This window comes from Hyperolius riggenbachi, chromosome 2, assembly GCF_040937935.1.
Source record: "Hyperolius riggenbachi isolate aHypRig1 chromosome 2, aHypRig1.pri, whole genome shotgun sequence".
Taxonomy (NCBI): Eukaryota; Metazoa; Chordata; class Amphibia; order Anura; family Hyperoliidae; genus Hyperolius; species Hyperolius riggenbachi.
Window position 1 is genome coordinate 465,663,133 of NC_090647.1, and position 72,089 is coordinate 465,735,221.

Here is a 72,089-nt window from a genome sequence, read left to right on the forward strand (position 1 = left end):
TGTTTCTTGAATGTGTCTCATTATTTTTTTACTATATGTAGTATACTGTATCTGTCTATACTATGCCTGGTGTCTGTATAATGGCTGAAATTTGTAGGCCCTTGGTTGGTCAACTCTTAATTGACTACTAGGATGCCACAAAAAAAAAAAAATGGTGAACAGACTTCATGAGGAGATATGTTTCTCATTCTGCTCTGCACTGTCTATAGTTACGGTATGACATTGGCGCATACTTGGCCCAAAAACAGTTGTTACATTACAGACGATTGGGTCTATATTTTAAAAATACAAATCTGCATTGGACATTACCCTGAACAGATACAGCAATACTACTGTTCAACGTGGTTAGTAACAGTTGTAGCACCTCTGTTGTGAAACATTACTTCAATTCACAGTTTATGACAGTGTTTTCTTTTCACACAATTTAAGCCTGCCTTCCTCACGCTGGAGTGACACAACCCTCCCAATTCATTCTTAGCAAAGTAAGCCAGAAAAACATTTGTCTCCTGTATTCATTGGTACACATGTGAGGATGTGTATAGTCCAGAGGAGTCCCAAGACTTCCTGCGGATACAGGAAAAACACAGAGAGAGACCACACGATACACATGGTGTAGTATATTAATGTGAAATTCTGGATAAATACAAAGTGATGAAGTACTCATAAAGGTGGGCTTCAAGACCAGGAACCACAGTATAAAAACAAGTGAGGAAATCCCGTCCCCACTCGGGTTCTTTGTCTTCAAATGTATGGGTCGCATGCCAGAAAAAACGATTGTTTGGGTACACTAAACAAACAATTAACAGCAATCTCTTTTTTAAAAAATGTTATTGTATTTTCTCAACAAATAAAATTTAAATTTAAAGAAATACACCTTTATTTCCAAATAAAATATTGTTGCCATACATTGTACTAGGGACATAATTTAACCACTTAAGCCCAACTGGACGAACATTCTCATCCAGTTGGGCCGCGCGCGCTCCCGCGGGGGCTCCCGTGCGCGCTCCGCCCCCTGTCGTTAGCCCAGCGATTAGTGAAAGGGTTTTTCTGAGTTACAAAAAGTTCCCCGTCTTCATTCTTCTTCCTGGAAGCGTACGATCACGCTTCCAGGACTTTTTCACTGTGACCAAATAGTAAAACTACACACACATCCATTTTTTTAATAAATGAATACATTTTTTTACATTTAAAATTAGCTGTTTACCTCCCACACCAAAAATTACCCACATACAATTTTTAATACAAATAAAAAAAACAAAACTGTAAGGGATTGCGGAGATGCTGCCGCGCGGTCTGGCGGCGGGGCGGCTGTCTCCGCGTTCAGACCGGCGGTTTCCGCACAGCAGCATGCGTCTGGTTTGTCTGAGCCTTCTAGTGCACACAGATGGAGAGCTACGCGCGCGCGCGCTGGGAGACAGGACCTTTATGCCAGGAGGAGAGGGATCAGCTGATCAGGTTGGTCAGCTGATCCCAGCGCAGACTGTCATTGGCTGAGTGGCGCTGGGTGGCGCTGAGGAGCGCTGCACTATATATAGATCTCGCTGGGCAGTCTAGGGGTGTCTGCCGTTGCGAATACATACTTGTGAGCACTCAGACCATAGTCAGATCCTACAGTGTGTTAGAACCAGGTGGACCTGGGAATTCACACTTAGCCAGATTACGCTTGTGTTATACTTTAGACCAGTTCCGGGGTGTCGTGACCAAGGACCTCACAACCAAGCTTAGGAATACTGTGTCATTGCTGTGTTATGCTTTAGACCAGTTCCGGGGTGTTGTGACCAAGGACCTCACACCCAAGCTTAGGAATACTGTGTTATTGCTGTGTTATACTTTAGACCAGTTCCGGGGTGTTGTGACCAAGGACCTCACACCCAAGCTTAGGAATACTGTGTCATTGCTGTGTTATACTTTAGACCAGTTCCGGGGTGTTGTGACCAAGGACCTCACACCCAAGCTTAGGAATACTGTGTCATTGCTGTGTTATTCTTTAGACCAGTTTCTGGGTGTTGAGACCACGGACTTCACCCCCTAGATTAGAATCTTGTTCTATATCTGTTATGACCCTTTGCTCTGTCGACCTCTCTCTCGCTTTCTGATTCAGTACCTCTGCATATCTGTCTACCTGTTGCCAAACCCTGCCTGTACCTGGTTACCGAATCAGCCTTCTGTCTCTGTACCGTATCTGCTTGTGTGTTGCCGACCTGGCCTGGCCGACCCTTCTGACTGTCACTCATTCCTGGAGTGTCCAGTCTCTCTGTACTACCTGTGACACTATTCTACCAAGTGTCAATTAGCTGCAGGGACTTCCTGCTCCTCAGAGAGTCCTCTCTGCAGTACAGCCAAGGGCTCTACCCCTTAGGAGTCCTCTGGCTGCAGTATAGTCTGATTCCCAGTATAGCAGGGAATCATTGGCTCCCAGGTTATCTATATCCCCTCTCCTAGGAGATAGTTCCCACACAGCCAAGGGCCACCTGCTCCTCAGGTGATCCATGCTCATAGTTTCTGCTTCTCCCGCTCCACCGGAGATAGCCTACTGTTGCACCAAAACACTAACACATTACTAGGTGTCCAGAGGTTAGTCATACTTGTATTATTGGTGATTCTGCAGATCATCAATAATCAGGTATACATCTGTATTCTTGGTGATACTGCAGATCACCAATAATCAGATTCTCTCTGTGTGTTGACACCGATCGTTACAAAAACATAAATAGTTACCTAAGGGTCTGAACTTTTTAAATATGCATGTCAAAGGAGTATATTAATATAATTTTTTAAATTATTGGCTTGTAAATAGTGATGGATGCAAATTGAAAAAATTCACCTTTATTTCCAAATAAAATATCGGCGCCATACATTGTGATAGGGACATCATTTAAATTGTGTAATAAGCAGGACAAATGGGCAAGTAAAATACATGGTGTGAGAAAACGTGGAAAAGCCGCCACCTGTACTGACAACAAGGTGGCTGGCTCCGCGTCTAGCGCGGCGGTTTGTATGCAGCAGCATGCGTCTGGCACTATGATGGATCGTGGAAAAGCCGCCGCATGTACTGGCAGCAAGGCGGCTGTTTCTGCATCCAACGCGGCAATTTGCACGCAGCAGTATGTGTCTGGTGTGGCTGGCTCTGTTGGTGCACCTGGATGGAGAACTACGCGCGTGCCAGAAGTCCGCCCGCCCGCCAGAAGTCAGGACCTTTATACCAGCTGGAGATGGATCAGCTGATCAGGACGATCAGCTGATTCCTGCTGGACTCCTGATTGGCTGAGTGGCTCGGGCGGGGTGGCAGAGTCCTGCAACTATATATACAGCTTGCTTGCCAGTTGCTGGTTGTCTGCCATTGCGAACACTTACGTGAAAGCATTCAGACCATAGTCAGATCCAACAGTGTGTTTGAACCAGGAGGACCTGGGAATTCACACTGAGCCAGATTACTTGTGCTATTACTGTATTATCATTTGTGTTATACTCCAGACTAGTTCCAGGGTGCTGAGACCACGGACCTCGCACCCAAGACTAGGGAACTGTATTATCATTTGTGTTATACTCCAAACTAGTTCCAGGGTGCTGAGACCACGGACCTCGCACCCAAGACTAGGGAACTGTATTATCATTTGTGTTATACTCCAGACTAGTTCCAGGGTGCTGAGACCACGGACCTCGCACCCAAGACTAGGGAACTGTATTATCATTTGTGTTATACTCCAGACTAGTTCCAGGGTGCTGAGACCACAGACCTCGCATCCAAGAATAGGGAACTGTATTATCATTTGTGTTATACTCCAGACTAGTTCCAGGGTGCTGAGACCACGGACCTCGCACCCAAGACTAGGGAACTGTATTATCATTTGTGTCATTCTTCAGACCTGCTTGTGATGCCCATCTACCAGGGGTCACTAGCCACCGGGTCTTCTTGCTATTCAGCCTGGGACTCCGCCCCTTGGAGGTCTCAGGCTGCCGCAAGATCTCTGCACTCCCAAAGGGAGGTATTTCTCATTCTGCTAAGGACCACTTGCTCCTCGGGTGGTCCTTACTCAAAGTTATTACTGTTGCACCAAACACTCACACTATATAGGTGTCCAGAGGTTAGTAATATATCTGTATTATCGGTGATTCTGCAGATCATCAATAATCGGGTATATATCTGTATTCTTGGTGATACTGCAGATCGCCAATAATCAGATTCTCTCTGAGTGCTGACACCGATCGTTACACCTGGGTTTTCATTACGGTAGCTAGGTGTTAAAATGGATTTAGAATAAAATAATTCTTAGCAAAATGTATCACCCAAAGAAAGCTTAATTGGTGGCGGAAAAAAAACAAGATACAGACCAATTCATTGTGATGAGAAGTGATAAAGTTATTGGAAAATGAATGGGAGGTGAAAGTTGCTCAGATGCAAAAAATAAACAACCCTTCAGACTTAAGTGGTTAAACATTGTAATAACTGGGACAAATGGGCAAATAAAGTGTGTGGGTTCTGTTTACAGTAGCATGTTTTATTTTAAAAATATATCAGCTGAAAATTGAGAAAAAATTAATTTTGTAAAATTATTTGCCTTCTGATTCCCTTTAAAATGCACATAAAATAAAATAATTCTTAGCAAAAAGTATCACCCAAAGAAAGCCTAATTTGTGCCGAAGAAAACAATGGTGTGATATGTAGTGATAAGTTATTGCCGAATTAAAATGTCCGCAGCTCTAAAATGTGAAAATTGCCCTGTTTTTTTAAGGAAAATAGCACTTAGGTAAAGTGGATAAATTATTAATCCTTTTAATCATAATAATCCCTATTATGTTGTCATACCTACTAACATTTAGAGATAAGAAAGAGGGACATTTTAAGACATGCCCCTACCACACTCTAACCACGCCCCCACCACAACCCACATTGTGCATATCACAAAGTATTCAGAAGCATATGATGCAGTTTTATCATTCAGACCTCACCGGTCCTTTCTATCATCAGTAGTTTTCCTTGATTTTAAAATGATAAATATATCAATTTAAATGATGGGAATAAAGTTTATAGTCAATAAACACATTTTTCAGTAGAAAAATACATGTATTCACAGAAATCTGTACATCAGTCCTGAGAGGGAGACAAATGAGGGACAGGAGGATTTGGTTCCTAAAGAGCGACTGTCTTTGCAAAAGAGGGACAGTTAAAGGTGGCCATACACTGGCCCGATTTGCGCCCGTTTCGACAGCAGATTCGATCACTGGGATCGAATCTGCTGCCAATCGTTCACGCTACACGCCGAATTTCGATATATTCCGTCCGATCCCGTCGATCGCGCCATGCGGAAAATAACCGTCGATCGCCCGCGGGTAAAGAGCGCATCGCTAGCGGCGTTCGAGTGCCCGACGACCGACGCAATAGAGCCGCATACATTACTAGCTCCGCCGGCACGACTCCCGGGTCTCCGCTCTTCTCCGTCTCCGCTCTGGTCTGGTCTCAGGCATGCTTCCCTTCTTCCTGTCCCGGCAGGAAGTTTAAACAGTAGAGGGCGCTCTACTGTTTAAACTTCCCCCAGACAGGAAGAAGGGAAGCATGCCGGAGACCAGAGCAGACCAGAGTGGAGACGGAGAAGAAGAGCGGTGACCGGGGGCAGTCGCACCAGCGGAGCAGGTAATGTATGCGGGCGGGGGGAGCAGCGGCAGCACCACCACAACAGATTGTGATCGGTTTCAGGCTGAAATCGGTTCACAATCTGTTTGCAGTAAAGGTACCTATACGATCCCTCTCTGATCCGATTCGATCAGATAGAGATCTGTCTGTTGGTCGAATCTGATGGCAAATCGACCAGTGTATGGCTACCTTAAGAGTTATGCACTGTGAATGTCTGTGATCTTATCTAGTCATCTAGAGGGCTGGCAGAAATAGTTCTTATTCAGGGACATGAGGATGAGAAACACTACAGTAGACCGAAGAACGAGAAATAAACTACTTGCGGTTGTTGTTTATTAATTTAGGAACATCATTATACCTTCCTGTCTCCTTTTTTTGAGAATGGAGGCCTTGCAGAGCACAGACACTGTACAGCCGTCTATTCTCTGGCCAGATTTTCCTCCTGCAGCCCTGTCTGCTCTTCCAGTAATTCCACCTCCTGGGCTGGATCAGCAGTGCCTGGCACTGAGCTACTGTACATCTCACACAAGGACTAGAGTAATGTATGTCTGCTGATCTTCATACACAATTCCCTGGGCTTTTAATCAGTGCATGGCCAGAGAGCTGGTTAAATAGCAGGAATCAGCTACTGTGTTATTGAAGGAATTACCGGTAAGTAGACACACCACCAGTGCTTAGGTATAACTGCTGCTAAATTAAATGGCTTTAACCCCTAATTCAATACATGATCATACAAAGGCTACCTATGATATCCATATACAGTTCTGATTAGGAACTTGATCGGAACATGCACACACATTTTATGAGCATTATAGCACATTTTTACATTTTTTTAAATGTAGCCTTTAAGCAGCTCTGCCCATGGACGGATTTCAGGCAAGGCCACATAGGACATGGCCTAGGGAACCAGGAAAGCAAGGGGCGGGCTGTGGGCAGCAGGGTGGTAGTAGCAGTTAGCCTGCTGAACATTCATCCTGCTACACAGAGTTCGCACACAGCCAGATCTTACACTCAAGGGAAGAAAGGGCAGCGAACAGGCACTTACAGTGATCTCTGAGCTGCCTGTCCCTTGCCAAATGTGCTGCTCACCCAGAAGCTTACAATATAATCCCTGCCATCATGTCACTATAGCCCGAACGGATTCGCATGAACTTCGGTGGTTTGCATTTGCGGTGAACCGCGAACTATATGCGAGTTCGACCCGCCCTCTATACTACATCATTAGGGTCAACTTTGACCCTCTACGTTCAGGGGTCCCCAAACTGTGGTCCGCAGCCCACTGCTGGTCTGTGGGACGTTTGCAGTTGGGCCGCGGGACTGTCCTCTTGCTCCCCCCCCCCCCCCCCGCTGCTGTTACCTTACCTGGGTACTATACTAGCCATACTGGGCACTGTACTAGCCATACTGGGCACTATACTAGCTATACTGGGCACTATACTAGCTATACTGGGCACTATACTAGCTATACTGGGCACTATACTAGCTATACTGGGAACTATGCTAGCTATACCGGGCACTACCTACCTATACCGGGCACTATACTAGCTATACTGGGCACTAGACTAGCTATACTGGGGCACTATCTGCCCATACTGGGACTATACTAGCTATACTGGGGCACTATGCTAGCTATATGGGGTAACTATACTAGCCATACTGGGGCAACTATGCTAGCCTTGCCGCCGCTCCCCCCCCCCCCGTAACCCGCTGCGCACGACACTGTCCACTAGGACCCCGGAAAAATATTTGGTCGGAAAGTGGTCCCCGGGCTGGAAAAGGTTGGGGACCCCTGCTCTACATCACAGTCAGCAGGCACAGGGTAGCCAATCAGGCTAAACTCCCTCCTGGAGTCCCCCCCCCCCCCCCTTATAAAAGGCAAGCAGCATCAGCCATTTCACTCACTCGTGTGGCTGCAGTAATTAGAGGAGAGTGAGCTTGCTGCAGAAAGACATAGGGAAAGCTTAGTTAGGCTCTTGTTAGGTTTGTTAGCTTGCTCCTTGCTGATACTTATTGCTAAAAAGCATCCCTCAACAGCTCTTTTGAGAGCTAATGTTGTTCTTGTGATCTATTTTTTTTTTGTGTGTGTGTATGTCCCACAGACACTTGTTGCATATACAGCCCTGTCAGTCAGTCACAGCTGGCCCTTAGTAATTCCTACTGTGCCACTGCCAGGCCCAGCACATTCAGTGACTACCTGTTCACGGTACCTGTGTGTGTGACAGCTGCACATTTGTAATACCAATCCCTGCATACCTGTTCAGTAGTGCACCTACCTACGTGACCGCACACAGTGTTATATACCAGTCACTGCACCTGTTCACAGTACCTGTGTGTGTGACAGCTGCACATTTGTTATACTAGTCATTGCATAATTGTTCACAGTACCTGTGTGACCGCATGCTGTTTAATATACCAGTCCGTGCATACATGTTAACTGCACATGTGTGACAGCTGCACTTTGTATTGTAATACCAGTCACTGCATACCTTTCACTGCACCTGTGTGACTGCACATTGTATTAGTCAAGTCAGTGCATACCTTTCACTTCATCCCCCTGATATGGACAAAACAACAGGCAGAGGCAGACCAAGAGGCAGGCCACCCGTCAGGTCTGTTCGAGGTCGTGCTGACGTGATTTCATGCGGCCCTATACCAAGGTACAGTGCTCAGAAGAAGGCACGTCCCATCAACTTCCAAGATTGTCAGGACATGGTTGACTATTTAACACAGAGCACCTCATCTTTTCGCAGCCACCAGCTCTACTACAAGCATCACATCCGCTGCATTTGACACTTCGCAGGAGTTATTTGGTGTAGAATTAACTGATTCACAGCCATTATTGTTACAACAAGATGAAGGCACTAAGCAAGTTACTGATGATGAAGTACCTGCCGTTGGTGCAGTTTTGGAGGTGTCTGCAAGCGAAGCTCTGGAGGATGATTATGATGATGATGATTATGATGATACGGATGCCATGTGGGTTCCCAATAGAGGAGATGAACAGGGGGACAGTTCAGAGGGGGAGTCAGAGAGGAGTAGGAGGAGCAGGTGAATGGAGAGGGAGTAGAGGACGCTATGGGAACGATGAGGGGGCTGGAGGAAGTAGGATATTTTATGGCTAATCCCCAATATCAGGGTCACTTTAAAGAGTACCTGAAGTGAGATTAACCTTCCTGGCGGTTCGGGGTAAGCCGCGCAGGAGGTTTTCTCCGGCCCTGCTCGGCCGATTTTCTTAATTTCTTTTTTGCTGGACGCAGCTAGCACTTTGCTAGCTGCGCCAGCACACCGATCGCCGCCGCCCCACGCCTGATCGCCGCTATCCGTCGCGGTGCGCGGCCCCCCCCCAGACCCCGTGCGCTGCCTGGCCAATCAGTGCCAGGCAGCGCCGAGGGGTGGATCGGGACTCCCAATGACATCACGACGTCGGTGACGTCATCCTGCCCCGTCGCCATGGCGACGGGGAAGCCCTCCAGGAAATCCCGTTCTTTGAACGGGATTTCCTGATCGGAGATCGCCGAAGGCGATCGAAGCGGGTGGGGGGATGCGGCTGAGTAGCGGCTATCATGTAGCGAGCCCTGGGCTCGCTACATGATTAAAAAAAAAAAAAAAAACTGCTGCGCTGCCTCCTGGCGGAATTTTTCATACCGCCAGGAGGGTTAAAACTAACACCTTGAAAATGTCACTATGTACACTGGTATGTGTATTCACATACAGCCTTATGTTTACTTCATATCTGCCTCAAAGGCTCTACAAGCACAATTGTCAGAGCAGTTACCCAAAACTAAATCTTAATACAGAACATTAATCCACACTTATACCTAGCAACCCAACTATTCCTCTTTCGGGAACCAAATCCCTCTGTCCCTCTTTCTTCCTTATTTGTCCCTCTTTGAAGACTGATGTGCAGATCTCTGTATGTATATTTTTTTCTCCTTTAAAATGTGTTTAACTGACTCTAAACTGTATTCCCATCAATGAAATTGATATATTTCTAATTTTCAAATGTTAAAATGAAGAAAAACTAAAGGTGACATCCAAAAATCACAAAAATGTACACAAATGAAAGAATATGAATACAAAAAAACGCTCATCGTGCATGTGTGAAATTGCATGCTTCTTCCACAGCTACAAGTGTGAACAGCCCATTAAGGCAACTTTGTAGCATAGTAATTGGACTGTTTTTACATTTCCATTACATATCAGTTCAGAATGCCATTTGCAAAGACAACAAAGTGACTTTTTGGATTGCCATATGAGAATGTTCTTTCTTTTCATTACATTGCTTTAATTTGTGCAAGAAAACCATGGCTACAGAGGGCCAGCGTCCTCCTTCGTCTCCTCAAATAGGACACACAAATGTGGCCAGCCTCTCCTGGGATGGTGCTGACCTTGGAAGGCAGCTTCTGGTCCACATTAACCTAAGACAAGCCACAGCAAGACAGATGAAAGACAACAGACAGCAAGTTTGAAGAAAGTAGACCCAAGTCATTACACTGAGCTCTCAGCTCGCAAACATTTTATGCTTCCAAGCAGGTTTAAATATAACTACTAATGAAAGTGGACCCAGCAGAACAAAAGTAGGATAAGGGATTGATACAGCAGCTGAACATAAAAAAAACACCATTTACTCCATCTGTATATTCAATAAAAATCAATAGATGTATTCTAAGCACAGCTCTTATAAATATGTTTTCAGTATAAGTGCTCTTTGCTATTCGGTATACAGCCGGATTAACGTGAGAAGGGGTTGGGGGGGGCGGCAATACTACTGCTCAGCACCATTTCTGGATAGCTCGGTGCCTTAATTAAGGTGTAGTAATGCTCCATGGACATTATTTATATTTTTAGCAATGTGCAGTCATTATATTGCAACCCGGTAATGTTGTTGGTGTAACAATACTCCCTCCATTAATATTTTGCAAGGCACATCGGTTGGGGTCATGTAACAAGTGCTACCATATTGTGCTCCCCACCCCCAACAACTGCTGCCATGTTGTTTCCAATATAACAAGCAAGCATGCATAGGCAAACACGAGGGTCAATTATGAGCCCTGCTGTGTGAATGCTTCACTTTCCCCTTCATTGCCAATGTCGGCTGTCCTCATTATTATCTGTATCCAAACTGCTCCTGATCAATCCCGTTGTTGGTCAGTCGGACGGGAAACTGCATTATGTGTACCGAGCATGATATCCAACCATATTATTATACTGTATTGTGCGTGGCTGAGGGAGAACTTTCAAGAATCCCCCCCTTGAAAATCCTGGGTTTGCCCCTGACATGGCCATAGCTCCCCATACCTACAACAAGTGACTCCATTATGTTCCTCCATAAAAAGTGTTACAATGATGGCCCCTCCTACAACAAGTGTCTCCAAGATGTCCTACCCTGCAACAGGTAACAAGTGACACATATTCACTAAATATTGGTAAAGTCCCCTTCGCCTCCACCGATCCATGCTTGGACCTTCAACACAGAAGCAAGTAATGTGCACTGCCATGCAATGTGCGCTGCCATGCACTGTACGTGGCCAGGGCACCTTGTGCCTGCACAGTAACATGAAGCGGAACAGGATCAGCTTTTTCCACCCGTGCTTATGCTACTGAGCAGGCACAGAGCGTCCTGCACCTGTACCGTGCAGCCACACTTGTTCGTTAGTCAATAAGTGTAGAGTGGAACTCACACTGCCTATAAAGTAAGGGAGCCAAATGGTGTAGCATCATTTAACAAATATATGTGACAGAATTGTGGGTAATTTATACTCCCAAAATTGGATTGCAAAACCACCATCTGTGCTTACAGGAAAATCACTGCCCTTTCTGGGTTTCCCACATTCTCCAGGAACTGGTTGATTGCTCTTCTTGAGTGCTTCACAGTTGTAGAGAAGCCATGAGTATAAAGGCTATACCTTCTAATAGAGGTGTAGGTACACAAATACACATGAAGGTTGTTGGAGGTGCTCAGATATAGTAGATATCCTCTATATGAGTACAATATCATAATAAAAAAAAAAGGATTTTTTTAGAGGTGTCTTACCTCTCAAGACGTATGACACAGACAATTGCAATTATCGGTGTCCGCCTTGAGAGGTAAGACACCTCTACAAAAATATTTTTTATTTTATAGCCAATAAGGTCTGTATTTATGTTTACTCAATGTGGGAAGTGTTTTTTTTTTTCAATGATGATGTCAATTCCGATTAAAATGCTACTCTTTATATCGTGTCTTTGTGATCAGTTTGTTAATAAAGGGTGGGGACACGTCCATTGGATTATATATATATATATATATATATATATATATATATATATATATATATATATATATATATATATATATATAGTACAAATTCCAATAAGACAGGAACGAAAAAGAGGTAGAAAAAAATATTGTACCTATTAGTGTGGCATCCATAGAGTTAAGAATAATAGGAAAATGGTAAAGTTTTGGGTCATGCTGTTGAACTTGAGTATTTTGAAGCAGCAAAATGTGCCCCAGGGCGACAAAATAAATGCAAATTCTAGTCTAGCCAGCTGTGTAATCATTATCAGTCCTGCTGAAAAAAACCCTTCTCTCTGTGTTCTGTGCCTGCAGCAAGTAGACTATGACCCCATTGACTACATTCGGCAATGTTCTGATCACACTTAGCCATTCTAAAGACCCAGAGGAAGCCAGGAATCCACTGTGAGCATCAGTTATATGGATGTACAGTATGTATGAATGATGGCATTCATCAGGGCAGGTTTCAATAAGCTCATCACAATAATTCACTTCTAAGTGTTGCACAGGGAATTTTAATTATTGCTCGCAATGCTGGACTAGCAGGACAAGCCACTGGCTGCTTTTTTGCAAACACAATATTTTTTTAAAGCGTACGCTCTATCATTGTGCATAAATCACTAAGTGCAGAAATGATGGCGGAAGGAAACCTCTACTGGTCTGAGGTCTTTAGTTTGCTTCCAACCAGCTGTAGCTGTACAAGATAAGACAAGACAGATAAACAAATAACATTTACTAGCCGACCCGCGGCGTAGCATACGCCGCATAAGAGGGTAGAGGGCAGGAAGGGGGTATTGGGCACAACGGTGGGGAGGGGGGTTGGACCCCCCCTCACCTGGGTCCCCCATGTGCTCTCCCCCTCCAGCTTAAGTTCAGCAGGAACCCCCCCTCACCTGGGTCCCCCATGTGCGCTCCCCCTCCTGCTTAAGCACAGTAGCAGCCGCCGCTATTAGTAAGAGGCAGCGGGCGGGGATGACTCACCTCTTCCGTGTTCCATCGTGCGTTCCACTGTCGTCACTTCCTGCAATGCCGCACACTGTATTAGTGTAATTTGCCTTTTTAAAACAGAAGGAAATATGCAATAATTCAGCTATAAGTGAACATTTGTGGTTACCCACAATGCACTGCTGCTAAATATGCAAATTACCCCTTTTCCCCCTTGGTAAACCAAGCAAGCATCCAGAGCCGCTGGTGTATAGCAAGTATTTAGCTTTAAATTTTACACAGTCATATCAAACCCACATGTAGACAGCCTGTTTCAGACTTTTGGTCCTCATCTGTACATGGCAAGGATTGATATGCCTGTATGAGATAGGGATTGGACCAGTACAACAGAGTAACCAAGCAGCTCAGGGTGACCCAAACCACTCGGAATGTATAGGGGGATAAAAGGGACCAAAAAGACCTTCTAGTAAAAAATCAAAGCTTGGTGTAATTTGCCTTCTTAAAACAGAAGAAAATCTGCAGTAATTCAGCTATAAGTGAACATGTGTGATTACCCACAATGCACCACTACTAAATATGCAAATTATTCCTTTTCACCCTTGGTAAGTCAAGCAAGCTTACAGCTTTAAGTTTTACACAGTCATATCACACCCACATGTGACAGCCTTTTTCAGACATTTGGTCCTCATCAGTACATAGCAGGGATTGATACGGCTGTATGAGATAGGGCTTGGACCAGTACAACAGAGTAACCAAGCAGCTCAGGGTGACCCAAACTACTAAGAATGTATAGGAGGATAAAAGAGACCAAAAAGCCCTCCTACTAAAAAAAGCAAAGCTTGGTGTAATTTTCCTTCTTAAAACAGAAGCAAATCTGCAATAATTCAGCTATAAGTGAACATTTGTGGTTACCCACAATGCACTGATACTGAATATGCAAATTATCCCTCTTTGCCCTTGGTTTGATATGACACTACTTCTTCTTCTTGCTTGGACCAGCCCCTTCTTCTTGCTTCGACCAGCCCTGGGGGCAGGGCACTACTTCTTCTTCTTGCTTGAAGGTTGAGGCACTTACTCTATTATATATATAGATATTGCATTTTTCTCCTGGCGGACTCAAAGCGCCAGAGCTGCAGCTACTAAGACGCGTTCTATAGGCAGTAGCAGGGTTAGGGAGTCTCGCCGAAGGTCTCCTACTGAATAGGTGCTGGCTTACTGAACAGGTAGAGCTGAGATTCGAACCCAAGTCCTATAGTCACTACTTACTATGCAGACTGCAGTCATTGACAATGCACATTCAAATCAGGGCTCGTTCACACTACAAGAGCTTTTCTAAGCGTTTTGTGATTTTAAAAGCTCCTGCTAATGTAATCCTATGTGTGTGCTCCCACTGGAGCGATGTGATTTTGTAAAAATCTCCCATAGCATTGCATTAGCAAGAGCTTTTAAAATCTTTAGCCCTTAAAAAGCTCTTGTCGTGTGAATCAGCCACCAGGCAGCTTTCTTTTGGTTTGTACTTTTTTGAGAGTAATACTTCTTTCTCTGATTAAAATAGTGGATCTGGTATAAGGCCTCATTCACTATAGCAGCAGTGCTATCATTTTGCATTTATATGGTGCTTTACAGAATATACTGAGAGATTAATTTCACCAACTATCCCTCAAAGATGCTTTTTATGTCTCTACTATAGTTATAAATAGAGCTGGACTAGATTATCTATACTGCAGCCAAGGTAGGTGCCTGGGTCTAATTGGATATCCAAGGGTTTGGCTGTCACCTATTTTGACTCTGCCCCACCCCTACCCTTACCCTCACCCCCCCAAAAAAAACAGGTAAGAAGTCATAGGAGCCTCGCCTACTATGTTGCCTAGGGCCATATTTCACCTTATATGTCTCTGGCTGCTGACTAATGTCCTTATCATAGTCTCTGCTTGATTAGACAGGAGATACAGTTATCCTACCTGTCGAGGAGATATGAAAAAAAAACTCCATGCACATAGTGTATTGGCGTAAATTTGAACCTGGAACTTAATTGCAGCAGGGTGAGTATGTTAACCACTTATCCACTATGCTCCAGTATGTCTGCTCTAACAACTGATACAATACGCATAGTTAATCATGTTTTCTGCATTTGGCAATGAGATTTTAAGAGACTGTGAAGCTAGTTGCTAAATAATGAGTTCAAACTCGTCATCACCCATTACCAACTATTTTGGATATCCTTAGTACTGTGATCCATCCGCTACTCTTCTTTCTCTTTGCCGGACACTACTGTAATCTTGTTCTCTTTCTTACTGCAATACTCTCGCCTTAATAATATCATAATTTTATCTTGGTGCTTTTCTGGTATCCTTTTTCTGCTTAGCATCTAATGGTCACCTTGACCACTTCATCACTAAGAGGTTTTTATCCTAACAGACCCAAGCAATTTTTACCTGTCAGCACTCCTCCCTTTCATTCGCCAATAACTTTATCACTTCTTATCACAACGGAATGATCCTTATACCTTAGTTTTTTTGCCACAAATTAGGCTTTTTGGGGGGGATTTTTGTTTTCAGTAATTATTTTACTTTGTATTGCTTACTGTATTTTACTTCATTGGTTATTGAAAATAATAAAAACACCAAAAGCAAAACACAACAACATCGCAATGAAAAAAAGAAAACCACACAGTGCAAAAGTGCATGGTTTTCTGCACAGCCTAATGTGCTCGCAGCCTCACATACTGACAATTGGGATTGCAACAAATGATCACGATTTTCACTACTTTGAACGTGTGCCTTTCACTGCAATTACAGGTGCGATCGGTGGGGTATGAAAATGTGATTGTGATGTGATTGCGATTTCTGACCGTCAAAAAAAGAAGTGCTAGGTCGCAAAAAAAGTGCATTACACTGCATTTGCAATGCTATTATCTTGCGTTCCCATTGATTTAACCCAGAAAAAAAGTGTGCCACTGTGAACAGGGTGCCACAATTACTATGTTAATCATGGGGCCCTTACGATCGCCAAAATGCATGTGCTTCAATTGGAAATGCATGCACTTCAATTGGAAGAGCATGCAGTGGGAACGGCCCTAATAGAGATTCCTAACACTGTTTACACATGAGTTTAAGCAGAAACTTGTTCTATTCTTCAAATTTTTCTGTAGAAATCATCAACTGATCATTATTATCTGTCTCCCAACAACCAGTAATTCTGCATTGTTAGTTAGTGGGATAGATTTTTATATTATTCTATATTATTTTATATTATTCGGTCATCACTGAGCTGTATATACAGATCCAGACTCAAGACTAGTAAATCTAAAACTGGATTTCCCCTTTGAATAAGAATGTTATTCACTCACATGGGCCAACCCTACATACCGGTACATTCATTACAATTCCAAGCAGAACCATTGAGATAGACATGGATTTATTATCTCAAAAATACTTACTTCTGGCATTCTTAATATTGAAATTAGATGGATAATATACAAATAACTATCACTTAGTATACAGTATACAGTTTTGAATACACATTGTAGTAGGGAACTGTAATTATAGCGCTGCGCTTGCAATGACGCAATAAGAGCCGTACACAGGAAAGGGAAACAAGAAGTCATACAATGATTTCACAAGTTATTATGTGTACTACAATACTCCTATTCATTGGACTGCTCTTGAGGTTAACAAATAAACTTACTTGTAAAGTCAATTTTATAGTGTAGTAGAAAATGCAACATGACAAAATTATTATACCTTATTTTACTTGCATATTAAAGGACCACAGTGTCGCAGAAATCTTAAAATTAAAAATATATGTAAACACATATAAATAGAAGTACATTTCTTCCAAAGTAAAATGAGCCATAAATTACTTTTCTCCTATGTTGCTGTCACTTACAGTAAGTAGTAGAAATCTGACATTACTGACAGGTTTTGGGCTAGTTCATCTCTCCATAGGGGATTCTCAGCATGGTTTTTATTTTTTATAAAGACACTTGCTGAAAAAGATTTATACAAAGATGCTGACCAGCCTCCCTGCTCATTGTACACTTTTTTTGGCAGTTGGATGGAGCAACTGCAATTCACTAAGTGCTTTTGAAAATAAAGAAAACCCTGAGAACCCCCCATGAGAAAATTGGCTAGTATAAAACCTGTCGGTTCTGTCAGATTTCTACTACTTACTGAAAGTAACAGCAACATAGGAGAAAAGTAATTTATGGCTCATTTTACTCTGGAAGAAACCTACTTCTTATCTGTATTTGTTTACATGTATTTTAAATTTTAAGATTTTGCGACAGTGGTCCTTTAACCACTTGAGGACCCACGCTTTACCCCCCCTTAAGGACCAGCGCTGTATTCTGTGATCTGTGCTGGGTGGGCTCTGCAGCCCCTAGCACAGATCAGGTAGCAGGCAGAGCGACCAGATCGCCCCCCTTTTTCCCCCCCTATGGGGATGATGTGTAGGGGGGGTCTGATCGCTCCTGCTGGCTGAGGTTTGCGGTGGGGGCCACCTCAAAACCCCCCTCCGCGGCAACATTCACCCCCTCCCTCTCCTACCTCCCTTCCCCTCGGAGATCAGAGGCTGCACAGGAACGGATCTGTCCTGTGCAGCCTCTAACAGGCTCCTGCCTGTCATGTGACAGCGATCCCCGGCCGCTGATTGGCCGAGGATCGCTGATCTGGTACAACACTGCTACTGTTAGCAGCGTTGTACGAATGTAAACAAAGCGGATTATTTCCGCTTGTGTTTACATTTAGCCTGCGAGCCGCGATCGGCGGCCCGCAGGCTATTCACGGAGCCCCCCGCCGTGAATTGACAGGAAGCAGCCGCTCGCGCGAGCGGCTGCTTCCTGATTAATTAGCCTGCAGCCGGCGACGCAGAACTGCGTCGCTGGTCCTGCAGCTGCCACTTTGCCGACGCGCGTTATGAGTGCGCGGTCGGCAAGTGGTTAAAGAGCCTCTGAAGCGAACAAAAATGCCTATTTTTACCCATTAGTCCGCTTCAGTAGTCTCACTAGATGTAAAGCGCCGCATCCCCTCCGCAAAACAAGCGCTTTAGACCCCCCAAATCCCGGGGCAAACATCCACGACCAACTTGGTTGTGGATTGTGCTGCCCTGAGAGGCAGAGCTTTCTGCTGTAGCTCTTCCTCTCCTGCCGTCAAGCGTCGTGCGGATCTCCGACTCTCCCCGCCCCTGTCTGTGAAGGAAGAGTGAGAGAGGTGGGGAGAGGTGGCGATCCGCCGTGATTGACATCAGAAGAGGCAGAGCTGCAGCTAAAGCTCTGCCCCTTCCAGGAAGCGCTGGCCGGATTGCCCCCCGGGGATTTGGAGGGTCTAAAGCGCTCGTTTTGCGGTGGGGATGCAGCGCTTTACATCTAGTGAGAGGACTGAAGCGAATTACAAGGTAACAATAGCAAATTTTATTCGCTTCAGTCTCTCTTTAAAGAAAACCTGAACTGAAAATTAAAAGTCAAAATAAGCATACACAAGTCATACTTACCTTCCATGTAGTCTACCTTCCATGTAGTCTAAAAGTAATTTCAGGAGTAGGGGGATAAAAACCATTGTTTATCTCATCAATTTATTATAGCCTCAAGGTTTACTTAAAGCAGAACTTCAGCCTAAACAAACATTCTGTCATTAAGATACATTAGTTATGTTAATTAAAATAGATAGGTAATATAATCTCTTACCCACCCTGTTTTAAAAGAACAGGCAAATGTTTGATTTCATGAGGACAGCCATCTTTTTGGTTGAAAGGAGGTGACAGGGAGCATGAGACACAGTTCCAACCGTCGTGTGTGCTGATCACCCCTCCCAGTTGCTAGGCAACGTGAACAACAACATAGGAAATCCCATCATGCTTTGCACAGCATCAGGGAAAAAAAGCCTGGGCAGTTTTCTTTGATGGGTGGAGCTTAGCTAAAAAATGCAGCTAAAAATGATGATTTGGTAAGAAAAACAAAGCTCTGATGCTGTGAAACTGTTAAAGAAACACCAAGCCTTTGCAGTTCTGCTTTCTGCTGAGTAGATTTTTAGTCCGGAGGTTCACTTTAAGAACGCTAGTGGTAGGGCCAATATGTAACACACAGGCGGCTTGTAAGTGACCCCATGGTTTAAAGTGAAAGGGATATTGAGGCTGCCATATTTATTCCCTTTTAAACTATGCAAATTGCCTGGTTGTCCTTCTGATCCTCTGGCTCTAGTACTTTTACCATCATGTAACAATTGCAGCCATCATGAAAGTCCCCTATATAATATCTACAACCACCATGTTCTTTTCAAAACTATCGCAAATTACCTAAAAATACAAGCAAAACTCTATTACAATATCGTGCAAAAGTCCATTTATTTCAGTAATTCAACTTAAAAGTTGAAGCTAATATATGAAATAGCAACCCTTTGCAGGTGTATTGGATTAATTAGCTGATTAGAGTGTGACACTTTGAGCCTAGAGCATTGAACATTTTTACAATATTTTAATGGTCTGAAATTTTGATTTTGGGGCTTTCATAAGCTGTAAGCCATAATCATCAAAATTATAAAAATAAAGGATGAAAATATCTTGCTTTGCACGTAATAAGTCTATTTCATATGTTAGTTCCTCCTTTGAAGTTGTAGAATGTTGTACCGTGGTAGATATTAGTAAAAGCAAGACATTTTGAATAAGAGTGATACCATATATTGGCTGACTTAGAAGAAAGTAAGCTTTTGGCTATGAAGCCTTCATCAGACTGATTCCTGTATTCTGACAACATGTAGAATACACAGCTTATATACACTGGACAATAAAAAGCATATACAATGGCCCATATGTAATTCCTTTTTTCACCTTTTTCCTAGGTGATATTTTACACCTTGTCATAACATGCCCTTTAAACCACCAGCAAGCAAGTAAATGCACAAAATAATTTTGATAGTACATTTTCAACAAGTTGTTCCATTGCAAAGTGCTAAAAAAGTTAATTGAAATTGAAGATGAAAAATGATCTCCTAGATGAAAACTCAACTGAAAAAGTGAATTGAAAATGGCTGTTTCTTGTGCAGATATGATGGGTTTTAAATGTCACTATTTTTTTTTTTATGCTTTAAGTCTTTTTAATTCTTGTTCTGGTAAGATGGGTTTTAAATTCTACACTTTTTTTTAGCCTATAACAAACATTGGCCCATATGCAATTAGCCTTTTCTCCTGAGTTATCTCCTAGGAGATAATTTTCATCTTCGCCTTAAAATAACTTTAGCATTTTACGATTGAAAAAGTACCATAAAGTTAGTGAAAAAGTACTATCAAAATTATTTTGAGTGTTTTCTTACTTGCTGGCGGTTTTAAAAGATGACAAACTGTGAAAATATCACCTAGGAGAAAACTCAGGAGAAAAAGTGAATTGCATATGTAGCCTAACCAAGGCACGTTTGAATGAGCTACGATGTCTCCTCATCACACTGTCTGTATCAGTGATCGAGTCCAGCATGAGCGAGTGGATGACGTCCCCTCTAGCAGGACACATGCTTGCCGTCAGGGCCGTCCAGGCGCGTATCTTGCGTGGTGCCTACAGGCACCCCTTGTCACTTCTCCCCAGAGGGCGCATCAGTGAGGAGTGAATGGGAGAATTTGTGCAGCCGATGACTCTTCCCTCCCTCCCAGCCAAGTCTGTCTGTCTGTCTGCTGTGTGTGCGCGAGTCCTGGCTGTTCACCTCTCCAGACACATGCTTTGTCCGGCCGGGCACAGCAACCCATAGAGCATCAGCCAGCACAGCGCTGCTCGCTAATTGGCTGCCAGCCAGTCTTCCCCTCCTGTGATTGGCCAGCCGCAGTATGGAGCAGTGCGGGCGTGCTGCTGGGGCTGATGGGAGGGGAAAGAGGGAGGCAGAGCAAACAGTGCGCCCATACACTTGCTGTACTGGACAGTGTGCACAGAGATGCATTTAGAGCTAAGCCTGAGACTTGTATCGAGCCGCACGATAGATTCCCACTCGTCCCCGCGGGCACTTCTTATCTTCTTTTAGTTTTATTCTATTGTTCTGCCCGCGGTATCGAGCACGGAATCAATCCAGCGTGGTATCGGATGCGTCGGATATTATCAATCGAGCTATCAGCGGCTCGATACACGGTACAGAAACGTAATGTGTATTCCCAGCATAAAGGCAGCTCTCTACCAAGGTAAAGAGAGGTACTTTATTAGACCAATCAGTAAATCACAGACCACTGTTTTCCAGAACTGTGTGTGTGTGTTTTGTGTGTGCGTGGTGTGTGTGCCCACTATGACAGTCAGCATCATCATCATCAAACCTCCGTTTGGGGGGGGGGGGGGGGGAATCAAATATATATATATATATATATATATATATATATATATATATATATATATATATATATATATATATATATATATATATATATATATATATATATATATATATATATATATATGTGTGTGTGTGTGTGTGTGTGTGTGTGTATATAAATATATATATATATATATATATATATATTATTGATTTAAAAAGCGCCAACATATTCCGTGGAGCTGTACAAAGTAAGAAACAAACATGGGGTACATAATACAGACAATGGCGTACACTAATATACAAGATACATAATTAGTGACAAAATACAAAAAATGATACAGCATACAGAATACAAAGTACAGAAGTGGTAATGACAGTGATAAAAATAACATGATGAATAAAATGTATAATGATTTCCAAAACACAAAAGGGGGAGAGAGCCCTTGCGAGCTTACATGTATGTGAATATATATATATATCTATGTATGTATGTATGTATGTATATATATATATTCTTCTGTGTTTCATCTGATCTTCTTATAGAGTTAAGTTCTATGGAAGGGGGGGGGGGGTGCATTTCATGGCTTGCCATAGGCGCTGTTTTCCCTAAATACACCCTTTATGAATGCCCCCCTGGCCTGGTGACTTGGATTTCAGCTGAGCTTTTTCGTGGTGGGGAGGGGGGCGGAGTTGGGGTCCACTCACCTCTTTTTCCAGGACTAGACCCCTGGTCTGTATGTAATGTTTAAGTAAACAAGTAGTCTTATCGTTGTGTTATAAATTATCTAGCATCCCTGTGAGACCCTCTTGATGTGGTAAATGTGGTCCAATAACATTTCTTTACGTTTGCGGAATGATGTACGGTATCTCCTTTTTAATGTCTAGTGTGTTTAGCTGTCTGTTATACAGTACATGTTGTCAGTATACAGGAATCAGTCTGATGAAGGCTTCATAGCTGAAAGCTTACATCATTTCTTCTAAATTAGACAATAAATGGTATCATCCTGATTCAAAACTTCTTACCTTTTAAGTTGAATTACTGAAATAAATGGACTTTTGCACCACGATATTCAAATTTTTCAAGTGTTACCTGTAAACAATTGTGTTGAATACTAGAGGTGTACCGAACGGTTCGCCGGCGAACGGTTCCAGGCGAACATTGGGGGTTCGCGTTCGCCTGCGCCAGGCGAACTTTTCCGGAAGTTCGATTCGCCCCATAATGCACTATGAGGGTCAACTTTGACCCTCTGCATCACAGTCAGCAGGCACATTGTAGCCATTCAGGCTACAGTAAGCCCTGGAGCCCCACCCCCCCTTATATAAGGCAGCCTCCGGCGGCCATTACAGTCACTCGTGTGCCTGCTAGAGAGAGGAAAGGGACAGCTGCTGCAGACTTTTTCTCTTAGGGACAGATTAGTTAGGTTCTAGGCTGCTTTGCTTGTTCCTGACTGATTAATATTGCTTTTAAAGCACCCAGCAACAGCTCTTTTCAGAGCTCAACCTGTACATTTTTTTTTTCTGACACTTTTGTTGCATGCACAGCCTTGCTAATTGATAGTGTGTGTGCCACTGCCAGCAGCCCAGCACATTCAGTGACTGACTGCCTGTGTGTGTGACAGGGAGCTGCACATTGTACTACCCAGTACTGCATATACCCCAGTACCTGTTGTGTTTACTTAACCCACCTCATCACTGCATATACCTAGCTTTGTGTTGAGTGAACCCAGCTCACTGCATCTAACTACCCAGTACCTGTTGTGTTTACTTAACCCACCTCATCACTGCATATACCTAGCGTTGTGTTGAGTGAACCCAGCTCACTGCATCTAAGTCTAACTACCTGTTGTGTTGAGTGAGAACCCACCTCACTGCATCTTAAGTACCTTTACTGTATACTGTTCAGTGAACCCAGCTCACTGCATCTAACTACCCAGTACCTGTTGTGTTTACTTAACCCACCTCATCACTGCATATACCTAGCCTTGTGTTGAGTGAACCCAGCTCACTGCATCTAATTACCTGTTGTGTTGAGTGTGAACCCACCTGGCCACCTCACTGCATCTAACTACCTGTTGTGTTGAGTGAGAACCCACCTCACTGCATCTTAAGTACCTTTACTGTTGAGTGAACCCAGCTCACTGCATCTAACTACCTGTTGTGTTGAGTGTGAACCCACCTGGCCACCTCACTGCATCTAACTACCTGTTGTGTTGAGTGAGAACCCACCTCACTGCATCTTAAGTACCTTTACTGTTGAGTGAACCCAGCTCACTGCATCTAACTACCTGTTGTGTTGAGTGAGAACCCACCTCACTGCATATAGCTAGCATACCCCCGAGATGGACAAAATGGACAAACCAGGTAGAGGAAGAGGTAGAGGCAGACCCAGAGGAAGGCCACCAGGCACCGGCAGGTCTGTGGCTGTGCGAGGTGGTGTTGCTGTGATTTCATGCGGACCTGCCCCAAAATACAGTGCTCAGAAGAAGGCACGTGCCATCACTTCCCAAAATCGTGAGGAGGTGATTGAGTATTTAACACAGAACACCTCATCTCCCGCAGCCACCAGCGCTACAACAAGCACCACATCCGCTGCATTTGACACTTCGCAGGAGTTATATGGTGGTGGTGGTGAAATCACTGATTCCCAGCCACTACTGCAACAACAACAAGAAGGCGCAGGTACACCACCTCATACGTCTGAGTTAGGTGGCGATAGTATGGACGTAACGTGTGTGGATGGGGATGATGGTGGACCACCTGAAGTTGGTGCACTTGAGGAGGTGTCTGAGGAAAGCGCAGCTGGCCAGGAGGATTATGATGACGATTATACGGATAGCACATATGTTCCCGGTAGAGGAGATGACCAGGGGGACAGTTCAGAGGAGGAGTCAGAGAGGAGTAGGAGGAGACGACTCCATGATAGAAGCAGAGGGAGCTCGTCCTCAGAAACAGCTGGGGGCAGTGTCCGGTGCCATGTATCGCCAGCTATGGCCAGGGAGCACACATGCCCTTCAACGTCAGCTGCTGCTGATGCCACCGTAGCACCATCACCCCAGGGGGCCTCAGCGGTTTGGAAATTTTTTCACGTGTGTGTCTCAGATCGGAGCAAAGCCATCTGTTGTCTCTGCCAGCAAAAATTGAGCCGTGGAAAGGCCAACTGTCACGTAGGGACAAGTGCTTTACGAAGGCACCTGGAGAGAAGGCACAAACAGCTATGGCAAGAACACCTGAGGAAAAGAAGCACCCCTCAAAAGACAAGCAGCGGAAAACAACCGTGGCAGCCGTCACAGGGGGCTTCTGCTGCTCCACGTTCCCATGGTATTGTTCGTGGCTGGGGGGGGAGGAAGAATGGATACACTTTTAAACAATTTAAAAATACAACCATCTAAACTTTCAAACAATTTAAAAATACAACCATCTAAACTTTCAAACAATTTAAAAATACAACCATCTATCATTTTCAAAAAATTTAAAAAAAGGGCAAAAAAACTTGCCCTCCGTAAAACATTCTTGGCAAATGCTTTCGACTTGGTTTGTCTTCCGCTGGCTCAAGGGTCCATCTGACCACAGATGCCTGGTCTGCAAAGCACGGTCAGGGCAGCTACAGCATGGGTCTCAGCAGGCTCCCACTTCGGGCCGCAATCCAACCTTCATTCCCCGCGGTGACAATGGCAGACTTGCCCTCCATAACGGATTCCCGTTAAAGGATTTAAAGTTAATTCATTTCAAATACACAGCAGGGCCTCGAAAGTCCGCCTCCTGTATTGTTATTTTTGATCACTACCTCGGGGCGGGCGTGCATGCCTACCTGCTGCCCTCCTTGGATGTGTAGTGGTAGCCGTTTCTCAGGCTCTACACCGGATTCCATCTCTCATTTCCCGGCCATTACCCGGGGTCACAAATGACAGACTTGCCCGCCTCCATATGATTCTCGTGAAAGGAATGTGGTGTCATCTTTGCCCGCCATAACTGGTTCTCGTTAAAGGATTTAAAGTACATTCATTTCAAATACACAGCAGGGCCTCGAAAGTCCGCCTCCTGTATTGTTATTTTTGGTCACTACCTCGGGGCGGGCGTGCATGCCTACCTGCTGCCCTCCTTGGATGTGTGGTGGTAGCCGTTTCTCAGGCTCCACACCGGATTCCATCCCTCATTCCCCGGCCATTACCCGGGGTCACAAATGACAGACTTGCCCGCCTCCATATGATTCTCGTGAAAGGAATGTAATGTCATCTTTGCCCGCCATAACTGGTTCTCGTTAAAGGATTTAAAGTACATTCATTTCAAATACACAGCAGGGCCTCGAAAGTCCTCCTCCTGTATTGTTATTTTTGGTCACTACCTCGGGGCGGGCGGGCGTGCATGCCTGCCCGCTGCCCTCCTTGGATGTGTAGTGGTAGCCGTTGCTCAGGCTCCACACCGGATTCAAACCTCTCATTCCCCGGCCATTACCCGGGGTCACAATGGCAGACTTGCCCGCCTCCACAGGATTCTCATTGTAGCGGTACTGAACAAGTACACAGCAAGTAGAAAATGTAAATTAAAAACAAAACGTAAGCTTTTTAACAATGCCATGGAAAGTTGAGAAGGAAGTCACACATTACCTGACATCACTGAGTGAGGAAGAGCAATCACGCCATGTTGCGCAGTAGTCCAGCATGGCCGTCACTACACAAACAGCTGTTTGCGGTGCGTTACACAGTGAGTTTGGTGTGTCAGTGTGAAGCAGTACTCTAATTACACTCCCTGTTTGATGTATACACATGCAAGATGTTGTAAAGCACTTTATGCCTCCAATTTAGCATTCAATGTGATTTCTGCCCTTAAAACGCTGCTTTGCGTCACATCCAGATTTTTCACCGGGACTTTTGTCATGTATCCCACTCCGCCATGCCCCCCTCCAGGTGTTAGACCCCTTGAAACATCTTTTCCATCACTTTTGTGGCCAGCATAATTTTTTCTATTTTTCAAAGTTCGCCTCCCCATTGAAGTCTATTGCGGTTCGCGAATTTTTCCGCGAACCGAACCTTCTGCGGAAGTTCGCGAACCCGGTTCGCGAACCGAAAATCGGAGGTTCGCGACATCTCTATTGAATACATAACTTAAGTTAGTGATTTTTGAAATATTTCCAGGATCTATATTGCTATGTGTGAGAAAACGTGGAAAAGCCGCCGCATGTGCCAAGAGCAAGGCGGCTGACTCCGCGTCCAACGCGGCGGTTTGCACGCATAGACACGCATCTGGTAGTATGGTGGAATGCGGAAAAGCCGCCCCATGTCCTGACAGCAAAGTGGCTGTTTCCGCGTCCAACGCGGCGGTTTGCATGCAGCAGCGTGCTCTTGGTGTGGCTGGGTCTGTTAGTGCACATAGGCAGATGGAAGAGCTACGCGCGCGCGGGCCTGAACTCAGGACCTTTATACCAGCAGGGGAAGTGTCAGCTGATCAGGAAGATCAGCTGATTCCTGCAGGACTCATGATTGGCTGAATGGCTCGGGCGGGGCGGCAGAGTCCAGCAACTATATATTCTGCTGCTTGTCAGTTGCTGGTTGTCTGCCATTGCTAACACTTTGTGGAAGCATTCAGACCATAGTCAGATCCTTACAGTGTGTTTGAACCAAGAGGACTTGGGAATTCACACTGAGTCAGATTACCTTGTACTGTTTATTTGTTAGACCAGTTCCAGGGTGTTGAGATCAAGGCCCTCACACCCCAGACTAGGAATACTGTATATCTTCTGTGTATTCTTTAGCATAGTTCCAGGGTGTTGAGATCAATGCCCTCACACCCAAGATTAGGGAACTGTATTGTCTTTGTGTTATATTCCAGACTAGTTCCAGGGTGTTGATGATCACGGAACTCACACCCCAGACTAGGGAATTGTATTATCATTTATGTTATACTCCAGACTAGTTCCAGGGTGTTGATGATCACGGAACTCACACCCAAGACTAGGGAATTGTATTATCATTTATGTTATACTCCAGACTAGTTCCAGGGTGTTGATGATCACGGAACTCACACCCAAGACTAGGGAATTGTATTATGATTTATGTTATGCTCCAGACTAGTTCCAGGGTGTTGTGACTACGGACCTCTCACCTCAGACTAGTATTGCTATTACTGTGTTACGTTAGCCCAGTTCAGGGCAATACCTTGCATATTAGCAGCAGGGCTTCCTGCACCCAGTCTCGGTCCCTCGCCCAGGGGTCCACAGGCTACGGAAATATCACCCACTGTCAGGGGTGAATTCCTCAGGAGTCTTAGGCTGCCAGCTCCTCTGGTGGTCCCCACTCAGAGTTGTTACTGTTGCACCAAACACTTACACTCTCTCGGGTGTCTAGAGGTTAGACATATCTGATTATTGACGATTCCGCAGATCCTCAATAATCAGGTATATCTGTATTCTTGGGGATACTGCGGATCGCCAAGGATCAGATTCTCTCTCTGGTTGCTGACACCGATCGTTACACTATGGAGGAATAATATAAGAGACTAATGTAAACACATCTTTTATTATTTCACTGGTGAGCAATAAGGTCCTCTCTTCCCCTTCATAAGACAGTTCCTGATACCAGTGCACAGAGGCAGCTACAGGACAGCAAGAGGTCAGAGGAAATAAAGTCTTGCTCAAGTTTTCCTGGGAGGTATGAGTCACCAAAGATAATGACATCGTACTTCTTGTCCATTTTCTTATTAATATTCTGTTTGCACAAACAAGGAAAAGATGATTTCAGGCCGGACTACAATTACGTGTCCTCCGTGTCTGCCCACGGATGACCAACAGTTCCCTATACCTCACATAATGACAAAAGTGTGATTGGCATTAATTTCCTTGCTTTGTTATGTCGGATGATTCTTCAGTAGGTTCTGTTCATGATATAAACCAGAGGTCCTGTTTGCATAGCTGGCCAAAGGGGCAAAGAATTGATTTGTATGGTTACAACCATTGTCCTAAAAGTAGAAATAAATGACCACTGTTGGCGTTGTAAAGCAAACGTGTCCATTGATCATCGTGCTTAGGCAATTGTAGTGACCATTTGAGTCAGATTGGAGCTACACAGCTGTGTGCAGCCCGGCCCAGCGATGTCGCCCAAGTTGACCAGGTCCTGATCACAGACAGGCAGCATCGATGTGCATGCACCATAAAGGGAACCAGGCAATAGGATGGGATTTAGAAAGATCTCCTTTGGAGGTGCGATCAGGCAGTCCCAATATAGGCAGCTCTATATTGCACTATGTGGGTAAAAGACAAAAAAAAGAGAGAGCACTATTTCTAAGCACCATTTCTTTCTCTGCAGTTTCTTCTGCTTTCTAATAGCTATAGGAGCTGCCATGCCTCGTCCCCCCTCCGCTTCAATTTGCCCTTATTTACCTAGAGGGAAGGTGTGATGATACCATCTGTGACTTCTCTAAACTCTTTGAAGCACACTATCCTATCCCTGCCCCATCCCCCCACCCCAATGAAAGCTTTTGTTTGCTCTCTACTAATCTGTGCAATAAAATAATTACACCAGTTCTTATCTGCCTGAAATTTCTGTGGTCCAGCAGGCCCTGCCGTCCGCAGAAGTAGGGTTCTAAAAGCCTCTGCTAAACTTTTAAATGTAAAAAGAAAAATAATGAGCCACATTGTTAGCATGCATTTTTTATGTGCTATTGAGATGCCGTGTGCTAAAATAATTCCCAACACTGCTACTGTCTATAGAGTTCGTCCTAGTGGCTGGAGCTGTAGACGTTTGAGTCCGCCAGGGGAAAAGCGCAATATACAGTAAATGTTATTTGTCTTGTCTGGTCTAAAATTGGTGCTTGGTTCACTTTAAATGCATGGGAATAACCGCATAGCTACAAAGGCATGGACCCTGGTGCAGGCGTTGACTGTCCCTCTCTCCTGCCCTGTATGTATTTTTGCATGATACAGACCACCAAAACCGGATCTCCAAGGTCAGCCATTGTGTCAGAGAAGTATCAGGAAAGGAAAAGGAATGGTTTGCTAATGATTAACTCTATTCAAAGCAAATATAGAGAAGATCATAACAACAGCAGTACTACAGCAACTGGAGGCTGTTCAAGTCCAGGGGCCATGGTGGGGTCTCAACCCCTGCATCCCCTATTGCTATGACCCTGTATGGGAATGAGCTGAAAGATTGTATACTGCAGGAGGGAGTTACAATCCAATGCCTGCTTCTCACTTGTACATTTAAAGTGAACCTCCAGACTAAAAATCTAATCAGCAGCACTGAAAAGGCTTGGTGTTTCTTTAACCGGTTCACAGTATCAGGACTTTGTTTTTCTTACCCAAGCCTCATTTTTAGCTGCTTAGATGCTAAGCTCTGCCTCATCAAAGAAAACTGCCTGGGCATTTTTCCACTGATGCTGTGCAAAGCATGATGGGATTTCTGATGTTGTTGTTCTCGCTGCCTAGCAGCTGGGAGGGGTGATCAGGACACAGGACAGTTGGAACTGTGTCTCATGCTCCGTCACCTCCTTTCAACCAAAAAGATGGCTGCCCTCATGAAATTACAAACCTTTGCCTGTTCTTTTAAAATAGGATGGGTAAGAGATTATATTACCTATCTATTTTAATTAACATAACTAATGTAACTAAATGACAGTATGTTTGTTTAGGCTAAAGTTCCTCTTTAACCACTTGAGGACCTAGCCTTTACCCCCCCCTTAAAGAGATACTGAAGCGAAAAAAATTATGATATAATGAATTGGTTGTGTTCTATGAATAATTACTAGAAGATTAGCAGCAAAGAAAATATTCTCATACTTTTATTTTTAGGTATATAGTGTTTTTTCTAACATTGCATCATTCTCTAATATGTGCAGATTACACAACACTCAGCATTCAAAATGAGTCTTTCAAAGCAGTCTGTGAAGTAATGACCTCTCCTCTAGCAGAGGAAAAGTAAACAGTTCACTTACAGTTGAGATAATAAAAGTCAGATAACAGCCCTCTCCAGGACTAATAGTCGGAGAGCTTAATGGCTTGTTTGCATAGAGATAACAACTGGAGTTTCTCAACTCTTCCTGTACTGGAAACAATTAGACTGATGTATCTGATCTTAATGTTTTATTTCTTAGCTGTACTACACCTACAAATCATAATATCATAATTTTTTTTTCGCTTCAGTGTCTCTTTAAGGACCAGCGCTGTTTTTTAAGATCTGTGCTGGGTGGGCTCTACAGCCCCCAGCTGGCAGAAAGTAATGTAAAGGACTGCTCTACTGCCCTCTGCACCTTGACACAGGACCACCACCCCCTCCTCCATGACACACACATCCTGTTAATTCTAGTCCGAAAACATTGTAGCCTTCATTGTGCTAAAGGACACTATTTCCCCAATACTGTTAACATTCTTTCTCCACCTCCCAGAAGTCATTGTATCCTTCCTCATCCTTCTAATAGCACCATTCAGGCCACTGTGCCCCATCCTGGTACTTGCATGGGACCAACATGAGGACAGTTAGCATCACTGAATGATAACACATTGTTTTATAATGTTGGCAAATAGGGGTCAGACTTAACCACTTGCCGACCGCGCACTCATAACGCGCGTCGGCAAAGTGGTAGCTGCAGGAATGCTAGTGATCTCATGACTGTGCTAGTGATCTCATGACTGTGCTAGTGATCTCATGATTGTGCTAGTGATCTCATGACTGTGCAAGTAATATCATGACAGCTAGCGATCTCATGACTGTGCTAGTAATCTAATGAATGCTAGTGATCTAATGGCTGCTAGTGATCTCATGACTGTGCTAGTGATCTCATGACTGCTAGTGATGTCATGACTCTGCTAGTGATCTCATGACTGCTAGTGATCTCATGACTGTGCTAATGATCTAATGAATGCCAGTGATCTCATGACTGCTAGTGATCTCATGACTGTGCTAGTGATTTCATGACTGCTAGTGATCTCATGACTGTGCTACTGATCTAATGAATGCTAGTGATCTCATGACTGTGCTAGTGATATCATGACTGTGCTAGTGATCTCATGATTGTGCTAGTGATCTCATGACTGCTAGTGATCTCATGACTGTGCTAGTGATCTCATGACTGTGCTAATGAGCTAATGAATGCTATTGATCTCATGACTGTGCTAGTGATCTTATGACTGCTAGTGATCTCATGACTGTGCTAGTGATCTCAGGACTGCTAGTGATCTCATGACTGCTAGTGATCTCGTGGTTGTGCTAGTGATCTAATGAATGCTAGTGATCTCATGACTGTGCTAGTGATCTTATGCCTGTGCTAGTGATCTCATGACTGTGCTAGTGATATAATGAATGCTAGTGATCTCATGACTGTGCTAGTGATCTCATGACTGTGCTAGCAATCTCATTGACAGGGATATCTGCAATCTGCAATATCTACAGCTTACCCACTTTCCCATTTTCTTATTTTGGTAGAAAAACTTTAATAACCTCGTGCTGTAAATCCTCATATATCTCCAGACAGATAACAGCACTGTTCATTGGATTTTCTCTTCCTGATGAGTGCTCATAAAACTTCTGCGTACCTGTGGGAAGTATTTCTAACATTAGGGAAGGAGCAGTTAGTTTGAATTAAAGTTTAATGCATTGCTAAGAAAGAAAGCTGCAGGTATTAAAATAGGAGACAAACAAGGCTTCTTTGCTGATGATAGTTATGTTTCTTGGACCCTATGAAGTAGGTCCCCGGGATCTTTGAGAGTTTGAATACAGCAAGATTTTGGTCAGGTTTTAAGGTCAACAAAGAGAATTAGCAGACATGACAGATTGGGCTACTTTGGGTATCAAGGCTAATAACTTCTAGATTACATTCAGCATCTTGGACTCAAGATAACCAGAGATCCAACCTAACTATATTACATTAACATAATCCCACTGGTTAAAAAAGGTAATAGCCATGCCAATTGTCTTTTCTTAATACTGTGCATAAATTGTTCATCTATACAATTTTGGCAATAAAAACTTAAATATTTTTTTTAAAAAAGGTGATAGCCCAGCTTAATAGGCGGAGGCACCTGATCTTAATGTTTTATTTCTTAGCTGTACTACACCTACAAATCATAATATCATAATTTTTTTTTCGCTTCAGTGTCTCTTTAAGGACCAGCGCTGTTTTTTAAGATCTGTGCTGGGTGGGCTCTACAGCCCCCAGCTGGCAGAAAGTAATGTAAAGGACTGCTCTACTGCCCTCTGCACCTTGACACAGGACCACCACCCCCTCCTCCATGACACACACATCCTGTTAATTCTAGTCCAAAAACATTGTAGCCTTCATTGTGCTAAAGGACACTATTTCCCCAATACTGTTAACATTCTTTCTCCACCTCCCAGAAGTCATTGTATCCTTCCTCATCCTTCTAATAGCACCATTCAGGCCACTGTGCCCCATCCTGGTACTTGCATGGGACCAACATGAGGACAGTTAGCATCACTGAATGATAACACATTGTTTTATAATGTTGGCAAATAGGGGTCAGACTTAACCACTTGCCGACCGCGCACTCATAACGCGCGTCGGCAAAGTGGTAGCTGCAGGAATGCTAGTGATCTCATGACTGTGCTAGTGATCTCATGACTGTGCTAGTGATCTCATGATTGTGCTAGTGATCTCATGACTGTGCAAGTAATATCATGACAGCTAGCGATCTCATGACTGTGCTAGTAATCTAATGAATGCTAGTGATCTAATGGCTGCTAGTGATCTCATGACTCTGCTAGTGATCTCATGACTGCTAGTGATGTCATGACTCTGCTAGTGATCTCATGACTGCTAGTGATCTCATGACTGTGCTAATGATCTAATGAATGCCAGTGATCTCTTGACTGCTAGTGATCTCATGACTGTGCTAGTGATTTCATGACTGCTAGTGATCTCATGACTGTGCTACTGATCTAATGAATGCTAGTGATCTCATGACTGTGCTAGTGATATCATGACTGTGCTAGTGATCTCATGATTGTGCTAGTGATCTCATGACTGCTAGTGATCTCATGACTGTGCTAGTGATCTCATGACTGTGCTAATGAGCTAATGAATGCTATTGATCTCATGACTGTGCTAGTGATCTTATGACTGCTAGTGATCTCATGACTGTGCTAGTGATCTCAGGACTGCTAGTGATTTCATGACTGCTAGTGATCTCGTGGTTGTGCTAGTGATCTAATGAATGCTAGTGATCTTATGCCTGTGCTAGTGATCTCATGACTGTGCTAGTGATATAATGAATGCTAGTGATCTCATGACTGTGCTAGTGATCTCATGACTGTGCTAGCAATCTCATTGACAGGGATATCTGCAATCTGCAATATCTACAGCTTACCCACTTTCCCATTTTCTTATTTTGGTAGAAAAACTTTAATAACCTCGTATATCTCCAGACAGATAACAGCACTGTTCATTGGATTTTCTCTTCCTGATGAGTGCTCATAAAACTTCTGCGTACCTGTGGGAAGTATTTCTAACATTAGGGAAGGAGCAGTTAGTTTGAATTAAAGTTTAATGCATTGCTAAGAAAGAAAGCTGCAGGTATTAAAATAGGAGACAAACAAGGCTTCTTTGCTGATGATAGTTATGTTTCTTGGACCCTATGAAGTAGGTCCCCGGGATCTTTGAGAGTTTGAATACAGCAAGATTTTGGTCAGGTTTTAAGGTCAACAAAGAGAATTAGCAGACATGACAGATTGGGCTACTTTGGGTATCAAGGCTAATAACTTCTAGATTACATTCAGCATCTTGGACTCAAGATAACCAGAGATCCAACCTAACTATATTACATTAACATAATCCCACTGGTTAAAAAAGGTAATAGCCATGCCAATTGTCTTTTCTTAATACTGTGCATAAATTGTTCATCTATACAATTTTGGCAATAAAAACTTAAATATTTTTTTTAAAAAAGGTAATAGCCCAGCTTAATAGGCGGAGGCACCTGCCCTTGGGTCTAGCGGGCAGAAGAGCTATGATCAAAATGATCTCAATGGGACAATTGTCGTACCCACTCCGGATTCTACAAGTCTTACTCAAACACAATGATGTACAGATGTTGAACTCAGCCTTTGTTAAATTCCTGAGGATAAATAAGAAACCCAGTACAGCTTTGCAAAAGTTACATTGTGGGAGGGAGCTAGGAGGGGAACCTGCCTGATATCAGATTGTACAACCTGACAGCTCTGTTAAGGCATGTACAGTATTGGTTATTTTGAAAAAAAGTATTTTTACAAACTATAACCTGGAAGCAGAGATGGCGTTGTTGTGGAGCCTTTCTGGATTGTTACATACTAAAATGCCAAATATCCCAGTGTAGCAATATATCTCCCGTCTTCTTTCTAAATACACGCCCATATGGGGCAACCCTAAGGGCTGGTTCACACGGGTGTCTGCGGAGCGTTCAGACGCTGGCGTGTTTTCTTTTTTTTAAACGCCGGCATTTAACGGCTAAGCTTTTAATGGCTTTTAATAGCTTTCAGATCGTAGCGTTTGTGAGCGTTGCGTTTTCTGGGCTTTTGCTGGCTTTTACAGGAAGTGGGCATTTTTTAAAGGGAAAGGGCTTGGTTATGTGCCTGCAGGAAGTGGAAATGAATGTATATGTTACTGCATGTTGCCTGCAGTAGCCACATGCAAGTTCCTGGCAAAATCCTTGGGAACAAGCATGCGGGTATAGTGGGCCTTGGGGAAGCAGCAAAATATGGCATGATAGTCCATATTCTGGTGCTACCCTTTCTTTGTGGGGGTGGGGTACCAATGTTACCTGCAGTAACCACATGCAAGTTCCTGGAAAGTCCTTGGGAACAAACATGCGGGTATAGGGGCCTTGGGGAAGCAAGACACATTGAATAAAGTAAATACTGTCATTGTTTTTAAGAATAACATGTTTTTTAAAAACATTTTAACAATAAAGTTACGTTATAAAATGGTTTTCTTTTCAATCTTTTTAATATCTTAAATGTATAATAAAACGTAAAAAAAAAACCTGACATTTTTAATTACAAACGCTGTCTTAACAACAGACAAACATGGTGTATCGCATAACAAATAGTAGCACACAGTTGCAACACAGTTGCAGCCAGTGGAGGTCAGCCTGAGAGGAGAGAGGTCTGTGGCTGATGGAGAGAAAGTCCATCACCTCATGGGGGACTCTCTATATGTGCCCTGAGGTAAGCAAAGCTTCACCCCAAGGCACAGACAGATGGTCCAGCCATGAGGGTATGGACCATCTCCACCACAGCCACACATGGTGTATAAAATCTAAGTCAGTAGCACACACAGTTGCAAACAACATTAAAACAGTTTCATTATATATCTTCAATAATTGGCGTACAACTCCTAGACTCCATGTGTAGAGAAGCAGATATAGCCTCTGCTGTGCTTGACTCTAAACTGATAATGCTTGATGCTGGTGAACGTACTGGAAATGTGGGCTGTCCTTGGGCTTGACCATGTCTGTTACTGCTTTGTTGTTGACTGTACCAGCTTGTTTGACATGGATTCAACATCTGTGTGTAACTTCCTGGTAATGGTGGAACATAATAAGATGGCCCTGCTTCCTGTGGTGCGTGACCAGACCAAGTCTCCCTAAAAGTTGGCACATTACTACTTTTAATCTGCATAATTACTAGTGTAAAAAGTTTTTGTTTCATATAGGCCCATTTCTCGGTAGGGACCTCTCTAGCCTCTTTTTCAAGTACCCTGAAAAATGTGCCAAGACTGTCTTTAGGCTCCATGTATTTCGCCACACTTTTCTCAACATCTTTTATCATAGGCACCACTTCTGCATTAGGCACTGTGCGATGGGCATTTTTGGCACGATTTCTCCTAGTGGCAACTATGATGGGAGATCTTGGTCTTTGAGAAGCTGAGGGTGTGGAAGAGATAGTGGACTGTGTGCTGAGGTTTTGAGTGTCCTCCAATGGCTCCTCCTCTGTTTCACTATTTTCTGAGGATGACCGTGCTGAACAGTTGTGAGAGTCCACACTTGCGACGTCTTCCTCCTCCTCCTCAGGCTCCTCCTGTACCCCAGTTTCCACTGCATTACTACTAGTTCTGCAATAATAAAATATATATATATATATAAATATATATTATATTGAAACAAAAAAACTATAAGAACTGTGTTTTTTTACCTTCTCCTCTTCTGTATGGCCTGCAGAAATGCCAGTTGTTCAAATAGGGGATGGTAGCGGTAACGACTGAGTGCCTGATCACTTCAACTTTCCCGGCTGTGTTTCAGATCTTTGCCGTAACGATCTCTAAAGGGCCTTTTTCCACTACACAGCTGAATCGCAAAATCGCAAATTGCTAGTGATTTTTAAATCACTACGGTTGCTACTTTATCATAGAAATCACGAGACGTATTTTCCACTGTACTGATTCGATTTGGAAATCGCAAATCGCAATCACTTTCTGGAGCGATTCTTAAAGTGATAATGCAATGCAAATGAAAAATCGCAAAAAAAGAATTAATGAAAAATCGCAATCGCTGGCGTTTGTGATTTGTGATTGTGATTGCTAGTGGAAAAGGGCTTCCATTTCTTCTTTAACACTGAGGAAGAAAGGAAGAAAACATAGATAAAATCAGTGTCATTATAACATAGGTTCCATACACAGGTCATAGTCCTTTTAGTTCCTAAAAGTTGAGCTCATTAGGAGGTGGTAGCAAAAACAGGGCCACAGGTGAGATACAAAGCATTAAGTGGGCCACAGGTGAGGTACAAAGCATTCAGTGGGCCACAGGTGAGGTACAAAGCATTCAGTGGGCCACAGGTGAGGTACAAAGCATTCAGTGGGCCACAGGTGAGGTACAAAGCATTAAGTGGGCCACAGGTGAGGTACAAAGCATTCAGTGGGCCACAGGTGAGGTACAAAGCATTCAGTGGGCCACAGGTGAGGTACAAAGCATAAACATGACCACAGGTAATGTACAAATCATACAGTGGGCCGCAGTGTACACTTACAAATCTTGTCTTTGATGGACGCACTGTACTCAGGATACTGCTCAAAGAAGTACTTGCAGATTTCCTCCCAAGCTCGGCTCTTGCGGACGTTGTTGCTATAATCCGCACAGGTGTTGTCCCAAACTGATGAGTGAGCATAAATCTGCTCTACCAGCTCACCCAGCTCCACTGCGCGCTCCACTGCAGTCTCCATTGCTGTCTTCTTCGCCTGTGCCATTTCCTCTTGCAAAGTATTGTGGTTACTTCCTCCTTCCTGTTTATACCCCTCCTCCAGAAGACTTTAGAGGCTTTTGAGTGGTTTCAGTGTTTTTTGCTTGCTTTTAAACGCAATGCCACCAGATGCAACCGCCTTCCAGAAGCTGCATGTTGCTTTCGAAACTAGACGCGACGCCGGGATCAACGGCCAGGCTTTCATGAAAGCCTGCAAAAGCCAGCGATAAACGCTCCCATTCACTTGAATGGGACGGCGGTAGATCCCAAAAAACACCGCGTCTGAAACGCCACGTTAAATGCCGCAAAAGCGTCTGTCTGAACCAGCCCTAACTATCCTAGCTTACACTAGGCTACCTTTTCAAATTAGCATCATAAAGGTATCAGACAACTAGGTGGCATGTTTGAGCTAGATAAAGGATCTTGGGCCTCATTTACAGTGTTATGTGAGAGGTTTGATATACCAAAGATAGATTGTTTACCCTATTTATAAATGAAGACCATGGCCAAAGCCCACATACCAGATCTCAAAGTAATAGCTTTACCCAATGTCTTTGATCAACTGTTGGGACCACAGAATCCACCAAGAAACTTGTCAGAACTTTATAAAGGTATCAATGACATTAACCTTCAAAAATACTACAGCCCTCATGCGCTAGCCCCGGAGAAAGGACATGCTGGGAGATACCAGGAGATACTAGCTGAGAGGATGAGAGGATGCTATCTGGCAATGACCTTTTCTGAAAATTGATAACATGAGGCCTCGTTCACATCATTTAGCGCAGATGGCTGTGCGATCGGAACGCAACGCGTCCGATCGCACGCCATCTGTGCTCTTATGCGCTGCGCTGCAGATCCCATTCATTACAATGAATGGGATCTGCGCTGCGATTCACAAAAATGCGTGCAGTACGCGTCAGCGCAGATGGGAACAGCAGAAGGGCTGTCTATGCTGAGGCCTGGAGAACTTCCAATTTACTGCTCAAGCACAAAGCAAAGTTTGCTTTTAACATTAAACATAGACAGCCAAATCCTCACTATAACCCCTGTTGTCCAAAATGCAAAGAGCCAGAAGCTGGATTACCACATGGTTTATGGCACTGTATACTTATTGATCATTTCTGGCATAAAGTAATTTGCTTTGCACACAAAGTATTCAGAAAAGATGTATCAAAACCAAGAGACTTATGCCTCTTCAACTGCTTTGATGATAAGGTCGGTGTCCCATTAAAAAAGCCCTCTGAACTACATCATATCATAATTATAGTGGCCAGAAGACGTATTTTTCACCAGTGGGGCTGTTACTGGGTTGGGGGAAATGAGGGGACTCAGAACTTGTTTTCCATTTATGTAGACCTGCTAACATTTCTTTGAAATGGATGTCTTGCTGCAGAATTGCAACATTGAAAATCGTGAGGCATGTTGTACTATGCGAACAGCCAAGTTTATCGTAAGAATTAAGCATATATGGTACATATAGGAACCATCAGTATTGTTGTTACAATAGATAGATAAGTGAGTACAATCACATATAGATACATATGAGTAGAAGAATACTTGGCTGGCTAGTTCTTTTATTTTTTTTTAAAGAACAGTAAAACAGCCAGAACTACAAAACAGTTATATTATTATTTAGTATTTATATAGTGCCAACATCTTCCACAGCGCTGTACAGAGTATATTGTCTTGTCGCTTAACTGGCCCTCAGGGGCTCACAATCGAATCCCTACCATAGTTAGATGTCTATGTATCATGTAGTGTATGTATTGTAGTCTAGGGCCAATATAGGGGGAAGCCAATGAACTTATCTGTATGCTTAAAGCGGAATATAACCCTGCATTTCAACTTTGCTCTAAAACATTATTTACAGCATATTATATGCAAAAAGCATTTTTTTTTTACTAGACCAGCATTGGAAGGGTTAAACACAGAGGTTTTAAGTTCCGTGCAGACATTCAGATGGTTACATTCTATTTAGTTAGTGTGTAACTGTTTATCAATAGATACATCTCTTTGGCTGTCCTCCAAGCTCCTTCTCAGTGAGAGAGATGAGTCATAATAAACACATATTTGTAAACAAAAAGTATCTAACTCAAGTTCGGATTCGGTTGCAGAAATCTCTAGGGACTTTAAAGCCCTGTGTAACCCTTCCAATGCTGGTCTAGTAAAAAAAAAAATGCTGGTTGCATATAATATACTGTAAATAATGTTTTAGAGCAAAGTTGAAATGCAGGGTTATATTCCGCTTTAAGGGATGTGGGAGGAAAACAGAGTGCCCGGAGGAAACCCTTGAAGCCTATACCATTGAACATGTAAGGAGGTACAATGCTAGTATGAGGAAAACCAGTTACTAGCTCATTAATGAAGTCATTAGGGCATTATGGGGGTAGACAACACAGTAAATGGACTATAACCTGGTTCGAGGGAAATAAAACATTTAATATAAAAGAAAAAAAAACAGTACCCCAGACTGGCTAAGCCTCTAAGACATAAAAATGGAGGGGAGTACACCACTCCCTGTAAAGCACTGCATGGGTAACAATAAAAAAAATAAAGAGATTTCATTATTCACAGCACATAATATACAGTAATTAAAAGATTCTGAGAATCCAGGCAAACCTCTGCATGCAAGGGGCAAGATGAAGGGCAATATACCTGTGTGAGACATGATTTTTGGGCCCACAATTAGCACTGAATTAATTGTGAACTAATTCTGTAGTGGACATAACTACTTGGATTCAGGGACACTTCCAGTTCATTGCTTCATGGACAAATGCAAGTTAAAACTTTATCTTGAGAAGAAGAAACCATATAAATATGATCCAGAAACACCACATTTCACTTCTTGTTAACATGGCACTGAATAAACACTGCCGATGAATGCTCAAGTGAACTGCCATTGATGTTCACAACCAGTACTTTTGTTTTCCTGCAAGCAAAAAAAAAAAGAGAAAACATTCTCGGATAGAAAACCGCTGGGAAAACGAGCCCCAAGATCCTCATTTGAATGAGTCCTAAAATTCAGCCCTGTGTGGTGTCTATCAGCTGCTGCTGGGCGGTCTGGACGAGCTCAGCTCGTCCAGTACCGCCGGAGCCTGCCGCTCAGGCCCTGCTGGGCCGATTTGGCTCAAATAAAAAGCAGCACACGCAGCCGGCACTTTGCCAGCCGCGTGTGCTGCCTGATCGCCGCCGCTCTGCGGCGATCCGCCGCGAGCAGCGGCGAAAGAGGGCCCCCCTAGCCGCCTGAGCCCAGCGTAGCCGGAACAAAAAGTTCCGGCCAGCGCTAAGGGCTGGATCGGAGGCGGCTGACGTCAGGACGTCGGCTGACGTCGATGACGTCACTCCGCTCGTCGCTATGGCGACGATGTAAGCAAAACAAGGAAGGCCGCTCATTGCGGCCTTCCTTGTTTATTCTGGGCGCCGGAGGCGATCGGAAGATCGCCTCCGGAGCGCCCTCTAGTGGGCTTTCATGCAGCCAACTTTCAGTTGGCTGCATGAAATAGTTTTTTTTTTATTAAAAAAAAACCCTCCCGCAGCCTGCCTGGCGATCTTAATAGAACGCCAGGCAGGTTAAGGAAAGAGATTTATAAGGCTGCTCTGGCTGTCTCCTCACTACAGGTTACTGATAAAGCAACAGGGCTTCAGAGCAACATTACACTTGTTCTGGGCCAGCCAGAATAGCGTCATAAATTTATTTTCTCTAAGCAACCAACAGTCAATGCCTGCTGCTGAAGTTCAGCAATGTGCTTCAGGACCTCTGCTGGTAGCAACAATGATAGAACATTTTTTCCCGTTAAGCTGCTAAAAGAACTATAACAAAAAGCTTGTAGGAATACACAGGGAACAAGCCCTGCTTCCTTTTCTAAATATCATTGCAGCCAGCAAGTGAGCATAGTCTTACTGCGTCACTAATCGATTGTTTCAATTCTGAGACATTTGACAGACGTTCTCTTCTCCTATAAAGAGGGTTGAATTGACTGGTGTACAGAAGATCATATGATAGAAATTCGAATAATTTGCATCACTGTGGTGGTGATTGTAGTAGTATATATTTATATAGTGCCAACATCTTCTGCACCCCTGTACACAGTAGAACAGAATTAGAATGCTTTTCATCAAGCACGACTGGGCTGTGCCTGGAATTGGTCTTCTTGGCGCGAACAGGGCTTAAGCATAGGATAAAACACATGATACGACACCATTTCACCTACAGAGATAGTGGGGGGGGGGGGGGGGGGGGGGAACGACCATTACCTCTGACCTGCAGGGAGCCGATTAAAGAAGTGGAAGCCTGGGTTATCCTCAGTGCTCTGAAACACAGTATGGAGTTGTAGTAGCGTTCTGGGGGGAATTTTTTACCGATTATCCACTCTGCTGATTTGATGACCCTCTGTAGTTTGCATCTGTCACTGGCGGAGGAGCCAGCATACCACACAAGGATGGAAGAACAGAGGAAAGTTTTGATTGATTGAGTTTCTGGGCCATACCAAAAGGAGGAAGTTGACTACATACCTATGTCTCTAACAGTCCCTCAGGGGAGTTCACAATTTACAACCTACCATAGTCATAGTCTAATACCCCTACCACAGTCAAAGGTCAACGTTGGAGTGAAACTAGTGATTTTTTTATGTTTGTGGAATGTATGAGGTAGATTCCCATGCACACAGGGAGAACACAAAGCAAACAAACTTCATTTTGATAGGTCCCTAGTGCTGTATAGCAAGAATTGCTTTACAGCACTAGGGCAGACCAGCCCAAGGCCCATACAGAGTGTGAGGCCCCAAGACATTGCGTAGGTCACTTGTACCCTTTTGGTGTCCCCGTAATTAACCCTACCACTGCAAAAAAATTTGCTGCAGGTCCTATAGCTACTAGTATTGCAACTAGACAGAGGGATCCTCTTACATATGAATTAGTGTTAATTAAAAGTAGAACTCCATCCAAAACATAATAATAAATAATTCCCCAGAAGACAATCACAGAGACAAATATGACTTTCACCAACTGAGTCATATATTGCCATGGGCACTGCTAAAAACACTCGCGAGTAAAATCCCTGAGGGAAATGACACTCTAGCCATGCTCCACTTCTCTTCCTCTGCCTTATAGGACAAATATACTCCAAAATGTCACCTACCCCAAACTCCAGTCTGATGGGTCCATTGATCACTGTCAACACGAGCTCTCATAGATCATGCTAGCACATTTTTCTCAGAAGAATGTAAGGTCAATCCAAAGAGAAAGTGTCTTTCGCTAAGTAAAATGGAGCAGGCCTCCCCACAGCTTATACAGCACAGGAAAAGCCATGAACAGATCCATGCCATGAAGGTCTAAAATAGCTGGCCAGCATGATCTGTACTAGATCAGTCCTCCTGCAATTACCAGTACTTGTCTTCCCAATGCTGACTGACATGGGAAATTCTATGTACATTGTCATGCAAGGTGACACCAAACATTCAGCATACCAAAGCTATTCTTGACATTGAGTAAGGTGAAGATCTTATTATTAACATGTTCCTGAATAACCGGAAAATATTGATATTATTATACTTGTATCATCATCGTCTTTTACATGTAAACACATATAAGAAGTAAATGTCTCCTAGGGTAAAATGCACTATAAATTACTATTCTTCTGTGTTGATGTCACTTTCAGTATGTAGAAAAAACGACAATCTGACAGGGCATTGTTTCTCAACTCAGTCCTCAAGTACCACTAACAGTAAATGTCGTGCAGAAAACAGAACACATTTACAGGTGAGGTAATTGGTGTCTCCAAAGTTTTTCTGCAAAACTTGCAATGTTGGGAGTACTTGAGGAACAGTCCCATCTCTTTATAGGGGATTATCAGTGTTCCCTTTATTCTTTACAAAATCACTTTCTGGAAAGAATCTATATAAAAATCCTATGCAGCCTTGCTACTTATTTGTACATTCTTTTGGCAGTTGGGCTGAACAACTTTCATTCACTTAGTGTTTTTAACAAATAAAGAAAACCCAGAAAAACACCCATGAGGAGATGGACTAGTTCAAAACCTGTCAGATTTTTCTACTTACTGTTTTGATGAGTATCACTGCTCCCAGTTTGATTAACATAAAAGGTTAAAGCAAACTTATTAGGTTTGCACACAAGCAATTTAGATACTTACCTCGGGAGGCTCTTCCCATTCCCTTCTGCCAGGCCCATCCATGGCTGGGAACCCCAAAGCATGGCTGCACTGTGCCTGTGCAGTAGCAGGAACCTGCTTGGTGCAGGTGCTATTGTGCAGGTGTAGACAGCTTGCGCATGAGTAGTAGCATCAAACCGATTGGGCTTTGCTTCTTCCGACAAAGCTCAAACAGGTCTTTGTTACTGCACACCCAGAGGAGGAATGGCGAGGAGGAGTAAGACTATCCAGAGGCTTCTCTCTACCTAGGCAAGTATCTAAATTGGGCATGTTTTCCCCTACAGGTTTCCTTTAAAAATCAGAAAACACTCAAACTGGGATTTATATTCTTTAATAAAATTATAAAAGCCCTTTATTAACCACTTGAGGACCACAGTCTTTTCGCCCCTTAAGGACCAGAGCCTTTTTCTCCATTCAGACCACTGCAGCTTTCACGGTTTAATGCTCGGTCATACAACCTACCACCTAAATGAATTTCACCTCCTTTTCTTGTCACTAATACAGCTTTCTTTTGATGCTATTTGATTGCTGCTGCGAGTTTTACTTTTTATTATATTCATCAAAAAAGACATGAATTTTGTCAAAAAAATGACTTTTTTAACTTTCTGTGCTGACATTTTTCAAATAAAGTAAAATTTCCTATACACGTGAGCGCGAAAGTTATTCTGCTACATGTCTTTGATAAAAAAAAACCCATTCAGTGTATATTTATTGGATTGGGTAAAAGTTATAGCGTTTACAAACTATGGTGCCAAAAGTGAATTTTCCCATTTTCAAGCATCTCTGACTTTTCTGCGCACCTGTCAGGTTTCATGAGGGGCTAAAATTCCAGGATAGTACAAATACCCGCCAAATGACCCCATTTTGGAAAGAAGACATCCCAAAGTATTCAGTGAGAGGCATGGTGAGTTCATAGAAGATTTTATTTTTTGTCACAAGTTAGCGGAAAATGACACTTTGTGAAAAAAAAAAAAAAAAGTTTCCATTTCTTCTAACTTGCGACAAAAAAAAATGAAATCTGCCACGGACTCACTATGCTCCTCTCTGAATACCTTGAAGTGTCTACTTTCCAAAATGGGGTCATTTGTGGGGTGTGTTCACTGTCCTGGCATTTTGGGGGGTGCCTAATTGTAAGCACCCCTGTAAACCTAAAGATGCTCATTGGACTTTGGGCCCCTTAGCGCAGTTAGGCTGCAAAAAAGTGCCACACATGTGGTATTGCCGTACTCAGGAAAAGTAGTATAATGTGTTTTGGGGTGTATTTTTACACATACCCATGCTGGGTGGGAGAAATATCTCCGTAAATGACAATTTTTTTATTTTGTTTACACACAATTGTCTATTTATAGAGATATTTCTCCCACTCAGCATGGGTATGTGGAAAAATACACCCCAAAACACATTATACTACTTCTCCTGAGTACGGCGATACCACATGTGTGGCACTTTTTTTGCACCCTAACTGCGCTAAGGGGCCCAAAGTCCAATGAGTACCTTTAGGATTTCACAGGTCATTTTGAGAAATTTCGTTTCAAGACTACTCCTCACGGTTTAGGGCCCCTAAAATGCCAGGACAGTATAGGAACCCCACAAATTATCCCATTTTAGAAAGAAGACACCCCAAGGTATTCCGTTAGATGTATGGTGAGTTCATAGAAGATTTTTTTTTTTGTCACAAGTTAGCGGAAATTGATTTTAATTGTTTTTTTTCACAAAGTGTCATTTTCCGCTAACTTGTGACAAAAAATAAAATCTTCTATGAACTCACCATACTCCTAACGGAATACCTTGGGGTGTCTTCTTTCTAAAATGGGGTCATTTGTGGGGTTCCTATACTGTCTTGAAACCAAATGTCGCAAAATGACCTGTGAAATCCTAAAGGTACTCATTGGACTTTGGGCCCCTTAGCGCACTTAGGGTGCAAAAAAGTGCCACACATGTGGTACCGCCGTACTCAGGAGAAGTAGTATAATGTGTTTTGGGGTGTATTTTTACACATACCCATGCTGGGTGGTAGAAATATCTCTGTAAATGACAATTATTTGATTTTTTTTACACACAATTGTCCATTTACAGAGAGATTTCTCCCACCCAGCATGGGTATGTGTAAAAATACACCACAAAACACATTATACTACTTCTCCTGAGTATGGCGATACCACATGTGTGACACTTTTTTGCAGCCTAGGTGCGCTAAGGGGCCCAACGTCCTATTCACAGGTCATTTTGAGGCATTTGTTTTCTAGACTACTCCTCACGGTTTAGGGCCCCTAAAATGCCAGGGCAGTATAGGAACCCCACAAGTGACCCCATTTTAGAAAGAAGACACCCCAAGGTATTCTGTTAGGGGTATGGTGAGTTCATAGAAGATTTTATTTTTTGTCACAAGTTAGTGAAAAATGACACTTTGTGAAAAAAACAATAAAAATCCAATTTCCGCTAACTTTTGACAAAAAATAAAATATTATATGAACTCATCATACACCTAACAGAATACCTTGGGGTGTCTTCTTTCTAAAATGGGGTCACTTGTGGGGTTCCTATATTGCCCTGGCATTTTACGGGCCCAAAACTGTGAGTAGTCTGGAAACCAAATTTCTCAAAATGACTGTTCAGGGGTATAAGCATCTGCAAATTTTGATGACAGGTGGTCTATGAGGGGGCAAATTTTGTGGAATCGGTCATAAGCAGGGTGGCCTCTTAGATGACAGGATGTATTGGGCCTGATCTGATGGATAGGAGTGCTAGGGGGGGTGACAGGAGGTGATTGATGGGTGTCTCAGGGGGCGGTTAGAGGGGAAAATAGATGCAATCAATGCACTGGGGAGGTGATCGGAAGGGGGTCTGAGGGGGATCTGAGGGTTTGGCCGAGTGATCAGGAGCCCACACGGGGCAAATTAGGGCCTGATCTGATGGGTAAGTGTGCTAGGGGGTGACAGGAGGTGATTGATGGGTGTCTCAAGGTGTGATTAGAGGGGGGAAATAGATGCAAGCAATGCACTGGCGAGGTGATCAGGGCTGGGGTCTGAGGGCGTTCTGAGGTGTGGGTGGGTGATTGGGTGCCCGCAAGGGGCAGATTAGGGTCTAATCTGATGGGTAACAGTGACAGGTGGTGGTAGGGGGTGATTGATGGGTGATTGATGGGTAATTAGTGGGTGTTTAGAGGAGAGAAGAGATGTAAACACTGCACTTGGGAGGTGATCTGATGTCGGATCTGCGGGCGATCTATTGGTGTGGGTGGGTGATCAGACTGCCCGCAAGGGGCAGGTTAGGGGCTGTTTGATGGGTGGCAGTGACAGGGGGTGATTGGTGGGTGGCAGTGACAGGGGGTGATTGATGGGTGATTGACAGGTGATCAGTGGCTTATTACAGGGAATAACAGATGTAAATATTGCACTGGCGAATTGATAAGGGGGGGTCTGAGGGCAATCTGAGCGTGTGGGCGGGTGATTGGGTGCCCGCAAGGGCCAGATTAGGGTCTAATCTGATGGGTAACAGTGACAGGTGGTGATAGGGGGTGATTGATGGGTAATTAGTGGGTGTTTAAAAGAGAGAAGAGATGTAAACACTGCACTTGGGGGGTGATCTAATGTCGGATCTGCGGGCGATCTATTGGTGTGGGTGGGTGATCAGATTGCCCGCAAGGGTCAGGTTAGGGGCTGATTGATGGGTGGCAGTAACAGGGGGTGATTGATGGGTGGCAGTGACAGGGGGTGATTGATGGGTGATTGACAGGTGATAAGTGGGTTATTACAGGGAATAACAGATGTAAATATTGCACGGGCGAATTGATAAGGTGGGGGGGGGGTCTGAGGGCAATCTGAGCGTGTGGGCGGGTGATTGGGTGCCCGCAAGGGGCAGATTAGGGTCTAATCTGATGGGTAACAGTGACAGGTGGTGATAGGGGGTGATTGATGGGTAATTAGTGGGTGTTTAGAGGAGAGAATAGATGTAAACAATGGATTTGGGAGGTGATCTGATGTCGGATCTGCGGGCGATCTATTGGAGTGGGTGGGTGATCAGATTGCCCGCAAGGGGCAGGTTAGGGGCTGATTGATGGGTGGCAGTGACAGGGGGTGATTGACGGGTGATTGACGGGTGATTGACAGGTGATTGACAGGTGATCAGGGGGGATAGATGCATACAGTACACGGGGGGGGGGGGGGGGTCTGAGGGGTGGGGGGGTGATCAGGAGGGAGTAGGGGGCAGATTAGGGACTAAAAAAAAAATTGCGTTGACAGATAGTGACAGGGAGTGATTGATGGGTGATTAGGGGGGTGACTGGGTGCAAACAGTGGTCTGGGGGGTGGGCAGGGGGGGGTCTGAGGGGTGCTGTGGGCGATCAGAGGGCAGGGGGGGGGGAAATCAGTGTGCTTGGGTGCAGACTAGGGTGGCTGCAGCCTGCCCTGGTGGTCCCTCGGACACTGGGACCACCAGGGCAGGAGGCAGCCAGTATAATAGGCTTTGTATACATTACAAAGCCTATTATACACAGTACACGCGGCGATCCGGGTGCTAGTAACCCGCCGGCGCTTCCAAACGGCCGGCGGGTTACAGCGAACGGGGGGCGGAGCCAGTCCCCGGCGGCTGATCGCGTCACGAATGACGCGATCGCCGCATAGCCACTCCCGCAGTCGCCCCCGCCGATGGGCGTATTGCGGTCGTTTGGGCCCGGACTTTGCCGCCGCCCATCGGCTGGGGGCAGTCGTGAAGTGGTTAAACTGATACATTTTTTTCTCATTTTCATCCGTAGTCATATGCTTATTTCTGTCTTCATACAGTATTTTTACAGTGTTTTTCTTTTCTTTTTTTCTTCAAAATTGTTAAAGGACAACTGAGGTGACATGTGACATGATGAGATAGACATGTGTATGTACAGTGAAAAGCACACAAATGAATATGCTGTGTTTTTTTTTTATTTCTCTGCCCGAAAGAGTTAACCTCCTTGGCGGTACGCAGATGCAGTGGCTGCGTCCGCGGGAGGGATTTTTTAAAATAAAAAATGTTTGGTATTAGTTAGCTAGCACTAGATCGCCCCTGTTAGCTAGCACTAGGCTAGCTAACTACAGTGGTGTGAAAAACTATTTGCCCCCTTCCTGATTTCTTATTCTTTTGCATGTTTGTCACACTTAAATGTTTCTGCTTATCAAAAACCGTTAACTATTAGTCAAAGATAACATCATTGAACACAAAATGCAGTTTTAAATGATGGTTTTTATTATTTAGTGAGAAAAAAAACCCTCAAAACCTACGTGGCCCTGTGTGAAAAAGAAATTGCCCCCTGACACTAATAACTGGTTGGGCCACCCTTAGCAGCAATAACTGCAATCAAGCGTTTGCGATAACTTGCAACGAGTCTTTTACAGCGCTGTGGAGGAATTTTGGCCCACTCATCTTTGCAGAATTGTTGTAATTCAGCTGTATTTGAGGGTTTTCTAGCATGAACCACCTTTTTAAGGTCATGCCACAACATCTCAATAGGATTCAGGTCAGGACTTTGACTAGGCCACTCCAACGTCTTCATTTTGTTTTTCTTCAGCCATTCAGAGGTGGATTTGCTAGTGTGTTTTGGGTAATTGTCCTGCTGCAGCACCCAAAATCACTTCAGCTTGAGTTGACGAACAGATGGCCGGACATTCTCCTTCAGGATTTTTTGGTAGACAGTAGAATTCATGGTTCCATCTATCACAGCAAGCCTTCCAGGTCCTGAAGCAGCAAAACAACCCCAGACCATCACACTACCACCACCATATTTTACTGTTGGTATGATGTTCTTTTGCTGAAATGCTGTGTTACTTCTACGCCAGATGTAACGGGACACGCACCTGCCAAAAAGTTCAACTTTTGTCTCGTCGGTCCACAAGGTATTTTGCCAAAAGTCTTGGCAATCATTAAGATGTTTTTTTAGCAAAGTTGAGACGAGCCTTAATGTTCTTTTTGCTTAAAAGTGGTTTGCGCCTTGGATATCTACCATGCAGGCCGTTTTTGCCCAGTCTCTTTCTTATGGTGGAGTCGTAAACACAGACCTTAATTGAGGCAAGTGAGGCCTGCAGTTCTTTAGATGTTGTCCTGGGGTCTTTTGTGGCCTCTCGGAAGAGTTTTCTCTGCGCTCTTGGGGTAATTTTGGTCGGCCGGCCACTCCTGGGAAGGTTCATCACTGTTCCATGTTTTGCCATTTGTGGATAATGGCTCTCACTGTGGTTCGCTGGAGTCCCAAAGCTTTAGAAATGGCTTTATAACCTTTACCAGACTGATAGATCTCAATTACAGTACTTTTGTTCTCATTTGTTCCTGAATTTCTTTGGATCTTGGCATGATGTCTAGCTTTTGAGGTGCTTTTGGTCTACTTTTCTGTGTCAGATAGCTCCTATTTAAGTGATTTCTTGATTGAAACAGGTGTGGCAGTAATCAGGCCTGGGGATGACTACAGAAATTGAACTCAGGTGTGATAAACCACAGTTAAGTTATTTTTTAACAAGGGGGGCAATCACTTTTTCACACAGGGCCATGTAGAGTTGGAGTTTTTTTTTTCTCACTAAATAATAAAAACCATCATTTAAAACTGCATTTTGTGTTCAATTATGTTATCTTTGACTAATAGTTAACGATTTTTGATGAGCAAAAACATTTAAGTGTGACAAACATGCAAAAGAATAAGAAATCAGGAAGGGGGCAAATAGTTTTTCACACCACTGTATGTGCGGCAAGTCCACTGGCACCTCTCTGACTCCCCAGATCGCCGACGGCAATGCATACCCGTCCGCAAGCCGCAGCTTTCCAATTAGCTTCACTCGTCGCTATGGCAACGATCGGACATGATGTCATGACATTATCGACGTCATGCGCAGTCCCAATCCTCTCCATAGCAAAGTCTGGAGCTGATTGGGAGGCTGCGCCATCGTGGGATTCCTGGGGTAGTATGTATTGCGGCGGCGATCGGGGGCGATCGGTGGGAACCGGAGGCACTTGGGGGGAATAGTTAGTTAGCCAAGTGCTAGCTGAAGAATATAAAATGAATTTTATTTAAAAAACTCCTCCCGGGCCCATGCGATCCCCTGCGGGGGGTAGCCCAACACTGTGTCGGGCTTACCGCCAGGGAGGTTAAACATCAGGTATGCAAGTAGCAGTTTCTGTCTGGGTCAGACTGGGTCAGACTATAGCAAAACCCTCACTGATAAGTAATTACAGCCATAAAACACTTTCCTGTCAGTAAATGGCTTCTAAGAGCAGGAAAGAGATAAAAGGGGGCAATAATTCATAGATTTGAGCTCTGGCATACTTCAATGAAGGTATCATTGAGCAGAGACAATGAAACAGTATAAACTAGATTTAAATATAAAATAAAACTGTGGGATACCTAGAAAAGTCCTTTTTAGGAGGAGGATAGATACAATTGTTTATCTCATAAGTTTATTTTCACCTCGGATGTCCTTTAAGCAGGTCCGGATTTACCATAAGGCACTGTAGACAGCCAGCCCACTTGCAGAGCGGTTTGTTGGGGGTTTGTAGGTTCATGGGGGAAGTCTAAGGTTCCAGGACATCTGTGCCCAGGGCTGCCATCAGAATTTTCTGGGCCCCATACTTGGCAAATCTATGGGGTCCCCCTCACGCCAAATAACAATCTAATAGGTAGACTATTACTTGCAGATGAAGTGATAGACAGATTGTGTGCGGGTAGAGCCACCGTATGTGGGGTAGAGTTAAAGTGGCTTGCCTGTCGCCCATAAAACCCTCCCCCCTGCATTGATTGTTATTCACCAATCACGCAGCAGGGAAGAGGGAGATGACCACACAACTCCTGTTATGCCACGGTAGAATAATTACCAGCGGAGGCTCAAGTGGCACTGCCACTGTTTGGGCCCCAGACCCTTTCCCTCTTGTACCCCCCTGATGGCTGCCCTGTCTGTGCCTATAGGCTCCTGTGAGGTAAATCTGGGCCTGCCTTTAAAGAGAACCCGAGGTGGGTTCTAAGAATCCAATTAGCATACAGAGGCTGGTTCTGCATACAATGACCAGCCTCTGTTGCTATACTGTTTCCCCCCAGCCCCCCTCTGCGCTCTGCTGTCCCCCATAAATCAATCGCCGTGCTGGCGACACGCAGCGTGTCTGCCGCTGCCCCGCCTCCTCCATAGCGCCGGTTCCCGCCCGTGTGCCTTCCCTCCAATCAGCGGGGACCGGCGCTATGGAGGAGGCGGGGGAGCGGCAGACTGACACTTCACATGTAAACAGCCATCGCCAGCACGGCAATTGATTTATGGGGCATAGCAGAGCGCAGTGGGGAGACTGGGGGAGACGGTATAGCAACAGAGGCTGGCAGAGGCGTAACTAAAAATCACTGGGCCCCCCTGCGAAACTTTGGATGGGGCCCCCTCCTGCCAACCCTCCCCCCTCCTTTCTTCTCTAGGTAAACTGAAAACGGATGTTATTCAATTGGCTAGTGCACACTTGGATGTGTTTTCCCCATGCAAAAAGAAACAGACAGCAGTGAAGCACTGGGAGCATTTTCTCTATCCATTACATTAGCTTCTGTGATAAAACGTGCATGTTTTCACACATACAGACACACATGGTGTGCAGAAAATGCATACAGAAAACCAACAGACAAGTGTGCTCCCATCCTCAGCTTATCACACTCACTCTGTCCATCCCTGATGGAGCAGAACTGGCTCTGCAGACTTCTCCAGCATCAATACAGTACACAGCACTTGGGAAGGGGTAGAGAGGTTGGGGGTTGTACACAAGAGCCTGCTGCATACTCAGTAGGGACTGTTTACAAATCTTTGACTGCAAAACTTTGTATGATTCCTTATCAATGCTGAGCAGATGTAGTAATTAGAACAATTGTGCAGAGAGCAGAATGTTTTTTCTCCGTGCCCTAAGTTTTCTGTCTCTCAAGATGTGGTCCCCTGTGGCTTCTGGGCCCCCCTGCAGCTGCATCCATTGCAGGGTCTATTGTTATGCTCCTGGAGGCTGGGCATTATATGCAGACCCAGCCTCTGTATGCTAATTGGATTCTTAGAATCCACCCCGGGTTCTCTTTAAGAATGCACTGCCATGCAATTTGTATTTGCCATAACCCCACTACTGTATTGGGATGTTTGGATTTCCTGCAAGGACTTCCCATTTGTCTGGACCAACTACAATCATTGTAGAAAATACAAAGAAGTCCATGGATATGCACTAACAGGGGTGTTTGGTGGGAAATTCCACTGTGGAGGTATTTCAATTTTCCACCACGGGCAATCGGTAACCCTGGGGGAAAATGTAAGCATGCTAATGCTGGGGCTCCCACTTAGTATTGCAATTAGTACAGGCAGTGGGGCGGCAGGGAAATTCGAAGGACAAAAGTAAGAAAAAAAGTATTTTGTTTCATTACATTTTTTTCATAGTGCTTCTTTTTTTTCACTTTGTAACTTCTTATGGTAATAGAGAAAGACTCACAGATTCAGTGGCGTAGCTAAGGGGCTGTGGGCCCTGATGCAAGTTTTACAATGGGGCCCCCCCCAAGCACTCTATACATAACAATTGATACAGCGCACCAAAACCTGCCAATGGCAACTACAGTGTTAGAGGTACAAGAAGGGGACAGGGAACAGTTTATTAAGGATTACCACTATTCAAATTATCTATAGAAGTGAATATTATGATCACAGGACCAATAGAGAGCTAATACTGTATATGAGGGAGGGCCCTTTGGGGCCCCTCTGGCCCAAGGGCCCCGATGCGGCCGCTACCTCTGCACCCCCTATTGCTACGCCCCTGCACAGATTACCTATTTTACCTATTTTCCCAGGACCAGGCAAATATCTGATGACTCTCCCTTAGGGTCCGTTTCCTATTGGCCGCATTGCCACCGTGCGGTGTGATATTGGCACCACAATGCATACACCTGCAGGCACTTCTGGTCGTGCTGCAATGCCGAATTACGGAAAACTGTGGCATTCTATCCATTAATTTAGCCACACCGCATCACATCGTGGCCGAAAATTTGTGTCAATTGAAACAGTTTAATTGACTAACACTGAATGCAGTTTGGTGATCGCACCGTGTGTAGCCTTCTACCATGCTTACGAATTTTGAAAAATTATTCATTTTTCTGATTTTGCTGTCTTGTGGGCGATACCCCCTTTGGCACCTCCCTTATTACTTATTTAAATATCCCAATGACGTGAGGAGGAAGAATTCTGTGTTGTTGTTTTTTTGTAGCATTAAATGCTAGACATTTGTAACGCTGCCTGATGCTAAAAGAAAAAAAAATATTTATTGTCGTCTCTGACCTTGTTGGAGAAAAGGGAAAAACTCTCAGGCCACAGATGCATCCCTTGTGGCCAGTGCGTTTCATGTGTCCTCAGGGCCGGATTTACCATAAGACACTGTAGGCACTTGCCTACAGACGCCTGATGATGGAAAGGCGCTTCATTCCCCTCCTCAAGTGCCTCCCTCCTTCCTTCCCTATGCAGAGTCCTGATGAGAGTGTAAATGAGAGATTGCTCAACCAGCTCTGAGCATTCCACTGAAGAGATCTCCCTTTAGTCAGGGGCACCTCTAGCTACTAAATACTGAGCTTCCTCTACCTAATACTGGGGAGCACCTTTCGCTACTTAATACTGAGGTTATTCTAACTACCTAATACTTGGGGCCACCTCTAGCTTCTTAATATTGAGGGGACTTCTGGCTACCTAATAATAAGGGGCACCTGTAGCTACCCATGCCGGCCGAGGTAAGTAAGGGAGAAGTGAAGCTTGGGACAGCCAGCACACCTGTGGTGCAGTTCAAGGGGGGTTGTAGGTTCATGGAGGGCGAAGTCTAAGGTGCCAGGATGTCTGTGCCTATAGGTACCAGTGAAGTAAATCCGGTTCCTGTGTGTCCTGACAGAAGCAGCACAACGCAAAGGATCAGGACAGGGGCGCAGCACGTTATGCTTGGGAGCAGTGAAGCATATAGTCAATGGAAAGTATGCTTCACTGCCACTGTAAAATATGTGTGTTTATTGGCATTGCAACCTGGTATAGCGCCACGCTCCCGCCACGTGAACGTGGCATAAGTGGTGCATTACAGTGTGGTAAGCTGCGTTACAAAGCCGCTGTTACACCGCACCATTGTACACATAGCCTCAGGTGGCGAAGCAGGTCATTTCGGTGCGCAATCTTTCCTGCACTGCGCCTGACTTGGGTGCTGCCATAGATATAATGTTATCATGTCTATGGCCGTGCAGCAGTGTAATTCAGGTGCTAACGATCGCCGGACCCCGAATTACTTCTCCTTCCAAGTTGCTACGACTCAGAGGGGGAATAGTAATTAACGCCACCCGGAATTTGAGCATTAGCAAGCTGTAATTTCTGCTCACCCTGCGTGAAAATGACCGGGCAGCGATAATCCATGTACACCTCAGGTGGGGACAACAAGAAAAGTAAAAAAGAGGTTGCAATTCCTTTTCATGCCATCCATTACTAAATTATAATTTCTTTTCCTGGGATGTGCGTTAAATTTTCATTTGAGCTGATCAGGAAACATTTCCCGTAGGAAGCACAGGTGTGGTTATTTAGCATCACAGTTAATAAAGATGCTACTCACTCAGTCTTCCTTCCTTCCTTTGTATCGACTGGTCTTCTCTATTTACATTGTTCAATGAATGGGCACATATTGGCCACTGGTATTCATCTATAAAGCTTTTATGAAGAAGTGAATGCAATCATTAATCGAAGTCATAATTCCTATTAGATGGCCCTTTGTCATACATTGTTTTGAGGGTCCCTTTAGTACTGAAGGGGGGAAACGCACTGCCTAAGCGAAGGATGAAGACAGCCAGACTAAGAGCGCCTTAATGGTCCCACCGGACTGACTAAATCCGGCTCATCGAATGTCCCTTAATAATTCATCAGATGAGCTTAGGCAGCATCCTGCAGCAACAATGTATATCTGTGTGCGGATTTCTTCTCCAGTCACTAGCTCCTTCATTGTTGGGAAGGTTTTCCACTCTCTGTGCTGGGAGAAGTGGCCTCTTGTGCAGGCAGCTCTCTCTGGCTCACAGACGATAGTTTTGGAAGATAGAAGCAGCTGCAAGTGAATTGGATCTCAAAAATAGGGTAGCCCCCCTTCCAGCTCCACACACAACGCCTCAGTATCCCGCATGCAGCTGGTGAATTATTATTCCCTGGAATATAAAGGCCGGAACTGTGGTGTTAGTTCTCCTGTTGCCAGAAGTGGCAGATCTCTTCCTTTTTTTTTTACGAGGGGGGATTTACACTGCCCTAAAAATCCATCTCAAGTTATAATCTGCTGCAGTGCAGCCTGGTTTATATTTCCATCACAGAGGATGAAGACTGCATTCCAGCCTCTGAAAATCATAACACAAAAAGAGAAAACAGACACATACACTGTATGAAGAAACTTGAGAACAAACTGTTACTTAAAACATATTTCAAATAATGGTGACAGTATCTGCATTTATGCAGTCATCTCCTACTGTCTGCTTTTTTTTGTTTATCTTCCTGCATCGGAACTGCCATTTCACTGGTGATGATAGCACTATGCACAGAACAGGGAGAAATCACAGCATTTTCAATCCAAAGTGCTTTGTCTCCCTTGAGCATGTCAGCAGAAAGCAATAAGAGTCAGAGAATATAATTTCTTATTTCTGCTTTGCTTGTACACGCTTAGCTAACTTTCGCCCAGACCATCCTAAATCCAGCAGGGCCGGTTTAAGCAACAATGGGGCCCTAGGGCAGAATAAACCTGGGGGGCCCCCCCAACATATACCCCGGAACAAAAATCGGCATTAGGGGACCTTTTTTGCAGCTGGTATAGTCAGGGTGTGAAGTCCCAATCGGTCAGAGCTCCACATTCTGGCTATCCCAGCCTGCATGGGGGACAAGGGGTTAAAAAGTTTCAGGAGGGGGAACCCCACATAATAATTTTTTTTTTAAATTCCCACACTCTAAACATAAAAAAAAAATTGGGAAAATAGGAAAAAATGACAGGGATCTTCATACAGCCATATTGCGCTGTATAGCGATCCCTGGCCAAAGCGCTGCGGCTGCGTATAGACCCCCTGGAAACCCCGTCAGGAAATTGATTGCGCTTTCGTTTGATACATGTAAAATTACACTACCGTTAGGTTTGCTACTAAAAGTTACATTTACCGCATTTAAAGAGACACTTAAGTCAAACAAAAAAAATGAGTTTTACTCACCTATGGCTTCCAATAGCCCCCCTTCAGCTGTCCGGTGCACTCGCTGTCTCCCTCCGATCCTCCTGGCCCCGTCAGCAGCCACTTCCTGTTTCGGTGACAGGAGCTGACAGGCTGGGGACGCGAGTGATTCTTCGCGTTCCCAGACATATTAGCACCCTCTATGCTGCTATATGTAATATGATATATGCTATAGCAGCATAGATGGCGCTATTGTGGCCAGGAACGCAAAAAATCACTCGTGTCCCCAGCCTGTCAGCTCCTGTCACCGAAACAGGAAGTGGCTGCCGGTGGGGCCAGGAGGATCGGAGGGAGATGGCGAGGGCACCGGACAGCTGCAGCGGGCTATTGGAAGCCCTAGGTGAGTAAAACTCATTTTTTTTTGTTTGACTTAAGTGTCCCTTTAAAACTATACTTTTTTCCTTCTAAACTTTAAAATCGATTTTCTCAAAAACTATAAGGTCTTTTTGAAAAATTGTTTTTTCCTCTTATTCCTAATGATCTCCTTAACATATCCTGCAAATTTAGGGTTTCTAGCATTTAAGGCGGATTTGCTATTAACCATTAAAGTCGGCAGGTTTTTAAATGTGTTTTTTTTTCCTTTAAAACTTTAAAATCGATTTTATCAAAAACTATAAGGCCGATTTGAAACATTTTTTTTCCTCTTGTAGCCACTGGGGGCCCCTACAAGCTCTGGGGCCCTGGGGCAGCTGCCTCCTTTGCCTTAATGGTAGCGCCGGCCCTGAAATCCAGACAGTAGAATTGGCACTCAATTATTAAATGATAGCATGCACAGAAATAATCAGGAGACACAGTTTACCCTAACTAAAATAAATAGAATGTATACTATAAATAGTTTCCTTAACTGATTAACTGAAAATGACTGTTACTTTGTGGATGACGCTCATATAATTAAACAGATGGCAGGGCTGTTTTTAGGCATAGGCAAACGCCTGGGGTGACAACTCTAGGAAGTGGCACCACAGAGTTAGTCTTAGCACACTGTACTTTATGGAATCTTTTAGGCAACTGCTATTTCCATTTAAAGGGACTCTGAGGAGCAAAAAGAAATGAAATTGGTACTCACCTGGGGCTTTTTACAGCCCACCGTAGGTCGGGAGGTCCCTCGGCGTCCTCCTGGCTCTTCTCCCGGTCCCTCCGCCGCATACCGCAACGGCGACACCCGGGCCAGGTGTCGGGCTTCTTCCTCCTGATCGGTGATGCTGTGAGTCATTACGGCGGCCGGTGTGACAGTACTGTGCATGCGCAAAACCGCAGCGCATGCGCAGTACTGTCATGACGGTCGCCATGATGACACGCAGCGGCCGGCGTAATGACGAAGAGCGTCCCCATTCAGGAAGTGGGCTCCTTCCTTGTTGGGAAAGTTTTCCACTCTCTGCGCTAGGAGAAGTGGCCTCTTGTGCAGGCAGCTCTCTCTGGCTCACAGAAGATAGTTTGGAAGATAGAAGCAACTGCAAGTGAATGGGGTCTCAAAAATAGGGTAGTCCCCCATCCCTGCGCGTCATCACGGTGACCAGGATGACAGTACTGCGCGTGCGCGAAACCGACGCACATGCGCAGTACTGTCATTCCGGCCGCCATGAGGACACGCAGTGGCCGGCGTAATGACAAAGAGCGTCCCCGTTCAGGAAGTGGGAGCCCGACACCCGGCGGAGGGACCGGGAGAAGAGCCAGGAGGACGCCAAGGGACCTCTCAACCTACGGTGGGCTGGAGAAAGCCCCAGGTGAGTACCAATTTCATTTATTTTTAATCCTCAGAGTCCCTTTAAGCCCGGGGTCTCAAACTCGTGGCCCACGGGCCATTTGCGGCCCTCGATGCAATATTTTGTGGCCCGCGCCGGCAAAAGCTTCCTTATAGTTCGCTTCAGTGCTCCCAAGTAATCCACCGCATCCCCGCCGCTAAACAAGGGCTGCAGAGCCCCCAATTCGCCCGGGGGGCAATCCGCCGGCATTTCCTGGAAGGGGCAGAGCTTTCAGCATCAGCTCTGCCCCTCCTGACGTCAATCGCGGCGCATCGCCGCCTCTGCCCGCCCCTCACTCTTCTTTCACAGAGAGGGGCGGGGAAAGGCGGCGATGCACCGCCCTCGTTTTGCAGCGGGGACATGGCGGATTACTTGTAATGGGAGCACTGAAGCGAACTATAAGGTAAAATATGCAAAACAGTTCGCTTCAGTGTGAATTTGATTTTGAAATAAAAATCAATGCAAGGGACTTGGGGGGGGGGGGGGGGGGGGGGGCGGTGCGGAGCTGCTGATTGACTTTTTTTGTGAAATCCCTTATGCGGCCCAGCCTCATCCTGACTTTGCCTCCTGCGGCCCCCAGGTAAATTGAGTTTGAGACCCCTGCTTTAAGCAAACCTAAAGTGAAAATAAACTTATGAGATAATGAATTGTAGTACAGCTAATAAATAGAAAATTAGTAGCAAAGAAAAGAGTCTCATATTGTTTTACAGTACGGGAAGTGTTAAGAAACTTCAAAAGCGCTTCTCTGAGCTATTGAAGGTCCATAAGATGCCCCTGAACTATGAATGTACCTATGTTTCGTTTTTTTTCTTTTTTCCGCTGATTTTTTTTTTTTTTAAACGCTAAACCCAGGTGCATCTTATATTCCAGAGCGTCTTATATTCAGAAAAATACGATAATATATGGCAAGTCAGGGCAAATGGTTTTGCTTACTAGCACAATACCTGTATAGTAAATGCTGCAGCTGTGTGTGCAACTGCTAATGCCCTAGTGGCTCCTGTGCCTGCTGCAGAGACAGGAGGCAATTGCACTAGCACTAACAAAAGGACTGGTTGAAATTACAGCCACATGCAATAAAATAACAAAGCAGTCCTGTCCACACCATTCAAATCCTCCCTTACTGCCAAATACAACTTCCTGTCTGACCCTTTTCTAGCTGTTGCAGTCCTTTCCCTTTCTTCTTCCCACACATCATTGCTTTGCAGTCTGGCCAGACTCCCTTTTATAGGGGAGGATGGCTTGTCCGCTGCCCCTGGATAAATGGTTATTGTTCCAGGTCAAAAGCTCCATTAGTGCATTGTGGGGATGCTTGCCCTCACATGTCTCAAACTGGAGAAACCAATAAAAAATAGTATATACTGATTTTGTGATGTGAAACTTCATTCAATATTTCGCTATCAACTCTAGCGCACTTCTGATCAGTCTGGGACAGATTATGAGACTAATTTACTATTTAAAAGGATGCTTGCTGTCGCAGTTGCATGTTTACTAAGCTAGAAACGGTGTGCGTATGATGTCCTTACAAGAATTCACAAAAATGATTTCCATCCATTGTTGTGTTGCTGGTGATGGTTGAAGCATTTGCCAGCAAAATAAGCCAAAAGAGCCTGCTTCTCTTATTCGTGACACTCTATACAATATTTATCATAAAGGTTTAAAAAGTAAAAAAAAATCTGTTAAACGATATTATTTAGATAAAAACACATTTTTTAAAATAATTCCTTTTGTTCACATACTGTATGTCCCCCCTCAGCTTCTCTAAGCTATTTGACCCAACTTGTGTTGAATAAAATCCTGTTTTCTGCAGCGCTTAAACAGCCAAGAAACAACGAGACAGCTTGAGATAAGGTTTTACTGCAGAAAAGTTTAACCACTTGCCGACCGCCAACTACCAATAGGCAGCAGCAAAGTGGCACCCCCAGGACCGCGTAACGCGATCCGCAGTGGCACCTGGGGGACTAATTATCCGGGGATCGTGTGCATCCGCCGGCATTAGGCTCCACCCACCCATGACGTCAAGCCGCCGGCCATTTAGCAGCGCCGGCGGGTTGTAAACAGCCCAATTTCGCCCTGCAAAAGTGTATAATACACTTTTGTAATGTATACAAACTGTATTATACAGGCTGCCTCCTCCCCTGGTGGTCCCAGTGACAGAGGGACCACCAGGGGAGGAGGCAGCTGTATATGTAAACGCACGCACGCACGCACGCACGCACGCACGCACACACACACACACACACACACACACACACACACACACACACTGATCCTGTCCCCTGCCCCCCTGATCACCCACAGCACCACCCAGACCCCCCCCCCCGATCACCCCCTCAGACCACTGTTTGCACCCAATTACCCCCCTAATCACCCATCAATCACCCCCTGTCACTATCTGTCAACGCTATATTTTAGATTAGGTCCTAAATTGCCCCCTGGGGGCTCCTGATCACCTCCACACCCTCAGATCCTCCCCAGACCCCTACCCCCTGTGTATTGCATACATCTGATCTCCCCTGTAATCACCCACTGATCACCTGTCAATCACCCATCAATCACCCCCTGTCACTGCCACCCATCAGATCAGACCCTAACCTGCCCCTTGCGGGCACCTGATCACCCGCCCACACCCTCAGATCGCCCGCAGACCCGCCCTCAGATCACCTCCCAAGTGCATTGCTTACATCTGTTCTCCCCTCTAATCATCCATCACCCCCTGTCACCACCTGTCACTGCTACCCATCATACCCATCAGATCAGACCCTCATCTGTCCCTTGCGGGCACCCAATCACCCGCCCACACCCTCAGATCGCCATCAGACCCCCCCTGATCACATTGCCAGTGCATTGCTTGCATCTATTCTCCCCTGAAATCACACCCTGATCACCTATCAATCACCCCGTCACCCCCTGTCACCACCTGTCACTGCTACCCATCAGATCAGACCCTAATCTGCCCCTTGCGGGCACCCAAACACCCACCCACACCCTCAGATCGCCCTCAGACCCCCCGACCATTGCATTATTTACATCTGTTCTCCCCTCTAATCATCACCCATTGATCACCCATCAATCACCCCCTGTCACTGCTACCCATCAGATCAGACCCTCATCTGCCCCATGCGGGCACCCAATCACACGCCCACACCCTCAGATCCCCTCAGACCCCCTTCCAATCACCTCCCCAGTGCATTGATTGCATCTATTCTCCCCTCTAATCACCCCCTGAGACACCCATCAATCACCTCCTGTCACCACCTGTCACCCCCTAGCAATCCTACCCATCAGATCAGGCCCTAATCTGCCCCCTGTGGGCTTCTGATCGCCCGGCCAAACCCTCACCTGCCCCACCGCAGTGACAGAATTTTTTTTCCTGATCACTGCAAAAAACACTGTACAATAATTGGCGCAGTAAAGATCAGTTTTGATTTTTTTTTTTATCAAAACTCAGTGACCACAACTTTCTACTTCACAAGTACTCCCTTTTGCTAGGTAGGTGCTCTTTTTTCTGAGTAGTCTCAGAGTAATACCCCCTAAATTTAGCAGTCCACCATGGCAAAAAAGGAGTATTCCGCTGAAGAGGCCGCCGAGATTCTGACCCAGTGGGGTGAGTATGATTGGGAAGCCTCATCCAACAAATTATCCGGGTCAGAATATGAACCGGTGAACAGCAGTGGCTCTTTGACTGATAGCAATGACGAGGTTAAGGTCCCGGCTAGAGCCAGGCGTACCATACCCCACGTCACTGGACCGCAGGATCAGACTCAAGGGCAGCAGAGTGGTGCTCGCCAGGGATGCTCGGGTAGTGCTTTTTATTACCCACCCAGATCCGGGTACCCAGATATCCGGATCCGACCTTGCGGATATCCGGATCCGATCCGGATATCTGACCAAATTACGCGCGGGTACCCGACCTATTCGGGTATCCGGATAGAAAACCCGGAAGTGCCCTTTAAATAGCTTTAAAATGTTTTTTAGGGCAAATGTTGCATGTAGCATCATGTTTTTTTTAAAGGGAAATACTAATTAATTATTTGGTGGACATAAAATGAAAAAAAAAAAATGTCAATTAACATCAGGACTAGGTTCCAGACAGCGGTCGTGCAGCCCACATTGTGTCCAAAGTCCAATCGCACAACTGGGACATGACAGTTTTCAGTCCAGACACCTCCAAAAAAATGACACCGCAATTGTGTTTTCGGTTGAATATAGGTGGTGGTATCAGCAGCAGTGGCCTGTGGCACCGTGGCGGCCAGATTGGGGAGGTGAAGATTCTTCTGCGGCCAGAATGGGATGCTGCGGCTTTTCTCCCTGTGGCGGTTGGGGGTTGAGTGGTGCGGCTGGTGGTAGTGTCAGAAGGATGTGGTGGGTCCCGCATTCCACGGCCACTGTCTGCAATGCTGATCCTCCGCTGCAAACCTAGGCTGCAAAAAAGTGTCACACATGTGGTATCTCCGTACTCAGGAGAAGTAGTATAATGTGTTTTGGGGTGTATTTTAACACATACCCATGCTGGGTGGGAGAAATATCTCTGTAAATGGACAATTGTGTGTAAAAAAATCAAAAAATTCTCATTTACAGAGATATTTCTCCCACCCAGCATGGGTATGTGTAAAAATACACCCCAAAACACATTAAACTATTTCTTCTGAGTACGGCGATACCACATGTTTGACACTTTTTTTGCAGCCTAGGTGCACTAAGGGGCCCAAAGTCCTATGAGCACCTTTAGGCTTTACAGGGGTGCTTACAATTTTTAACACCCCCCAAAATGCCAGTACAGTAAACACACCCCACAGTATTCAGAGAGCAGCATGGTGAGTCCGTGGCAGATTTCATTTTTCTTGTCACAAGTTTGCAGAAATGGAAACTTTTTTTTGTCACAAAGTGTGTCATTTTCCGCTAACTTGTGACAAAAAATTTAAATCTTCTATGAACTCACTATGCCTCTTAGTGAATACTTCTTTCCAAAATGGGGTCATTTCATTTGGGGGGTATTTATACTATCCTGGAATTCTAGCACCTCATGAAACATGACAGGTGCTCAGAAAAGTCAGAGATGCTTCAAACTGGGGAAATTCACTTTTTGCACCATAGTTTGTAAACGCTATAACTTTTACCCAAACAAAAAAAAAGTGTCTATTTATTGATCAAAGACATGTAGCACAATAAATTTAGACAAAAATGTATATAGAAATTTTACTTTATTTGAAAAATGTCAGCACAGAAATTCAGTCATTTTTTTTGACAAAATTCATGTATTTTTTGATGAATATAATAAAAACTAAAAATCACAGCAGCAATCAAATAGCACCAAAAGAAAGCTGTATTAGTGACAAGAAAAGGAGGTAAAATTCCTTTAGATAGTAGGTTGTATGTCCAAGCAATAAATAGTTAAAGCTGCAGTGGTCTGAATGGAAAAAAAGGGTCTGGTCCTTAAGGGGTTATAAGACTGCAGTCCTTAAGTGGTTAAAGAGTCATTATTTCTACTTTGTTTTATAGTTTAAAAAACAGGGTGTGGTTTTAAAACTGCAACTGTGACGGTATGATGCAATATTCTACAAAAAAAAAAGAAAAAAAAGCTATATACGGTAACTTCAAATTACTGAAATACGTCAGTTGTGCTTTGAGGAGGTAAGTCTCAGGAGTGGGAGTTAGGCCCAGTGCACACAAAAACCTCTAGCAGATCTGCAAAACGCTAGAGGTTTTTGAAGCAGATTTCAGAGCGATTCTAGGCATGTTTAGAGACGTTTTCTAAACATGCCCAGTGTTTTTTGGAGCGTCTTTGTGTAGCAGATTACAAATATTGCTACAGTAAAAGCTGTTACTGAACAGCCACTGTAACAAAAATGCCTGGAAAACCGCTCTGATCTAGCGTTTTTCAGAGCGGTTTTCCACTTTCTTATACTTTAACATTGAGGCAGAAACGCCTCATAAATCTAAAAAATGCTGCAGCCCCCGAGTTTGCGTTTGTGGAAAAAACGAACAGCTCTGGTGTGCCCCATCCCATTCACTTTCATTAGCCAAGAGGTTTTCCCCCTGCAAGCATTTAAAAAAAACGCTCCAGAACCGCTCCGGTGTGCACCAGCCCTTACAGTATTTTTTTTATTCTTAATTTTTTTCATTGAGAAATATTTTTTTTTGCGGGGGGGGGGCAATAGCTATGCTTACTATTGTGGGATAGGTGGAGGCTATGGTAGCCACACTTATGTAGGTGATATTAGCACACTTGACATTTGTTCAAAGTAACCTTTGTAACAAGAATGGAATGTGTTATGTTCATATGTCTGGCCTGTAGATGTCACTGTTCCATTTGTCTTACAGCATAAGAATATCTAGACGGTTGTGGGTTGTTGGTTCCTGTTCTGCCTGGCTAGGAATAACTAAAGAAGACACTTCTTATGTGGCGAGTTTGTGAATCCTGTAAATAAACCTATTTCAGTTATCCAGCCTCTGTGACTACTGAACACAACATGGTTCAAATGGGCGACTAGTGAGACAGTGTAACGATTGGTGTCAACACGCAGAGAGAATCTGATTACTGGTGAACTGCAGATTCACCAGTAATGCAGATATACACCAGATTATGAATGATCTGCAGAATCACTAATAATCCAGGTATGTCTAACCTCTGGACACCTGAGATGTGAGTGTACAGTGTAACAGTAGCACTTTGAGAGAGAACCGCCAGAGGAACTGGAGGTATGCAGAAGAAGGGATTTCACCTCAGACTGTGGGTGAATCCCTAGGCCAAAGGCTCCCTAGGAGAGGGGCCTAGGCTTGGTTGCAGGAAGCCCTGCTGCTAATATAGACAGGCTTGCCCTAACTAGGTGTGAGGGCCTATTCTCTATGCCCTGGAACCGGGCTAAGACATAACATAGAATTGACACAGTATCCTAGTCTTGGGTGTGAGGTCCGTATTCACAACACCCTGGAACTGGTCTAAAGCATAACATAGAACTGACACAGTATCCTAGTCTTGGGTGTGAGGTCCGTAGTCACAACACCCTGGAACTGGTCTAAAGCATAACATAGAACAGACACAGTATCCTAGTCTTGGGTGTGTGGTCTGTAGTCACAACACCATGGAACTGGACTAAAACATAACATAGAACTGACACAGTATCCTAGTCTTGGGTGTGAAGTCCGTAGTCACAACACCCTGGAACTGGTCTAAAGCATAACATAGAACTGACACAGTATCCTAGTCTTGGGTGTGAGGTCCGTAGTCACAACACCCTGGAACTGGTCTAAAGCATAACATAGAACTGACACAGTATCCTAGTCTTGGGTGTGTGGTCCGTAGTCACAACACCCTGGAACTGGTCTAAAGCATAACACAGAACTGACACAGTATCCTAGTCTTGGGTGTGAGGTCCGTAGTCACAACACCCTGGAACTGGTCTAAAGCATAACATAGAATAAGCATGAGAAAGTATTCTAGCTCAGTGTGGATTCCCAGGTCCTTCCTGGTTCAACCAGACGATGTGAGACTGAGGGACGAGTGGTTATACAGTGCAGCGCTGTCCAGCGCCGCCCAGTCCCTTCCAGCCAATACACATACAAACTTGGATCAGCTGACCAAGGGAGTCAGCTGATCCCTCTCTGCTTCCCATAAAGCTTCTGTCTCGCCGCGCGCGTGTATTCCTCAGCCTATGTGCACAGGAAGGCTGCACCAGGTCAGACACATGTCGCAGCACGTAAACGCGGAAACGGCCGCCACGCCGTCAGAGCACGTGGCGGCCATTCCGCAATCCTTTACAATCCTTTACAGACAGCTTGTGGTAGCTTGTTTATGTTGGGAATACACAGTTCGTTTCTGCCATGCGTTTTTGCTCTTGATCATTTTTGCTGCTCGATACTGCAGTTGATTGTCTTATCTTCCGCTAGTTTTTTTTAATGTTTTTCCATTCACTTCTATCAGAAATCGAGCGGCGAAAGAATCGAAAGGGAGATCGGACATGTCAGAAATTATCTACCAAACCATCTAATCGCCTGAAAAATGAACTGTGTTTTCCCAGCATTAGACGATGCTAAATGCTTCTCTGCTACCGAGCATCACTTTTTAATCCCATAAGGTGACATGGAAATTCTGAGCGCTAGTGAGGCTGGATACTTCATGTAGCATCCAAGACAAAATGAGAGGACAGGATGTACTGCATGAACTTTAACCATTTTTTTAAAAACACTTCCATCCATTTGTATGGGACAGCGTTAGATCACTTTGAAATTACACTTTCGATGACCGCAGAAAATGCTGCATTTACCGCCTGTATGAACCAGCGCTCAGGATTCCAACCCTTCCCCCACCCTGCAACACATGTTTTTGTTGTGGCCTTCTATGCCCTACATTTACTATGATATGGTTGCTTCGCAATCGCAAATACTAGTACAATTGCAGTGAGTTAAAATTGGGTGGGCAAAATTGCAGTGTGTTCCCTACGAATGGCAAATTTACAGACATGAAGTGAATATATATATATATACTTTCTGTTGCTCGAAACAGCACAGAAAGAGAACATAAATCTTATCAATGGACACCAATAGAATCCAGACGGATATTGATATCTTGTTTTATCTAGGACCAGAAAAAAATAAAAAAAAGATGGGCGTTAGGTGCTTTGAGTTTCTGGACTGATTTTTACACTCTCTAGACTTGAAGGTTATTGAAAACCTGTGGGTGGATCTCAAGTATGCAGTGCATGCAAGATGACCTAAGAGCATTTCTCAACAAGTAGTGTTCTGCATGGAATAGCGAAGAAAATTCCTAAGCAAGACCAGAAAGATAATTAGCTGAAAACAAGCAATGTTTGGAGGCTGTTATGTCTGACAAGGGTCATTACTAAGTATGCACTGAATCACTGATGGGCCTTTTTCTAAAATAAAACAAGTTTTTCTAAAATACAAGTCCTTATATGACACAACAAATGGACTAAATCCTAAGTGTACTGTTTTATAACAAGCACTTTCCTAATAAAAAATACTTTATAGTTATAAATATTGTGCTCTTATCCTCTCCATTCACAGCCCCAATAAAGGGTCAGTCAGTGTATCCCTTCAGAACAGCATACAATACAATTACACTGCTGGCCAGTATGCCCCCACCACTACCAGTCTTCATGTGTGTTGTTGCCAGGGTGCCCCACCAATATCTGTCAGTGTGTCACTACTTTCATTCCCCGCTGCACTGTTGTCAATGGGCCACTGCCATCACTCCCTAATGCACTGGTGGCAGTGTGCCACTGCCATCACTCCCCACTGCACTGGTGTCAGTGTGCCACTACCATCACTCCCCACTGCACTGGTGTCAGTGTGCCACTACAATCACCCCCCACTGCACTGGTGTCACTACCATTACTCCCCACTGCACTGGTGTCAGTGTGCCACTGCCATCACCCCCCCCCCCCACTTCACTGTTGTCAGTGTACCACTACAATCACTCCCCACTGCACTGGTGCCGACTACCATTACTCCCCACTGCACTGGTGTCAGTGTGCCACTGCCATCACTCCCCACTGCACTGGTGTCAGTGTGCCACTACCATCACTCCCCACTGCACTGGTGTCAGTGTGCCACTACCATCACTCCCCACTGCACTGGTGTCAGTGTGCCACTACCATCACTCCCCACTGCACTGGTGTCAGTGTGCCACTACCATCACTCCCCACTGCACTGGTGTCAGTGTGCCACTACAATCACCCCCCACTGCACTGGTGCCACTACCATTACTCCCCACTGCACTGGTGTCAGTGTGCCACTACCATCACTCCCCACTGCACTGGTGTCAGTGTGCCACTACAATCACTCCCTACTGCACTGGTGCCACTACCATTACTCACCACTGCACTGGTGTCAGTGTGCCACTGCCATCACTCCCCACTGCACTGGTGTCAGTGTGCCACTACAATCACTCCCTACTGCACTGGTGCCACTACCATTACTCACCACTGCACTGGTGTCAGTGTGCCACTGCCATCACTCCCCACTGCACTGGTGTCAGTGTGCCACTACAATCACTCCCTACTGCACTGGTGCCACTACCATTACTCCCCACTGCACTGGTGTCAGTGTGCCACTGCCATCACCCCCCCCCCCACTTCACTGTTGTCAGTGTGCCGCTACAATCACTCCCCACTGCACTGGTGTCAGTGTGCCACTACCATCACTCCCCACTGCACTGGTGTCAGTGTGCCACTGCCATCACCCCCCCCCCCCACTGCACTGTTGTCAGTGTGCCACTACCATCACTCCTTACTGCATTGGTGTCAGTGTGCCACTGCCATCACTTCCCCCCCCCCCACTGCACTGTTGTCAGTGTGCCACTACCATCACTCCCCACTGCACTGGTGCCACTACCCTCACTCCCCACTGCACTGGTGTCAGTGTGCCACTGCCATCACCCCCCCCCCCACCTGCACTGTTGTCAGTGTGCCACTACCATCACTCCCCACTGCACTGGTGCCACTACCATCACTCCCCACTGCACTGGTGTCAGTGTGCCACTGCCATCAGTACTCAATGCACTGGTGTCAGTGTGCCACTGCCATCAGTACTCAATGCACTGTTGTCAGTATGCCACTACCATCACTCCCCACTGCGCTGTTGTCAGTATGCCACTACCATCACCCCTCCCCCCCCGACTGCACTGGTGTCAGTATGCCACTACCATCACTCCCCACTGCACTGGTGTCAGTGTGCCACTGCCATCAGTACTCAATGCACTGTTGTCAGTATGCCACTACCATCACTCCCCACTGCGCTGTTCTCAGTGTGCCACTACCATCACTTCTTACTGCACTGGTTTATTAGTTGTCACTGAATTGTTGTTAGTGTATCACCATGAATATGAGTCTGCTGTTTTATTCTAAAGACATTCCATTATGGAATGGAATTGTCACATCTTTTGAATAAAATAGCAGACTTGGTCTACATGTGAGTGTGTGGATCTTCTGGATTTACTACTGACTGTTGCTTAGGTCCAGCACCTCCACAGTGGTGTGCGGTTCTTTCTCGGATTTCTGTTATCTGTTATGGTGAGCGGAATGCAAAGTCCCAAACTGCACTATTTTTACAGTTTCCCATAAAAGCCTATGGCGCAATTGCATTCGCCTTCGGACTCCAAACAGACCTCCGCAGGGTGCACTGCACCGTTCACTCCGGCTGGCCGTTGGGAGATCAATCATTAGGGTGGAGTACTAGGGGCACTTTAAAGGAAGCAGAAAATCTGGGCATCCGCTAGCAGCGGAAGTATGGGTGCCGCAATAGGGGCCTATTGAATTACCGGTATTTAGGGCGGCCAAATTTTGCCACTTACCAGTAATTCAATGGGCCCCAATATGTAAGACAAAAAGACAGAGGAGCGAGTGCACACCTATGCCTTAATGCCCAATATATTTACTGATCAGCGGTGCAACATCTGGACAGAAATCAGTGCCATCCATATATCCAAAATCAGAAAAAAAGTCCAAGAGCAACTTCGCCACTTTACAGCTTTAAAACTTCAAAAACCTTTAATTACCGTCTTCTTAAAAAAGTTTATAGTAATACAGTATAAAGACAAAAATATGTATACTTAACAGACAAGGAGGTTGACAAGGCAGGTGCGGAGGCTGGTCGACAATCGTTTTGTCCTGCAATTAGGACTAATTGCAGGATGATACTTTGGTGCCTTGGGGGCTGGAGGACCTTGTCCCAGCTCTGGCCGGGTGGCATGAAAAAATAGCAGGGTGGGGCGAGATGAGAGAATGTAGGACCAGCGCTTCTCTGCACAACTCTGTTTACAGCAGAGGAGGAGATGAGCCGATGACAGCCGGGTGCTCACCAAAACTAGCCGGGTGAGGCACCCAGCTAAAAGAACATGGGGAAAACACGGATATTGCTAGAAGGTAAATTGGTAATTTTATCTTTATTACTGGGTCTCCTGATCCAATAAAATTGCTTAGCATTATACTGCTGGTTTATGTGTATCACTGGAGGTTGTGGGTGTCTCATCGGAGTTGGACAAAAGCAAGACCCATCTAACACAGCTACACCTACGGGTGCATTACACTGAAATCACAAAAGCTCTTATTAGCAATTTTGGAGCGACTGCATTTCAATGTTAAAGAATTACAAAAAGCAATCGCTCCAAAATCGCTTTCCTGTATAGTGAAAATTACTTTGCAAAATGCTAGTGATTCTGCTAGCGTTTTGTGATTCGTATTGTGAATAGGGCCTTAGGCATCGGCAGTGGTAGGGTTCAGTGTGAGAATAGGCTTAGTTTTAACTGTAGTAAAATATCGGTATGTCATATTGATATTTTACTTTCAACAATGCTCCGTTCCCCCACCGCGGCACAGTTTTGGTTTTGCCAACTTAGAAGTCGATGTCCACCCCGCCTACGCGGCTCTGGTCGCACCGCGCACCTCCTTGTTCGCGCTCCCATCGCTGGTAGCGTCCTGTGCAGGCGCAGTACAAGGAAATATCTACTGCGCCTGTGCAGGATGCTCCCGGCAACGGGATGCGAACGAGGATGTGCACGGCCAGGGCCACGGAGGTGCAGCGGACAGCGACTCTACAAACCAAAACTGCACCATGGCGGGAGAACAGAGGATCGTTGAGGACCGGCGTGGGACAGGACGGCGGCAGGGGGCTGGCAGAAGTCCCAGGTAAGTGAAACGCTTTTTTTTAAAGAGAATGTAAAATTCTTACAATAAAAAGCATACCATTCTATTCAAGATGTTCTCCTGGGCCCCTCTGTGCTGCTTCTGCCTCTCTCTGCTGCAATCCTGGCTTGCAATTGCCATTTTTATGCAGTGTTTACAAACAAAAGACATAGCAAGTGATAGGCTGAGAGGAGCTCAGTGAGTCAGAGTGTGCAGGGGGCCTGGAGAGGGTGTGTATAGCTTCTATCCAATCACAAACAGCACAGCACATTCCAGCCTGACTGCCTCAGCCCCACAGAGGAGAGAAGATTAGATGATATAAGAGAGATACCACAGCCACTGTGCAAGTAGGAAAGGCTGCAGTAAGACAGAGCAGGAACTTATAGAATAGAAAAAATAAGGCTCAACATTTTGTTAGAGTCTCTTTAAACATCATCAGGTCCACTTTAAGTAACAGGACTGATTTGTTTTATGTTTTCTGCAAAGCACTGTTAAAATGAACTTCAGTTTTTGTTATTAAACTGGACACTGCACGTTTAAAGAGCACATTGCTCAAGCCAGCAGGAGCAGCAGCAGGCTTCTATAGAGCCCCGAGGTCACTCTTTTTCTAGAAGATATGTTCCAGCATGCCGAAAGTCTCCGCGAAGGTATTCATATTTGCCATTATTTTGTGGGAGGAAATTCATCCAGCTGAAGAAAGGGTTCTTTACCCTTCTGCAGGCAGGCATGAATAGCTGCATATTTCCTCCTCATTGACGGAGTGAATGAGCCTGTGTAGTTGGACTGGCATGAAATGCTGGCACGATAAAACAGATGGCATCACAGGCTGGGAAATGAGCAACGCTGGTCGCTATTACACAAGCGCTAGAGAAAATTATTTGCCACAGTCCATCCTTCCATAGCGCTCTGCTAATCTGCCACTCATGCCTCTTCCACAGCAATGAAGGGAGACAGAGGAAATGAGTGTGACTGGATCATTTGGAATCCCAGTCATGAATTGTCAGTCCAGCCCGTTCCTGGATAGGAGGGAAGCAATAGACAGC